General features: G+C 37.5%; 2 protein-coding genes across 3 annotated transcripts in view; both read left to right on the top strand.

Moving 5' to 3' along the window:
- Positions 1-17,789, top strand: part of LOC134493034 (desmocollin-2-like) — a 26,918-nt gene extending 9,129 nt beyond the window's left edge. The window contains exons 4-18 of the mRNA XM_063297254.1: positions 1,232-1,316; positions 2,323-2,525; positions 4,332-4,457; positions 5,386-5,541; positions 6,866-7,010; positions 10,143-10,306; positions 10,771-10,905; positions 11,754-11,939; positions 12,246-12,505; positions 12,638-12,777; positions 13,637-13,846; positions 13,947-14,219; positions 15,703-15,830; positions 16,430-16,678; positions 17,565-17,789. Of these exons, the coding sequence (XP_063153324.1) occupies positions 1,232-1,316; positions 2,323-2,525; positions 4,332-4,457; positions 5,386-5,541; positions 6,866-7,010; positions 10,143-10,306; positions 10,771-10,905; positions 11,754-11,939; positions 12,246-12,505; positions 12,638-12,777; positions 13,637-13,846; positions 13,947-14,219; positions 15,703-15,830; positions 16,430-16,678; positions 17,565-17,762 (2,658 nt within the window). The 3' untranslated portion in view covers positions 17,763-17,789. The remainder of the gene's footprint in view (positions 1-1,231; positions 1,317-2,322; positions 2,526-4,331; positions 4,458-5,385; positions 5,542-6,865; positions 7,011-10,142; positions 10,307-10,770; positions 10,906-11,753; positions 11,940-12,245; positions 12,506-12,637; positions 12,778-13,636; positions 13,847-13,946; positions 14,220-15,702; positions 15,831-16,429; positions 16,679-17,564) is intronic.
- Positions 17,790-23,188: 5,399 nt separating this feature from the next.
- LOC134494198 (desmocollin-1-like) lies at positions 23,189-62,788 on the top strand. Of its 2 annotated transcripts, XM_063299223.1 has the most exons (17): positions 23,189-23,519; positions 32,546-32,630; positions 33,822-34,024; positions 34,675-34,785; positions 37,489-37,644; positions 40,428-40,572; positions 41,746-41,921; positions 44,888-45,022; positions 46,277-46,462; positions 48,374-48,633; positions 49,699-49,838; positions 52,136-52,348; positions 52,444-52,686; positions 55,863-55,990; positions 57,981-58,271; positions 58,840-58,885; positions 58,969-59,080. In XM_063299223.1, exons 1-16 carry the CDS (start codon positions 23,442-23,444, stop codon positions 58,873-58,875), a joined length of 2,586 nt encoding a protein of 861 aa, XP_063155293.1. In that variant the 5' UTR covers positions 23,189-23,441; the 3' UTR covers positions 58,876-58,885; positions 58,969-59,080. The 2 variants fall into 2 exon arrangements, with proteins under 2 accessions (XP_063155293.1, XP_063155292.1); XM_063299222.1 differs by lacking the exon at positions 58,840-58,885 and having other exon boundaries at positions 23,191-23,519; positions 58,969-62,788.
- The last annotated feature ends 9,301 nt before the right edge of the window (positions 62,789-72,089 follow it).

Here is a 72,089-nt window from a genome sequence, read left to right as displayed (position 1 = left end):
AGTCTTAACAAGCAAGCGGACAGGGGCATCAGAGAAGAAGTTGAAAACCCACTAGAAGGTGGTGCATGGATCTGATTGGGCTGTAATTTCTGAAGTTTAAGTTAAAATATCAAGGGGGTTGCCTTTGAAGACTACTTGGAAACTACATTGAGTCCAACAGAATGCAGCAACCCCTGATGTCTGGCACTCATTGTCATGACCATATTACACCCGTTCTGCAGACTTCCGCAGAGTCTGCCAATGGGTTTCTCGGTGCAATTCAGAGTTCTGGTTTTAAACTACAAAGTCCTCTATAGCTCGGCTCCTGGGTGCTCTAGTCTTTTCTAGCTACAGTCAATGCAATCAAGATGTTTATTCTTGGAGAAGTTGCTTGTGGTGCTCCATTTTCAGGAGGTGAAAGGCCAGGAAATACTGCTTTCCTATGCCCCAGTTCTCTGGGATGCCTCCCCTCGACTTTCTGATGTTGCCTATGATAGCCTTTATATTCTGAGTGCGATTTTAATTACAGTTCATCTTATGTATTTATATACACGTCATGGAGGTTTTAGCCAATGTATTTTTTTTTAACTGCTGTACCCTGCTGTGATGCATAAATTGAACAAGCAAATATTTCAGGCATAATAATCAAGCATAGTCTGATTGGACCAAAGAAATACAACACATTCTCCCCTCCCCACACACATAAGCACAGGCACACTTTTAGTATTTTATACATAAACTTCAACAAATTCTTGTATTTAAAGAAAGGGAAATGAAACTATGTCTTTTGAAAATAACATTTGAGAAATAACATAATCAGTGGATGTTCTGTTTTGAATCATGGCCTTTATCGTTGGCAAATCTTTCTAATTTGGGAGAACAAACACATTTGCTGAAAAAGGATTATAGGACTGAGAACCAGCTCTCTATACCTTTTGTACAGATTTTGCCTTCTTAGTAAGATAATTATACATTGTTTGCTGAACAGGTGTTTAAATTATATTATTTGAAAGGAAGGCAACTTTCAATGCAAGATCATCATCTTAAAATGGAATATTAAACAGAAAAAGTGTGCTGCTATTACCATATTCTCAGTGAATCTAAGGTGACTCTTAAACCAAATTATTTGGAGAAAGCTACTGTTGTCTTTTCAACTGAATATATTGTAAGTTAATAATAAAACTTTTGTATTAGAGGACCTGTGTTTTAATACATTTTAAAACCTTGTGTATTGGTTTTTTATCTCCTTTAGACATTGGACTTATTTTGCGAAGCTTGCAACGAAGTATCTTTTAATGTACCTCATAAACTGGAGATGGGGATGTTTATTGGCAGAGGTGAGATAACAACCTCCCTTCCGTGCTTCGGCATACATGTAATATTTACATTCAATTAATTTTAACCAAAGTTGCTTGTAGACACTGGAATTTGTGTCTGGGTTTTCCAAAGGTCTATTACAGCAAGACCAGCCTGCTATATGCTAAAAATGTCATCACTGTAAGTGATAGCTAGAAGAGTTTTGACTGCTGTGACTAATATGAGCATTTATTTACTTTAAATTATTTAGGCTTTAAGAGTTATATTCTCTAAAAAAATAAATTGTACGAATGGGCCAAGCAATGTGGTTGTTAGAGTGGGAGGTTTGGTGTTGAAGTCCCCCTCAAATATACTCATTGGGTCACTGGGTTATTCTCTATCTTACAAGTCAGTATCTCTTGTAAGGATAAAATGAGGGGTAAGCCCATATCTGCCTTCTTGAATCCTCAGAGAAAAAGATGTTAATTAACAAATAAGTAAATATTAGAAATTTTACTAAAATCCTTTAAAAGCAGAATCCTGAAATACAGCTTAAAAAAACCAACAGCAGTTCTGAATGAGCACGAAACAACACATAGAAGATCTATTATTAATACTTATTTGAGGTAGTTAGACTTATTGCCTGAAGATGTTCTAATTTTGCCTCCCATTAAAATAAAAAGAATTTAGAAATACCAGCTGCCATCTGTTATAACTTAGAAGTTCAATTCTGGAGTGTCTTTGGATCCAGCAGTGTTGAAGGTGGTATACTATCAGAGGGAACTCTGCCATGGGAAGGATACATCTATGGAGTTATGTATGGACTGGAAGTTACGCAGGCAGATATTCCTTCTCTCTCTTGGAAAGTGGTCTAGCAGAAATGAATCTTTACCCCCATCTTATTCTTTCTAGGCAAACACTTATAGAATTGGGATTGAATTGTTAGGCACTCATTATTGGTTTGAGCATCCTTGTTTAAGATATTACCTGTTTCAATGCTGCCTTTTCTCTTTTCAACTGGTTTTTGAACTTCTTTTTTTCTTACAGTAAATGTGAAACACTGTCTTAACGATACTGGAATTATTGGCATAAGCAATCCCAATTTTATAATGCTGGAAGATGGTTCATTGTATACCAAAAATGCTATTTCTTTGACTTCTCATGAAAGCATCATCACTGTATTTTTTAAAAGCATTCATGAAGATGAGCAAAGGCGGATATATGTTAGCTTGCTAACATACCCCCAAAAGGTAGATATAATTATTACAATGTGTTCTATAATTACAACAGGGTATTCCTTTCATTCTTGACTCTGTCACACACTGTCACACATATCTTACCATTCCCCCTGCATTCATTTTACTTTATTTGAGAGGAATATAAAAGTTTAATAAAGTGAGAATGGGATAGTTAAGTGTGTGTTGGTAAAAGAAAAAGACATCAAGAATGGTAAGTGACAAATAAGCATGAATGACCAGAAAGAAAACAGTATGTTCAGCTAGCTTAGTGATGTAGAGAGAATGAATGACAATTGAACTGTACAAATATAAGAAGGAAGAGTGAATGGGTTGAAGGAAAAGATGTGCTTGGGTGAACTTAATGAGATTCTCAAAAACGGAGAGGTGAGAAGTTTAAAGAACAAAATGCAATGCATGAAACACTTTATAATCATGGTGAAAGCAAGGATGGTTTGCAAGGACAAAAATGGAGAAGAATAGTGTTGGTATAAACTAAATTATTAAAGAGAGAGAGAGAGAGAGAGAGAGAGAGAGAGAGAGAGTTGTAGACTAAAAAACACAAAGCATCCAATATAAACCCCCCTGTTCATAACAGAAAGTAATCATAACTGGATTGCTTAGATTCAACAACTTCTAGCAATAGTTGCTGTAGCATAAAATTTGATTTCTTTTCTGGAAAATTCAGAATACAGATCATTTAGTAAGAAATGCACAGATGCACAATGGGAACAGTCCAAGTGGTTTATAGTTAATGGGAAGATTACCTCCGATCTCCAAGATATATGGGCAACTGATTCAGTTTAAATATCTATCCACATACATAAACAATTTTGGTAGGGTATTATTAAATTCCCCATTAACACCATCAAAACCAGGTAATTTAGCCATGCCAGTATGAGTGGCCTTCTATGCCAGGCAGAATAAGGAGGTTAAGGAACTAGGAGGCTGTGAGTTCTAGGCAGGAAGCCAGCTAGGTGACTTTGGGCCAGTTACTCTCTCTTAGCCCAGCCCATCTCACAGGGTTGTTGTGGTGGGGAAAAGAGAAGGCAGGAGTATTAGGTATGTTCACCACCTTGAGTGATTATTTATATATATATATATATATATATATATATATATGTGTGTGTGTGTGTGTGTGTGTGTGTGTATGTGTGTATATATACACACACACACACATACACATACATATACATACACATACCTACACACACACACACACAAGGCAGGATAAAGATATAATAACAATAACAATAATAATGGTAAGGGGCAGATAATTAAACTCTTTTTTCTTATCTCATTTTCTATTGCTTACTATTTTTTTACTTGTTTTCTGTGCTTAGCATAATGCTGCTTACTCCTCAAGAATATTAGGCATATGTATATATGGTTTTTTTCATGTTTGTATTGTACCTTTTAGCATAACTATTTTATTTTATACAATTGTTTATATGACATTGGTATAAAAATCAGAAGATGAAAATGTACTGTTAGCATTTTCCCCAATTTATGGCTAAACATTCCCATGAAATAAAAATGGATTATCAAATAAACTTGATAAGGAGCATTAATGTTTTAACAATCCAGGTAATAGTTGTTAAATGGAGAACCAACAATTTAATTGCATAGTGTGAGGGGTAAAATATTAAAATTGTTTAAAAAAGCAGAAGAATTACATTTTTTCCCACACTACAATTATGTTAGGAATTAATATTACCTGTTACAGTGTTCAGAATAACAGAGAGACTAGAAGATGTAGCTAAAAACAAAAGCATGATTGCTATGGATATTTGCTTAAGTTTCTCCCTTTTTCTCTTCCAGACCTCAAAAACGAAGAAAAGGCATGTCCGAGCAACTGTTCTGGGACGAACAAAACGTAGATGGGCTCCAGTCCCAACTACTATAATGGAAAATTTACTAGGGCCTTTTCCTGTGCAAATTCAACAGGCATGTTTTTAATGTAATCTTCATTTGACACTTCAGATTATCTCTGCATCTAAATTACACCAGCTAATGAATGAAATGTAGTCATAGAAACAGACTTTCTCTCATAATGCAGATTTTTCTCCACCAAATTTTCCCATGGTAGCTTGCTACCAATCCTTAAACACTTTTCTAGAGCGCTGGGGGACCCATGTTTGAGGTGGAACAATGTGCCTCTACAAAATCCATTGCAGTCTACCTACCTCTGTGAAGCGAAGTGCCCCCCTGCCCCGAGGCACATCACTTGCAAAACTGCACATGCATAATTTTGACATTATTGCAAGGGGATAGTAGGATTGAGGATAGTATTTCCTTTGCTGTCATCTGAAGAAGTCTGTACAGTAGTTACAACAAAGTAGATATGTGAAATGTATTATACTTAATTTCAGAAATGAAAACTATGTAATTGCTACTAAGCCCATCTAAAAATAACTTAACGTGCATGCAGTAATATCTGATGGGACTCCACATAAGACTCTAGCAATTATAAACTGCCCACTAAATTTTTAAATGACTATTTCTCATTGGAGTTGACTGACAGGCCATAATGGCCTCTCCATTGCTGAAAAGTTTTGAGAGATAGTCTGGTTGAATCCTGAATTATAGATCATTCATTGAATATGGGTTTGGTCTAAAACAATTAATACTTACCCACATGGCAAGCAAGTTACAACCATTGTACACTTTATATAGTGCCTATTGCACACTGAAACATATTGTGATATTAATGATCTGGAAAGAGGTTCTTTATAATAATCCTTTGCTGTTCCAATGCACAAAAGATTCTTAATGAATTTTGAATTCAGTTCAGTTCAGGGGAACTGAATTAGGAAGGCAAGAAGAATTATATTTGTTAATTTTTAAAATTTCACATGTGTTTATATTCATACAGCTGTCTTCAGATATGGCACAAAAGTACAATATTAGATATTTCATAACTGGTCCTGGGGTTGACAAACCACCACTGAATTACTTTTACATTGAGCAAGAAACTGGAAATCTCTTTGTTACTTGTCCAATAGATCGGGAAGAATACCCAGAATTTCAGGTATGTGATTCTATATACAGACATAGATACATACACACACTACACAAATACTGGTGTAACTTTATATACACTGCATAGGTTTCAAAAGAACAGACACATGGCTTTGTACTGTCAATGTTCTCTGAATTTATATTTAAGAATCAGAACCATCAATAGATATAGCTGTTTTGACATTGATTAGTGTTAATATAATTATTCCCCATCTATTTAATAATACTTACTTCCTGTCACATTAAAAATTATTACTTGGGGGCAATTTTTTGAGGACTGTTGTGGTTATACCCAAAAAGGATCCATATACCATGAGAACTTTTTGGTTGTGGGAACCTTTTGTATCAGAGGTATGGGATAAACAGCATTCACTTGTTAGTCAGGCAGTCACAAAGTTTCCTGATATGGAGTGAGAGCTGATTTCTTGGCAGCTGATGGCACGAGACCATTCTAGTCTATATATGCCAGATAACCTAAAATAGTATTTTGGTGACTTTCTTCCCAGGAAGAGTTTCCTTCAAGAAATCCCAATTGTTTCCCTATAATCCAATCATGCCAGTGAAAAGTAGACAGCTTACAGATAGATGGACATGGGGAACATGTTACTGAGAAGCTATCAAGGTCCACCAACAATCTTGTGCTATAATAATGGGTTGCAGAGAAGGCAAACCTTATATTTCTTTCTCTGTTCCCGCCTGAATTTTCATTTTTCTTAGCCCTTCCCTTTGTCTCTTTTTCTCTGGGCTTATATTGCTTCAGCCACTGCGTTATCAGTCTTCTTCCATCAAGTCTCTGTGTTTACACATAGACATCCTTTCTATGACCTTTGCATCTTTCTCCTTTCCTAGGCTGTTTAATGGGTCCCTTTATTATATTGATTTTTTTCAGCAATTCTTATTCTTATCCCTTTTTTATATTTGGTCAACTCAAGGCAGCAAACATACCTAATATTTTCTGCTGATTCTTCCTTCCACCAACTCTCCTATGTCTCTTTTATGTCTATGGTTTCTTATGCCATTTTATGTTAAATAAACTGCCTGTCCCTTATGCCCTTAGTCTACTTTATCTGTAGTCCATCTTTATGTCTGATACTTCTGTGATCCCTACATCTTCTCTTCAACATCCCTGGGACTTAGTACCATGCCTTGCTGTAAAGAAGGGAAATTACTAATGCAGGAGGATTCACCCTATGTGCATACAAATACAGTTAACAGCCTATTCATCAAAGCTAATTCTGTAAGGGTACCTGGATTAAATAATTGTATCCTGATTTTTCAGAAACATTTCATCTGCTACAGAGGAGTAATTATTTCTTCTAATGCCTTTTCTGCAGCTCATTTGCTATGCAATGACACCGGATGGATATACCCCAGAGGTCCCACTTGTACATAACATCAAAATAGAGGATGATAATGATAATGCTCCAGAGTTTGAGTATAATATTTATACTTTTCATGTACTTGAAAACAGTAGAGTTGGTAATTGAACTTTTAAATCAATCTTTGTAATACATTATAAGAGGCTAATTTAAATAGTTCACAGATTTGGAGTACTGTATCTGTTTTGATATGTTTTGTGTGAAACTGTTTCATTAATTACTTAAATGTGAGAGTAGACTTTGTTACTGAGGAATGCAAGTTCAAAAGATTTTAATAAGAAAATATAATGGTAGCAGGAGATGGGTATGTTTAATAATATGTCAAATAGTTTGTGTATGTCAATGTATTTGGAAATGGTGAAGTCCTTTGCAAATATTAGCTGTTTTGGTTATTGTGATTGCATGACATGCATATGTGAATGCACACCTACACTTTTTCAGTTTTCTTCTTAGCAGATTATTAACAGAAATGTGCAAGAACGTCAGTGCTTTAGGAAGGAATCTACATACTATGCTTCACAGAGATATTTCAAGCTACACCCCTGTAAAATGTGATTTATTTAAGAAAGTACTCTTAATGTTGTTGTTTGGGGAAGAATATGATGTGCTAAAATTTGACAATATTTATAGTTTACCTGAATCCTAATGGACTCTGGGCAGAGAACAATGAGGCAAAAAAACAAAAACAAAACCCACAAATGAATTACTAGGCCAAGTACACTAGCACAGCTGTTGAAGAGAGGTTTGTGGGGATGTCACTGAGGAGACCAAGTGAAGTATGATTGCAAGAATCAGTCTGATGTGAGGCCAGAACTGTTTGCCACTTAACTGAATCCCTTCCTTCCTTCATTGTATCATGTGTAAATAACAAGATGTGCACATTTTTACAGAGGCAGCTGCTGCAGAGCTGCTTTTTATTGTGCAGAAGTGCTCTAGAGAAACAGATTGAGACTAGAGCTGCATGGAATGGAACAAGTTCAGATCTGTCTATTCCGCCGTGGGGAACATATTCTGAATTATCCCATCTGGAATTCAGCAGATCCTGTGCACATTCCTAGCACATATCCCTTTAATATCTTAATAATAACAATAATAACAATAATAATAATAACAACAACAACAACAGCAACAACAATTTCCAAGTAGTAAAGCTGCCTCCAAGTCATGTACCTAAAAATAGTACATGACTTGTACTGTTGTACATTACAAAAAAGTACATGCTTTACTTGAAACAGCTTATATCCTGCAACAATACCTTTAATGTCATTAAACAACATCTGCCAATCTCAGGTCCTTGGGAAGGACTCAATAGGTGGACAAAGATGCCAAATCCAATCTAAACATCTGGCTGACTGTGTGAACAACCATAATAACTTCTAAATAAAATGTTTGTTGGAATTATTAATTCCTAACTCTGGATTCCTCAGTGCCATTGCATTTATATACATTTCACAAATATTGTCCTGATATTAGGTAAGTTTCAGGGCAACTAAAAGTTCTAACTTGTTAGGGTAGAAAAAATATTCAGAGGTTAGAAAGATTAAATTCAATACACTTTTTTCTGCTTTAATTCCAAACTTATTTCTGAATTTGGAAGATGTGTTCAAATACATATAACTGAAATGTGTGATCACCCATTTATTCTTTAACATTAATATTATAATCCATATTATATTTGCAATGGAAAATCTCTACCTTCAGAGATCCAAAAATATACTATCACACTAATCCCTTTTGATGTTATGCAAGGTAAGAGTAAGAAATAGTAAGCCAACGTTTTAAGTTTGTTTTAAGGTTTAAGGTAAGAATGGTAAGGTAGAGTTTTAAGGTAAGAAAATTAGCTAAAACTAGATTATACAACATCATTTACTATGCATACCTTTCTGTTCTTGCAACCTGTATTTGCTTCCACCAGACACTGCCTCAGATGTTGTCTTTTAGACTTCAAAATTCTCACCTTTTTTTTTTTGAGATTCTCATCAACTCCATCCAATTACAAATTTCTCAGTCTTCTTCTTCCTATTTACCTAATTATTATTCTTTCATAATTTGTTTTATGAATTCTCTTTTGTTCTCTTTATATGATGAGAAGACTGTCACTGTTTTTGTACTTTCTTGTCTTTTTGTGCTTTCTTTTCTTGTTCCCAACCATCCATTCATGTCATCCTTTTCTTCTAAATCACATTTAGAATGTTGCACAAAGTTTCCCAAACTTGTTTGTTTTTTCTATTATCAGCAATCACAGGAGCATCACCACCCTATGAATTCCTTCTTTCTTAGGATTTATGCGATCTGAAGAGAACCATAGTACTTTCATATGCATACACAACAATCCTGATGTCATCAATTCATATTTTCTGCCAGACATTTTAGCTTTCTCACTCATAATTAAACTCTTTACTTCCCTGCAAGTGTTATCAGCCCCACTCTTGAAGATAAGCCTTAGTTATACCTGTGCCACATGCAGCATTTCCAGCTTATAATAAGAAAAGTACCAGTCAGTCTTGGCACTTTTTGGCCAGGATACCACAAGCAGAATGAAAGCCCACTGTTATCCTTGCATTGAAGTATTCTATACAAGTTAGGATCTCTAATTTGGAGACTGTCTTGAAAGACAGCATCCTGTTGTCTGCATCCCAGCAACTAGTAATATATGCAATGTACTGAAGCATACATTATGAATATGGCAATACATAAAGATGATATGTGTGCATGTGTGTGCATGCACACCCATATGTGTATGTACATGCATAGACATTCAAGCTACAATTTCCTTTTTTGTTACCAGATTTGCAACTGTCTTTTAAACAATCCCCTATTTAGATAGATATTTGTAACATAGAGAAATGCAGGACAGTAAGCTGATTTTTTTTTTGGTGCCTTCTAGTCAGTTTTTGACTCCTGATGACTACCTGGACAAGTCCCTGCAGTTTTCTTGGCAAGGTTTTTCAGAAGTGGTTTGTCCTTGCCTGCTTCCTAGGGTTGAGAAGGAGGGACTGGTCCAAGGTCACCCAGCTGGCTTTGTGCCTAAGGCGGGACTAGAACTCCCAGTCTTTAGCTCAATACCTGAACCACTACACCAGACTGGCTCTTCTTTAAAGTGATATTAGATGGGAAAAATTGATATAATTCACTTCGATATTTGAATAATTGGAACATGGCTTTCCTTCTATAAGAGGAAGATCTGAGTATTATGAAAACCAAAAGCTGATGCCTTCTATACTGTGTGCAGGGACATTAGTTGGACAAGTGACTGCAACAGACGAAGACGAGCCCAATACGCTGCATAGCAAAGTGAAATATAGAATTATATCCCAGAATCATCAGAAACTTCAGGAATTTGTTATAGACCCAGATTCAGGCTGTATTACCGTAGCATTACATCTGGACAGAGAGGTAATTTTCCATTTAGTTCTATACCAAAATTGTGAAATCATAAGTGAAACAGAGTAAGGCTAACAAAGGATAAAATAAATAAGATTGGTCTTAGATACAGTAGCTGCAATATAGCTGAAGTCAAAAGTCCTTTTGGTAGTCAGGAATGATATAGATATTGTGGATATGCAAAGGCCAAGTTCAAATAATCTAGTGGGTAACTTTGGAACAGTATCTCAGTCTGAACTATTTCATAAGATATGAGGATACAATGTGGGGGGAAAGACATACTGCCCTGAGCATCTGGGCATTAAACAGTGCCAAGCTATTTTTTTGCAGGGAAATCTTTGGATGAGATGGCAATATTGTCCAAACACTTAACTAAATGAATAATCCCAGAGTCTTTGATTTTGCCTTTAAAAATTACAATATTTTTAATCAGGCCAGGAAAATTATGTCTATATATTATTTTTAATGTTCTTCAGACTGTATCAGCATATACACTACGGATAGAAGCAAGAGACATGGGAGGTGAGGAGTTTGGTTTGTGGACTTCAGCAGCAGTACATATTGAGATTAGAGATGTAAATGATAATCTCCCTCAAATAGCACAAACTATGGTAAGTCTATCATAGTAAAACTTATTGAGGGTTTTATAATATTGGTTATCTCTTAACGGTCATTTTTTATGGTGTTAACTTACAGTGAATGTTAAATTGAAGAAAAATTATTTGGGCAATTCTATTTATACTCTGGGTTCTGTTATGCTGACTGCTTCTCCCTATTTCATCATTTATGTCCCAAATCTGCTCTGGAAGATCTTTCCAACCATCCAGAGCAGATTTGGGGGATGCCATGGGGTTGGAAGGATTAAAATTTATCCAGCTATTAGACCAGAAATGACCCACAGAATAACAGGGGTATTATCAGGAAGGCTAAGGCTCAGAATGAGCTGAAGTTGGAGAACAAAAAAGCATCAAGGATGCTTAACAAATGGATGTTAAAAAAAAAAGATAAAAAGAAGCTGCTCAGTAACATGACAACATCCTAGAAGGTGACGAAGAAGTAGAATTATTTAACTTGTGTTTTGACTCAGTCTCCTCCAACAAGAAGGTAATGGGTGAAAAATAGGGTTAAAGGGGAAGGATTACAGTTTGAGATAGTCAGAAACTACTTAACTTTGAAAAAGTTTTCAGGGTGAGATGAATCCTGTCTTACACCACTGAAGGAACTTTCTGATGTCTAAAGATAAACCATTATCTTTGGGAAATACTTGAGAATGGAAAAACTGCCAAATGACTGGAGAGCAAATGCTATCCTTGCTTTTTTAGAAAAAACTGGGCAAAGGGTTTGAGCAGCTGGCTAGCAAGCAAGGTAAATCTGGGCTGGATTATATGATTATTAGGTGAATCTTAGCTGGCATGAGAACTGTTCATAAACTAATATTTGAAAACTGTGCTTGTTTCAGTATGTAGTGGAGGTATATGAAAACACAGAACATGCAGAAATATTATGCATTCCTGTAGAAGATAAAGATGAACCCAGAACATCTTCATGGATGGGTACATTCACTATTACTAAAGGAAATGAAGACAATAGTTTTTCTTTTACAGTTGATGGAGAGCAGAATATTGGGTGTTTAAGTGCTTTAAAGGTAACTGTGGATAGTAAAAATAGTTACTGTAATAATTTTTAAAATGAAGCTAATTTTACTCAGTTTTAAGCTGTGAATTACTATTGTTGGAATATATTTTTCACAAGTTTCTAAAGATATTTTTAAAATGTTTTTTTATGAATGTTTTTCTCATGAAAATAATTTGGGGCAGAGGAGGGAGAAAAAATTCAAATAAAAATTTAAAATATTAATAAGCGTTGTATTTTCATCCATATCTTAAAATGGTAATAGTCAAGTGTCTTAGTAGTAGTACATTGATTTGAACAGAAATTATCTCCCCCCCAGGGACTGGACTATGAGAAAAGCCATGAGAGAAGACTAGAAATTGTTATAAATAATGAAGCACCTTATGTTCCACCTCCAAATTCAAGAGCTCTTCCAACAAGTATGGCCAGTGTTGTGGTCAGAATTAAGGATCAGGATGAAGGACCTGTATTTGAGTCTTGCGAATATATTCTATACATAAAGGAACCCTTGTTGGTTGGCACAGTGGTTGGTAATTACCAAGCAAATGACCCAGAAACTGGAAATAATGGAAATTTAAGGTATAAAATTATTATATTGGTTAGTTGGTTTATAGCTTGTGCGTAACATCAGAAAGCAATTATAATTGACTTGCATTATTGGAATAAATTTGAGGTACAAATTTACCTTCCTAAAATATTTATTCTTAACAGTTACAGAATAATAAATGACCCATGCAGATGGATCGCCATTGATCAAATGGGAAATCTCAGAACTACTGACATTTTAGAAAGAGATTCACAAAATATAGAATACGGTCAGTGCAATGCAACAGTATCTGCAACTGATCAAAGTGAGTATCAAATGCTGTGAAATGTTGATGCTTTATGCGGCATGCATAAAGCTACCAGATCTGGGCTGCAAAATATAATCAGCTTCTGATGGCTGCATTGAATTCAAGTGTTCTCTATCCTTTATTATAATCTAGTGGTCACCCAAATTTTTGCAACCCTGACCTGCAGCGCTAAGCATGCAACTCTAATATATGAAATCCATTCATTGCATATCTCTTTTTAAATCAATCTCCTTTGAATTGTTTCACAATATTTATTCAGGATGATGATTTGACATTTTTCTTTAAAATCTTTTTAGGTGTGCAAGCTAAATTATATTATTTAATCTATCCAATGATGTTGTCCTATAGTGGATAGAATCAGCAGAACAGATCCTTGTCTATACCACAGTCTCTACAGAATCCCATCTACCATGTAGAAAACCATGTGTCGATTGTTTTTCAAAACTTACCTTTGCATTTATTATATACTTATCTCACTTTTCCTCTGAGAATTTGGGCAGCAAATATACTTTGCAGTAATTTGTACAGTTAGTAATACATAGTTCTGCAGCTTAACAAACTATGATGGCTGGATTTACTTCTCGTGCTGAGCCAAATCCAAAGAATATTATGTATAAGCACAAGTTGTGAAACCAGCAAGATGTTTTAGAGTTAGCCTTCACTGATGAGCGACATAAAAATACAGTCTTGTAATTTTATATGATTTTGTCAAGTTTATTTATTTATTTTCTATCCCGCCTTTATTGTTTTTTTATAAATAACTCAAGGCAGCGAACATACCTAATTCTCCTTCCTCCTCCTATTTTGTCAAGTTACTTTCATTACTGTATTAAAATTAAGCATTTTAATTTCCTAGGCGGTAAAACAGGAACTGGGACAGTTGTGATAACACTGATAATTGAGAACAATTACCCAGTGAGTACTAGTAAACTCTATGTCATGTGTAAAGACAAAAAACCAATCTGGATAAAAGCCGCTGACATTGATCTGCCTTCCTCCGTTACACCATTTCATTTTGAAATAGAGAAGCCAATGGACTTAAAATGGAAGTTAACCCCAAATGATGGTATATTTTTCATTTTCAGTATCTACAGAATAAATTATTTGTGACTAATGTAACTACCATATAAAGTGTAATTTGTGGATTTGAATTATTTCTTTTGTAGATGCATCAGCACTGCTTTCTTCAGTTGAAGATATAGACTATGGCTACTATTATATTCCTCTCAGAATATACAATGGGGGTAACAGCAGAAAAAGTGAAATAATAGTTCGCTATTGCGACTGTGCAATGCCAAGTAACTGCTCTGAATCTAGCACAAACACCTCACTGGGTTATTCTTCTTCAAACATTCAGGCAGAGCGTAGTCCAGCTGCAGCATCTTTTTTAGGTGCCTGGAGTATTCCTGCAATGGTTATGGGATCATTAGTAATGCTGTGTAAGTATATGTGTGTCTTGAAAAAGCAACATGAACTATGAAGGATCAAACTACATCCACTCCTTGTTTAGTGACTACCTTGGTTAGCGACCATACATAAATATAATGGTAATAAACGGCAATAAAAAATTCACTTTTCGACCAATGCGCACATTTCTGACCAAATTTTGTGCACCTGACACAAGCCAGAGTGAGATTAATGCATAGCTGTATGAAAACTTTATTTAAATGAGATGGCAGCAACCACTGATTTCTCTTTCTCTGTCATGTGTTCATTTAATAACCATTTTGCTTAATAACCTGGTTGTTGGAACAGAACTCGGTTGCTAAACAAGGAGTCGGTGTATATATTTTAAAAATGTAGCTAAAGAGGAAATCCTAAATCCTAATGTAGGGGATAGCTGGGCTTACCTGCTTATTTCCCACTGTAGTCCCATTATACACTTTTGTAGCCTGTTGCTGCCCCCCCCCCAATCCACTTTCTCAAACATTTGGCAATGCTAATTACAAAACTTCATGAAGACCTGGACCACAACAAATGGAGCCAAACTGGATCTTCTTTGCTTACTCTTAAGGTAAGGAAAATGTAGTTTCAGTTTTAACAACTAAACTTTAAACTCCGAAAAAAGGTACTCTCTCTGAAAAACATGTCAATGACTCCACCTCCCCAAAAGATAGTTTTTCCTAGTCTACAAGCTCCATATAGTCCAATAAAAGAGGGAAAACCACAGTCAGCCCTCACCATCAATAAAATTCCATTTCACACAGAGGAGGTAAACCTTTGTCTAGGACACTAAAGAAGTGTTGTCTAGTTTTCTTCTCGACAAGAATTGTGTCTCTGTGTGTATATTTTCAGACAACTCATGTATCTGAATTTTACAATTCAGTCTTCAGCATTCCAGATTCAGGTTTCCTATCACGTTTGCTGTTTGTGGGAAATAAATTTCTGTATCAGGGCTATTTAGTTTCTCAAAAATAAAAGAAATTTAACAAGTAGTCTACATTCAAAATAAAGAGGATTTGTGACATCATAGCAAGCTGAGGTTGTGTGATTGTGGTTTCCGAAGTTCCCTGTTGGTTCCCCACAAGCACAGTCAATGGGGAAGCCAGCAGGAAATCGGAAGTCATGATCACGTGTGGTCCTCAATGACCTGTGTGGTCCTAGTTTAATGATGGCAAGGGCTGCCATAATAACTGTCACTAAGCAACATGTTCATGTGACATAGTGCTTTATGACTGCATCACTTAGTGATGGAATTCCTGATCCCAATTGTTGTCATAACCTGAGGACTACCTGTATAGCCATTGTAGCTAAGCAAAGTTCTTTCTTTAAAGCATTTTTCTGTTTCTCTCTCATCTATGCCTCCTCTGATATTGCAAAATTAAATTCCAACTTACTTTCATTATTAAATAAATTGTCCTTCATATAGTTATTTAAAACATATACATAAGCCATTCTTGTTTTATGTATTTTTTCTTGCAGTGGGCTTTGGTACACCCTATGGTCTTTGGCTCCACAGAAAATTTCGCATGCCTCAGGAAGCATCTGATGATTTAACTTTTCAGAATTTAACAAAATCAGACACTGAGGCACCAGCTGAAGACCATACAGTAAGTCACATTTTGCCTTACACAGTAGCAAATGTAACAGATTTATTTGGTATATATTATGACAAAAGAGTAAAAAATGCTGGGTCATTGTTTTAGAAAGCAAACTACGTTGACATTTTTATCAATAAGACAAGTATTCTGATGTGCCCATATGCTCAAAGCTAAATACTAATTTTTGTACATGGGAGCATATTATCTGCCATCATCATCTAATAGTTAAATAATGTTTGGAAGTGTAAATCATCCATTAAAACTGCTCTGGCCAAATCCAGAAAAGTTAGATATCCCTTGGGAGGCTTGAAGTTCCATATGATGTGAGTAATAAGCTGACTGCAACACTATATGCTGGTCACATATAGTAACCTGTATACTATACAGGTTGAACCCACTGGCTGGTATCTGCCCTGAGCTATGAAACCTACATGAACCCTGAGGGTAAGCAATGTGTAGAAATGATGAGAAAATGGATGATGGTTTTGGGGAGAAGTGGATTATTATTCAGCTAGTATGCACACTGGAATATACAATTAGATCTGGGTTCAGACTTTTCCAAAATGTTTTTTCCAGAAATTCTATTGTTGTTATTCTTCACATTCCAGAATCTAAGTATATTTCCCTTGACAACAGTGAAGGAATGTATAAAGATGAGCCCAGATGAAGGAAAAACTGAAAAGCAAGAAGATTTGGAAGCAGGAAAAGGAGGAGGGCATTCCACATCAGAATTAGTCAAGGGAGGAAAAGTGTACCATGTAGCACAATCTTTACAAGACTGTAAGCATTCTTTAAGGACTTCAAAAAGAGAGTTCTGTTCAGAATGGCAGAATTTCACTAACCCTCACTTATCTGAAGTAAGTGTTCTGACATACATTTCTAATAGTATATGATTTTCTCGTTTTGAGTATTATAGATATAGGCTGAACATCTTGACTTGTGCCATTAATTTTTAGGTACTACTTAGCATCACAGTTCTTAAAAATAATCCAAAGTGGGTGGCAATGTACTTTACATATGACAAAAATATTATACCGTTGGTGTAAAAATAGCTAACAACCATCTAAAACAATATGAACAGCTAATCAAGCAAGAGGCAAGAGGCATGATGAACTTCCCTCAGTAGGAGATTCCAGATTTTTGGGGCAACTACTAAGAAAACCTTCATCTATCTTTCCCCATTCTGGTAGCACACACAGACCCAAATACTTATATCAATTCTCACAGCCATAGGGAATCTGAGAGCTGAGGACAATACACCAAGAATATATCTGATTGGGGAAAACAGCTGTTAACATGCTTCCAATATTTGACTGGTAAAGCTTAATGCTGATATTCAAGACAAGCTATGCAGCATGCGACAGAATGACAATTATATATTGTCTCAAACAAACAAAACAGTACATTCTTTCAAAAGATATTTTTTTTTGAAAATCAATTTTATGTGTGAAATATAGTACGAATGATACAGATGACTTCATGTTCAGAGATTATTTATTTGTGTCAGAAGCATCACAATTAAAATAAGGCATACTGTAAAATATAGAATTTGAAATATAAAAGTTAAAAGTTAAAATATATAAAAGTTAAACAGATCTTGCCCAGAAACTGACAACATTAATTGTGTTCTGTCGCACTGTCATGATGTTCAGAGATGTAACAGATCATTAGAAGACAACTTATTTTTGTATCATACGCACATTTTAAAAAATGGTGATTATACTTTTGTTGTTCCTTGTATAGAGGGTATTTCGTTGTGGAGAAGATGAAGAACATAACCTGGTAAAAGAGTATTTACTTCCATATAATTATGAAGGAAAAGATTCACCAACTGGTTCTTTAAGTTCCTGTACAGGGGAGTCAGAAGAAGAAGAACTGAGTTTCTTAAATCACCCAGAACCTCCATTTCGGACATTAGCTGAAGCCTTTGTAAAGAAGTGATTGCATTTAAACTATCCCTGAACACCAGTCGGCCAATTCACTGGGAAATTTTCCTGTGAATTTTCATTCCAAATTTCACTGGAATGAATGAATGCTCGAGAAGCTCTAATTAATTGTAAAAGGATTTGAACAGAAAGTCTTCCCCACAGTTGTGTCCATCCATTCATTCTTTGTAGGAGATTTTGGAAATTTTTGAATTATTTTAAACAGAATACTACATAAAAATGGTTTAAATTATTAGAAATAGACTTATGCGAATAATTAAAATATGTTTATTTTTACATTGTTAAATAACCACTTTGTTCAATTTGTGCTTTTAATTAGAATATTTAAAAAAAAATCTAATATACAAGGGTTTCTATACCCATCCTACTATTCCCTTTTGGGGTAAACAGTGGTATGCAAAGTGTAGAAAAAGAATGTAATTCAGGATTCAGAAAACCCAAATCCTCATCTTTAACTTACATCTACAGCATTTTCAAGGATATCTTCAGAACTGAAGAACTCCATAGAAATTTATGGAACAATGTACTGAGTTTTCAAAAATGTCTTCCATATGTGTGTGTGCATGTTTATTAATTCCATGCAAAATATAATATATCCTGGGAATCCTATTTATTTGGAGAAAGTTTACCCTGTCCGAAAGGATAAGCTTTAAAGACTCCTATCTATCATTCTAAAGAAACCTCTAAGATCTTATTCATATTTAATGTACTTCTTTGAGAAATATCACTATGCTGTAAGAATAATTAATATATTCAATACTTATAGAAAATGTACATTTCTTAATATATTGAAAAACAAATCTTTGGCTATTGACCTAACAAGTTAGTATAAAATTCAGCATCGCACCTATCTGTAATACATCAAGGCCAGAACTGAAGTTTGATATTCAGAAATAAGCAATACAATATCATCAACATAAATAGTACTTTATATTGTAATGAATTGAGAGAAACCATGTGCTTAATGATTTTGTCTGACAGCACAGACTCTGTCTCTAAACATACATTAAAAATCAAAGGAGAAAATGGGCATCCTTGTCTGGTACCTTTACAGTGAAAAGGGGATTTAAAAAATTGATCTTCGGTTTAGATTGAGGCCACCTGATCTCCGATCTTTGTACTTGACCCATTTAATACTTCGTACTTAACCCATATCCTGCCTTGGGCTTAGGCAGGGGGTTGGATTAGAAGACCTCCAAGATCCTTTCCAATGCTATGATTCTATGATTCTATGAATAAATCCTGTAGAAATCCAAGTTTAGCTAATGTAGTATAATATATTGCTTAACCTGTCTCTCTCTAGGTTTTTTGGAATGTCCTGATTTCCACAAAGTGTTTGCATGAATATATTACTGTTTTTAATGCTTAATTGATTAACTTATTGTAAACTGCTCAGACTCCCTCTTTGGGGGGAGATGAGTGGTAATAAAAATTTGAGAAATAAATAAATAAGCTTTCCCATTCAGTTTTTATAGATTTTCCTGCAATGAAATAAAAATTACCAAAGATTGCCATAGATAAGTTACTATTAGACAGAGGTATTAATATATCAAAACTGATAAGAGCTGATGACTAGTTCAATGACACATTTGACTTAATTAGATATAAAATTATATTTTTTTTTGTTTCTGCTTATTAAAGTTGCTAGTGTTGAAAAAGGTAAAAGGTTACACGCTCCTTTCAGAAATAATTGCAGAAATCAGAATGTATAAATCCATGCTTATAATATTTATACAAACACCCATACCATCATATCTCTGCTGTCTGAGAACCTGTCAGTCTAGTTGTATACCACTCATTGGATATTACTTTATCACTACTATATTTCTGCATTACATAATTTTAGATGCGGATGGAAGAATTATTTTTCCACCAAACATAAACATCATTTAAAGTACAGATTTATCTATTATCTGCCAACTGTGAAAACTGGGCCCAAGATTCATCTTTATTCTCATTATCATAGTTTAGAATACATTTGAATATTATTCTTCATACAAACAGCTTAGAACTGTATTTTAGTCTCCTGTGAACCAGCAATAGATGACACTGGCAGATATTGTTTTGGCAAAGGCTACTTGGTTGAGTTGCCTAGCCAAGCAGGGATACGAATCTGGGTTTCCTGCATTCAGTCCCAATATTTGACCTACTACACCAGATCACTATATTTCCCATAATACCTTCTCTTGCCCAGCCATCATGGCTGTTTATATAAAAGAGAAAGTTGATTTGATTGTTATAAATCTGCAAATATAATTTATAAACATATGACTATAAAATGTGAACAAAAATTCATTACAAGACACATGTTATAAATTCCAAAAAAACACAGGTTCAAATACAACAGGGCATCCTATTTTATTATACATAAATAATAAAACAATTTTATGTAGAAAATGCCTAGTCACATACTGGAAAATCCCTAGGGAAGAGTATAAAGAACAGCTTTGGCCACAGAAAGGGCTTCAACTAACTCAGTGAAATGCTTTTCAACAGCTGATTCCTATGAGACATCATAAATTACCTTTGCAAATTCCTCTGATTTCAAATGCTGGCTGTTATTTGAGGAGAAATAAACCAGAAGACACCTTGGGCTTACGAAACCAGCTCTGTGATTCTTTGGATCATTACATCTGCTGGCTGAACCAGAAAATAATTACTTAGAACAGGAACACAAATTATTGCCATAATTAAAGCAGTGGCTGCCTCTGGTTGCCTATCCTACAATTATGAGACTATGGCCATATCCAATGTAGCATTTGGAAGACAATACCTGGTTCAGCACCTTCCCATCTACAGCTCACTTGCCATAATAAGAGGCAGTTCTCTAATATTTAATAATGGGATGGCTAATGATGGACAGCTCAAAGGAACTGCAATAGCTGTGGATTCTGCTGCAGCTTCAAAGGCATTATCCCTTCTATTGCAAATAATATATACATGGCTGCACTGTAAATGTACTTATGTAATTTATTGTTACAAGAAAAAGAATGCCTATAAAATCCTTACACCAAATTTGATGATCTTAGTCAATTAGGAAACCAATAGAATGAACAAGGATAGAAAAAATTAATTAGGGATAGTTGTCAGAATTAAAGGCAACTGATGTGTTATTTACTTAGCGAGGATTATGGTCAGTTAAAAAAAAAACCTGTTAATTGATTTCCTAGGTAAGACCAAGTTTATTTATATGTTGTTTATACATTCTTCATTTTGCAAACTTAATATCTAACTTGTATAGATCTTCTGGAGCAATAGTTTTAGCACAAATCTAAAAGATCTGCACCTTGATTATTGTGCTTGTCCAGTTTTTCCTACTTGCTTCAATATGTTTAAAACTAGAACAATACATCTTATCTATCAACACTCTCAAAGAGTGCATTGATCTTATCTCTATAACTTCAAGATATACGTCTGTATAAATAGGATGTAAGACCGAATTGTAAGATAGTTCAATAGAAAATGGGATGGAGGGATTCTTTACAGTAATTAGTCCTCTGGGTATGTGCCAAGGTTGTGGTTCAACAGCAATTATATTTACGTGAAAAATATTCTATTCAAAACTATCTTGCAATTACTATCAACATGCATTCAGGGAAATCCAAATCCAGTTGTGATGTTGGAGCTCCATTTAATATAGCCTTTAATTTCAGTTTAATATGTTGGTTACATGTTGACATCATTTAAAGTTCATTAGAAAATGGGATGGATTCTTTACAGTAATTAGTCTTCTGGGTATGTGCCAAGGTGTGTGCCACTAATTCAGCCACTAATACTTTTGACAGGTAAGCTGTTTAAGTTCGTAGTGACAAAAGCTTGATCTCAAAATATTCATAAAATGATAAGCCCCATCCAGACGTCAAGAATGTTTTCCAAAGTTTCCAAATTCCACAGCAGCCTATTTAAGAGTTACTTAGGAGATACTTGTGCTTAAAGCTGCCCATCCTTGTTCATCTACAATGGACTTTACAGGACTTTGACTATTAAATGACACAGCTTTTGGTGTTATATCACATGTGTAGTTTTTTTCCCCTTAAACGCCCCCCCCCAAATATGGCTCCTATTCCAAAAAAGATAGCCAAGTTTGCCTTAGATTCTCTTCACAACTCTGTAGGAAGGGAAATAGATTCTATGTTCAGATGATGTTCATGCTGCTTTCAAATTGGCAATCACCAATTTGACTATTCTTGCTCAAGGGGCTATTTTCTTCTGTAGCAATTCCCTTGCCTTCCCAAGATCTGAAACAAGAAAAAATACACTTGCTTTGACACTAGTGCAGATGAACTAGCTAATCAAATGAAAAGGGTGTGCAGTTGTCTGAAGGTCTTCTTTAAAACATTTTCAGATACTATTTCTTTTCCCAAACATACACTTCTATATTGTAATGGACTGTGAGAATAACCTTGGGAGACAGGAGGAAGAACAGCAGCCTCAGCAACCCTCCGTTGGATAAGAGAAATCTGAGTCCAAAGGAGGGATGGGGTGGAGAAAGCATCTCAGAACGAACCCTCCCCACTTCTTTGGAAAGTAAAGGCAAGGAGGGGGGAGTGCTTTCAGACTTGCAAGATTCTATTACTGTAACCTTAGTAGTATTAGTACTCATGGTTTTGGTTTCCTGTCTGGACTACCTTGAAGGGCTGACAATATGCATTTTTAACTTTGTATTTCAAAGAGATAAATGTTTATACATTCATTACAGTCACAATTTCAAATGCTAAAATGTTCTCAATAGTTTCTGAGGCGCCATTTGCCAGCCAACACACTGACTCCAGGGTGAGTATTAAAGAATTTCTTTTGAAGAAGGAATTGTTTGGGAAGGGGATAATTTATATGTGCAAAATGCCAAATAGTATTGATAATCCAGTTCTATAAGTATAGAGTACATTTAATCCATATTTGCACCGGGGAAAAAGACCACTGGGGAAATAATTGAGCTGTAGGAGGCCAGAGGCAAAGAGAAAACAATTCAACTTGCTGCTTGAGAAAGGAAACCATGCCCTGTGCCAAATGGGATTTAGACACAAGGACTCAGTCCTATAAACTCTTTCAGGGAAGAGGGTCCATTCTTGGAGGGATTTTTGAAGGTGTCGTCTGGAAGTTACGTGGCTGAAAGCAGCTTGCCTAAAGAGAGGAAAGCCACCCCAAGGCAAAGTCAGTTACTAAGAGGTAACCAAGCTGAACGACGAGACGCCTTTCACAGTGTGAATTGCTTTCTCACTCTACACGCACAACTCCTCCTGTGTCGGGGACAAAACAGCCGGAACGGGCATGTAATTCCAGCCCTTTTCGTACCTTCCCAAGACCGGGCGGGGCTGCGGCTCCACTCCCTGGTCAAGTCGAAAGAAAGAAAGAAAAAGAAAGAAAGAAAGAAAGAAAGAAAGAGGGAAACTAATTAGCTTATCTCAAAGGTGCCGTTGCTACTAACCTTCTTCCTCCGATTGCCCCACCCTGGCTAGGAGGGAAATCCTACTGTGGACGGGAGGAGCCAGCCAGCCGGAGCCTGAGCGAACCGAGAGAGGGAGAGAAAACAAAGTCGTCACCTCCTCCTCCTCCTCTTCATTACGGCCGCCCTTGGAGCTGCAGCTAGGGAGCCGGGCGGGGAACCTCAGACTCACCTGGTCGGAGTCGCCAGCCCAGGTAGCCGCAATTCCCGCCAAACTTTTCGCCCCCGGACATGGCCCCGCTGGCAAGAGCAAGGCGCAGAGAGGGCCCTGTTGGAGCCGTTTGCCTCCAGCTTCTGCTCGGCCTCTTGGTGAGTGGGGCTCTCCAGGGAAAGGGGGCTGCGCCTTCCGTAGCGAGTGGAGGCAGGAAGGTGGCGGGAGTGGCAGGCCGAAAGCCCGTGAACCAGTCGCTGGCCCACGCGGACCTTGAGGAGTTTGCGCTCGCGTGGCAAAGGACTACGCTTTCGCCGGTGTGGAGTGTTTGCTGTGCCGGGATGCGGCAGAGCGCCCTGGCTGGGTGGAAATTTTCTTTGGAGAGATAAAAGGCTTACTTCTGAAATACATGGGGGGTGGGGTGGGGTATGCTGCTTTACTTCCTTTTTTTCTTTAAAGGAAATTTCTTACGCAGTTAAAAACCTCTAGGCTAAACCTTTCTCTTTCACCCTTTCTCTTTCTTCCGTCCGCGAGTGCGCTCGGAAACATGAAGAGGGGGAAAAAATCCGATAAATTAAACTGTGAAGAAGGGGAGCGAAGTAAGAAGATTGGTGGAAGGTGTCTTCTTTCACTGTGCCGATTATATTGCACAATATGGCTGGCTTTAAGAAGGGCATCGACTTGGAAGTGAGGATCAAACTATACATGAGTTTGGTTTTAAAGTAAGGTCGAACGCCGCCTCACAGCCCCCGCCCCGAACAAAATATGATAAAACGAGTAAAAGTTTGTCGCCATTTTCCTTGACCTGATGCATGCAGAGGTTGGGAGATGAATTTGCGGATGGGAGATCATGAAAACGTACTATTATGAGCAGCTTCTGGGTCGTGGGGGAAGAAATAATGCAAATAAGAGAAAGTAGAACCAAATGCTATATATTTCATGTCCTGGATGGCTGTCACCTTTTAGGGTGGATATAACTTTGAAAGAGTGGCATTTGCCTTTTGCAGATTTTGCTGCACTACAGTTTATTTATTTCTTTGATTTATCTGATGGTCTCAGGAAATAATGTTTCCTTTTTCCTATTTGAAAGCAAATATTTACCTGTTACACCAATAAGATGCCTAATTTGCTTGCATAAGCCTCTGCAAGGAGATATTTTATTTCTCTGAAGGGAAGAGAGTTGGGTTCTTGTGTAATAGTCCTACTTTAGAATGAATTTTTTTGGCTTCTGGCAAATGTCTAGTATTTCTAGCATCTTGTTTCAATAACCAAGATTTTTTTTTTAAATTTAATAAGTTTGTCAAGTGTGGGATATGAGAGAAATGCAGTGTAGTTATATGAACTCTTGTGAAAGATTATTGTAATGTTTAGATGGCACTCTATATCTTCCTTGGTCAAATGAACTTCACAATATACTTGAAAGTGAATTGTATTTATATGCCATGAATGATGATTCCAGGTGGGTATGTATCAAAATATAGAAATACATACAAATTAAGAATGTGTTATGAAATACATTTACGTTATTGACTGAAAGGAAGAAAGAAAAGGAAAGTTTTGATTAGCCAACTTCTGGAAATACAGTGTATTTTTTATGATGACCGGTGTATATACTCTGCTTCATTTTCAAAAAGAGGCAGTTTTGCAGGCGCAGTTTAGTGAAATTTGGACATTTAATCATTTTGGAGTACTACTCCTTTCAATAGGAATATGTGTATTGATTTCCCTGGATTTATATATGTGTCTTAATTAAAGAAATGTATATTATTGCAGAACCTCTCTTTGTTCAAGAGAGAATTGAACAAAATACCTTGGCTTCCGCCTCAGTAACTGATAACTTCAAGAAGTGATAAACAGACCTTCAATACATTGTAATCATGAACTCCAATAGTAGTGAGTTTTGAAAAGTAATGAGTACATTTATTTGGAATAAGAAGCAAAACTCAAAAATACAGGTGTCTCACTTAAACTGGATATGGTAGCTTACGTCTTAAGAATAAACCACAGAATTTCACATCTATATGTAAGTTTTAAGAGTAAGCATAGTTTGACAGTTCCAATTATCTGGGTTACCCCTGTACTCTGGAATGATACCCCCCCAAAAAAATATATGACAGACCCCAACTCTGCTTGCCTTTAAAAAGTTGTTAAGGCCTGGCTTTTTCCTCCAAGTGTTTGGGTCCAATTGAGTGGAGTTTCTTTTGGTTGTTTAATTATTATTCAGCCACCAATTTATATGTTACATACTCGTTAGCTTTTTTAATGTGTGGGGTTTTGGGGGGGCGTGTTCTTTATTTTTGTTGTATGCCATCATGTTGTTTGAGTTGGGTGGTCCTATAAATCCAGTAAATCATAGTTCAAAGAGGCCAATTTCTGATAAAATATGAATGTAATACTTGTTTTACTAAATCTAAACTCTTTTTACTGATTGATGTACTGTACTTTCCAATGTGATGGTCCATATAAGAGCACTATTGCTGTCCTGCTCCTTGCTAAGAATGTTTAAATGTAAATTTTAATGGATAGTTCTATTACAGTTCCTTTTCTAGCAGCAAATACTTTGCTTTTACTTTAAATTCATTGTGAGTAACAGTTATAATACTTACATTTATGCTACACCCAACCTTTCCTCCAACAATCACTACTAGGTAATGAAAATGGTGAAAAAAATGAGTCTTTGAAAGTTATCAGAGAATTAATAAGAGAATATTAATGGAGTATAATTTTAGTACATGGTGTAATCCTAATTAGAACTGTCAAACTATGCTTACTCTTAAAACTTAAATATAAATGTGAAATTCTTTGGATTACTCTTATGACATAAGTAACCATACAGTTGATTATGCTAATTTTATAAGTAACTAATTTCATTGAATGTTTATGATTAATTTACTTAATGCAATAAAAACAATGAATAATTTTGTATTGAAACAAGACATGATGTTTAATAGTAATTATGTGCTAATGATGCTCTCTACCAAGTACAGATTTGGAAAAAAGTCTAACAAAGATTGTGGGGAGGGGACTGATGAATTTCTTACCAAAATGTGATATTTTACGTTTTTTTTTTTTCTACTTAGAAACTTGTATTGTTGTATCTAGCTATTCTAGTTGGAGATCATGAGTTCTAGTCCTTCCTTAGGCACAGAAGCCAGTTGGGTGACTGTGGGCCACTTACTGTCTCTCATCCCAGCTCAGGGTTGTTGTAAATGTGGGATATCTAATAAACAAATACATAATAAATCTAATAAATACATAAATAATTCACTCCATTTATTCCCCTTTCAAGATGATAGAATGTTTCTTTTTATTTAAGGTGCTTTCCTTTTTTAGCTTTTAATATACTTTACTACTTTGCTACTGATAGCATTTTATATTATAAATAATCTGTGTTAATGGTAGTTAATGAAGTTGTGTGCTCCTAGATTTAACATTCAATATTTGGCAACGTACCAAGAATGTCAGTGAAACCTCCTTGTTCTAATTAATGAGAAATGTATACCATTTATATTAAATGCTACTTGTAACTATGATTCGTTGACATTTGTGTTTCCAACAATATATTTAGAATAACCTTAGATATCTTTGGCTGATGTTGGAAAACTAAGCAAAGTTGGACCTAGTTGGTGCTTGATGGGAGACCAGAAAGTATCAGTGCTGTAAACTAGACTGGGAAGTGAAAAACAAAATAACAGTAACATCCCAAAAACAAAGGCAAACTTTCCCCTGTTCTTCTCAAGGAACTTGCATGGATGCATTCATGAAGCAACTGGACTCAAAAGAGGCTCTACCTCTTTGATAGTTTCTGAAGCATGGGAAATAATAGGTATATTCTATTCTGCCAAAGAGCAAAGCCCACCTCAAGTACAGTATCGTTTGTGGACATAACTTTTTGAGAAAGATTCAAATAAACAGATGAACGAATGGGTTTAAAGAAAGACAAAAAGATTGTCAGAAATGGGAAACTAAGTTAGGTAAAGAAAGATTAAAAGAGTTGGCATGTTTAGTTTTGAGCTTAGAAGATTGAGGAGCGATAGAACAGCTTTCTCAAACACCAGAAGGGATGTTACACAGAAAAGGTCCAAAGTCATTCTCTATCGTTCCAGAGTTAGGACCAGGAATAATAGATTTAATTCATTCTTCTTGAATATTAGAAAAAAGTCTTCCTAACAATAAGAGCAATAGGACCAGTTATCTAGAAATATGAGTTGCTTCCATTTTTTAGATACGTTTAAGTAGGGCGGAAGAACCACCTTCTCAAGAAGCTTTTAGGAACAGAGGCTTGGTCTCAATGGCATGCATCTTCTTTTCCCTTGGATTCAGTGGTTTACCTGCAACTTGCAATTCCCCCTCCCCCCCTTTGTGTTATAAAAGGGGGGGAGGGGAATTGCAAGTTGCAGGTAAACCACTGAATTCAATTCAATTCAATTGGGTTGAAGGATTTGCCTTTGGTTAGAGCTGGATCGCCCGAGTGCCATCCTTAGCACTGATTGTTTAATAGATGTTGAAGGAAGAAAATGCATGAGGTACAGTACACTACTTTCAGTAGGAGTAGAAAATAATATACAAATATTTAGCATTTTACCTTGTTTTAATATAATACAACAGTATATTAAAATCTATGAGAAACTACAGTCCACTATACACCTTTGAGTATGTTTCATAAATGTGTGTTGTTGCAGTAATTTTAATATTTCCTAAAATAGCGTGAGTAGAGAACCTTCCTACTCTGCCCTGGAACGATGGGCTGCAAAAGGGTACAGGATTTCCAGCATCTTTTCCTGATGTTGCTACATATCTTACCTGTGTTTTCTCTTTTTCCATCCCAATACCCTTGGCAGCCCCTTATTCTTTGTGAATGATTATAGCAAAAATGCTGGCTTAGCCTAAGTGCGTAAGATACCCCAACTCATCATGACCATCTACTGCAGCTGTTCAATATTTTACTGCAACCCTTTGCTGCGAAAACAAAACAAAACAAAAAGATGCCCGCTACTGTCTTGCTAGAAGTGTTGGGGCTGCATCTCCACAAATCTTATCTAGAGACGCCTAAAGCTCTTTCATATGTGCCATAGATTCCACTTCAGCTTTTGATTATGTTGCCTGATTCTGTTGGTCATTTATCTGCTCAGTTTAGACTTCTGTGTCACTGCTTTGGGTCATCTGTGCGTTGGTCTGTTCTTCTTAGAACAACCCTTAGAGCTCTGGCCCTGCCTTGTGCATGTACTCAGCTGGGTGACCATGGGCCAGTCACTTTCTCTTAGCCCTAGGAGGAAAGCAGTGGCAAACCACTTCAGAAAATGTTGCCAAGAAAACTGCAGGAACTTGTCCAGGCAGTCCCCAAGAGTCAGGACTGACTTGGAGAAGCGTGCACAGACATGTACAAACAAAAGCATATTTTACAGAGGTATCACATTGTGAACAAGATCAGTGTTGTTGATAGTAGGACTGCTGATCTCTCCCCTATAAAAGTCAAAGTGTTTCAGTGGATTTGCCCAGTGATGTTCCTTACTGCTTACAGTTTTCCAGCAGCTATTTTCCTTTAGGAAACCCTAAACTCCTAATTCTAAGAATTACAGCAGAGCGTTTTTTCATGGAAGGAATACAGGTGGCCCTCGTTTAATGACTGTTTGTTCAGCAACCGACGGCGCTGAACAACTGGTAATGACCATTCCTCATAATTAAAGCCATCACAGCATCCCTGAGGTCACCTGATTGTAATTTGTGGCCTTCCCTGCCAGCTGCTGAGAAGCAAAGTCAAGGGGGAAGCCACAGGAAGTTGTAAGTCATGGTCATGTGAGGTCCTCACTTAATGACCTATGCAGTCCTCGCTTACCAATAGCATCCAGGACTGGCAGAACTGCCGTTGCTAAGTGGTGTGGTCACATGGTGGTTTGACTTGTGACCATGTTGCTTAAGAATGGAGTTTCTGGTTCCAGTTAGTGTCATTAAGCAAAGACTATCTGTATTGCTGATGAGAGGTCTGTGTCTATAGTGATTGTAATTTGCTTTGGAATGATGACTTTGTTTACATCCATCTTGTTAAGTATATCTTTATAGGCACTTGCAGCAGAGTGACCTCCCAGAGCTAATCACATTTACACTATTGATATTCTTCCAAGAAAGCATCTTGAGAAACTTCCCTGGATAACCTGTTAAAGCATTACAACTGCTGTTTATTCACTACAGTTAGCATCTTTGAGGGACGCGGTGGCGCTGTAGGTTAAACCGCTGAGCTGCCGATCGGAAGGTTGGCGGTTCGAAACTGCGCGGCGGGGTGAGCTCCTGTTGCTAGTCCCAGCTCCTGCTCACCTAGCAGTTCAAAAACATGGAAATGTGAGTAGATCAATAGGTACCGCTTCGGCAGGAAGGTAATGGCGTTCCGTGTCGTCATGCTGGCCACATGACCCGGAAAATGTCTACGGACAACGCCAGCTCTAAGGCTTAGAAACGGAGATGAGCACCGCCCCCTAGAGTCGGACACGACTGGACTTTACGTCAAGGGAAACCTTTACCTTTACCTTTACTAGCATCTTTGATTTAGAGAAGTGGTTCTCAAACATTTTGGTCTCAGGACCCCTTATTTTCTTAAAAATGATTGAGGACCCCAAAGAGCTTTGGTTTATGTCAGTTATATCTATCAATATTTATTGTATGAGAAATTAAAACTGAGAAATTTTTAAATATTTACTTATATGACTTCACAGAGCCCAGGGGTCCCCAGACCACACTTTGAGAACCACTGATTTAGACCAAATATGGGGAACCTGCACCCACCATATGTTGCTTTTTTAAAAAATAAATTTTATTAAGTTTCAAGAGAAGATTAAAAACTACAAACAAACGAAACAAACCAAAACCATGTTATTTCTATAAATCATTCCACTTTGGCACATAATAAAAATCACTAAGTACAGTTACTCCTTCCCCTTATATGAAAATAAAAAAACATAAACCTCCTAAACATCTTTCTCCCCTCCAAAAGATATCACATATTTAATTATTCCCTTCCTACTACTATTCTGTACATTTCTGTCTACTAAAATAAGAATAAAATTAAAAGCACATAGCTTGTCTGCTCTAATACTTGAAAGATACAACAGTTTTAATCTTAATCTTAATAAACCCAGAAACAAAGACAATTCAAAACAGTAACCTTAAATCAAATCCTTAAAACCATCCAAATAAACACATTTTTAAAACCCTAATAATCTTAATCCAAATCTTTAAAACCAAATGACATCAATCAAACCGTTAAAGCAAACCAGATAAATGTTCTTCAACCCTTATCCCACTTCAAAATAAACCAGAGCATTTACATATCCCCACAATGTGCACAGAGCTTTTCTCTTGAAAGAATCAAAAGTCTGACTCCCCCCTCAAAAATTTCAGCTGCTTTGCATGGCTTTCCACCAGAAAGTCAATTTCACTTGTGCCTTGCAGATCTCTCTCCCCCTTAAATTTCTCCAAGTCCACTCTGATCTTCATCCAGCATCTCAATAAAAATCACAATCTCACTCTTAGAAGAAACATTTCTATTGCTGTTGAATTCCTCAGTTTCATCTACCACATCCCCAACCTGATGGCACATTTTAAATCTCATATTTTCCACAATATCCTGAATGTAAAAGCTTTGTAGAAGTCAGAAGAAATCTGTTTAAAATCTTGGTGGAAGTCAGAAAAAATCTGTTTCCCTCCATATGTTGCTGAACTGCAACTTCTGGCATCCTCCTCCATTGGCTAGCCAGTTCAGTTGCAACATTAACCCATATGGTTTATCTTTTCCTGTTACTTTTGCATCTTGGGTGGACATCAACAGGATTGTTAACATGCATCCAACTTAATTTAAAGATGCACATGTTCTTGGGTACATCCTGTATTTAAAACTGTCAATATGTTAGATAAGTGATCAGGCTAAAGAATTGGCTATAAGAATTACTATATCACATAGGAAGAAGACATCCAAGCAAAATTTGCAGTAGTGGACCCTTTATATGTATTGCCAGTGTTTGACAGTACAACATTTAATAGTCTTTTTTCAATAAAGGCAAGGAAAAAGACTTTTAAATAATATGATCAATTTTTTGGTTCTGTTTATAACTATTTCAGATTTGCCCCTTTTTAAAAAAAAAAACTGCTATGCTTATTAATTTTGAGATTTTGTTGATCCTTTGATGCTGTTTTAGATACTTGTATTTCCCTTTTGTTGATTAGTTTTGCTGTATGAAATAACATACCACCATCATGCCCCATTTTTAAATATAAGTTAAGTGCTATATTGTAGTTGAAGAAGTCTGTAGGTTCTTTAACTCCAATCAGTGGGTCTACTCAAATGAGTCATACTGTAGTCAAGGCTTCCCTAAAGGAAGGGGAAAATAGGTTCTGGTTTAACTATGAATTGAACATACTGTATTCTTCCAAATCTATTGAAGAGGGAGGCCTTGCTATTTTCGGTGCCTTGCATTGTGTCCCTTGATGTGAAATGTGTTGCTTGAATATTGACTGGTTTCACCTGCTTGTCCAAACATGCTACATGGTTACCTTACCTGTACTGTTATCCTAATTTAATTTCTCAATGAAGTTGGTAAATGTTCATGGATTAATTGAATGCAAATGTAGATCAGTCCCTTGAGCCAAAATGGAAACATAATTTTGTGCAAATACTTATTCGGGTAATAAAGCTTGTAAAACTTCTGTTCCTTCATGTATCATATCAATATAATTAAACTTTGAAAAGGATTCACGTAGCCATTCAAGCATTTTGAAAGAATATGTGGGGTGACAGGTATCATGGGGTCCTATTAACTAGTTCTGCCTCTACAACTTAAACATGTTGCCATTTTTGCCTGTAACACACCAGATATTTTTTATCTACTGTCTGCATAGTGTTGGAAAGAACTTTCTGCACATGGTAATGTAACGTGCATCAAATTTTTCCATACAGGAAAGATCAGTAATAAGGCTAGACTTCCTCTTGTGTATAAACGCTTTATAGGTATTTCAATTCATATTTTCTGTCTGAATAGACAATTAGCAAAAACATTTTTTTACAATAGAAACTAGTGAGAAGAGACACAGCTCTCAAGCAGGGATATGCTACAAGACCATATTTATTTTCATTATTTATAATTCTGTAATACAAATATAATTGAAGTATAATAATACTTCTTTTTTCTCCATCTAGGTATTAAGTTTATTTTGTGAAGCTTGCAAAAAAGTTACCCTAAATGTGCCTCCGAAACTAGATCCAGACACACTAATTGGCCAAGGTGAGAAAACTGCAAGAGTTTCTTAAGTATAATCATTGGAATCTAATATCTGTGGTTATAATTTCTCCTCCTCTTCCTCCTCCTCACTGTACAAAGCATGTTTTTTCAAATAAGTCATATTGTATTCAAGATGGAATTTTCCTGGTTGAAGAGTATTAGCTTAAAGCTCAGGGTTAGAATATTAAATATGCTCATTGAGGAGTGAGCCCTTCAAACACAAGACTGTCAAGGCCAGCCCAAGAAGTGTCGAGTCAGTATAATCCAAACTCTAGTTCTTTATTGCTTTCACCATACAGACAGAATCTTGCCAGACCAAAGCTACTCTAACTGACCTAAGGGTAAATAACCTGGGAGACTACCTTGAACCTCTTAACTTTCCCAGCAACGGTCTCTGGACTGTGAATCCTCTTAACTGCCTGGAATGCACTCCCTCCTTCCTGGGAATCAGCGGCAGTGCTGAAATCCACCACAAAGACTTTGATTTGGATTCTAAATTTAGAAACACACCAATGAACAGACCAACTGTCAGCTTGGGAGAAAGCGTACTAATATTACAAGTTTTATCTGAAATAAATGGAACTAGCTGATTATTCCTTCCACCTCAGCATATAATCTGAATACTGATAACCATTTTCTTTTTTTTATTTTCTGCAATTTATTTGTTGCATCAGTTGAAACAAGACCCCTGAGCAATGTCTGATCAGGCGATATGAATCTAAGATTTATTATTTAGAGATAATTTAAACCAAGCTAATAGGTGAAAATGAACATTTTTAACTGGATTCCTTTATGGTGCTTCTTTTATGTCTGTCTATCTCTGGACAAATGTATTGAAGTAGGGGCATATATCATGTGAATTCCAATTCTATCTTCCTAACCTTTTCAAGTGCTAGGTGCCAATAACTTTAAAAAGAAAAAAAAAGCCAGAATCATACAGAATGCTGATTGTATGATGTCATATGAGAATGCTGGACTTTCATGTAATCTAAAGTGTTTTTTACTTTCTTGCTTGAAATTTTACAGTCTCATGTGAGAAAACTAAAATCTTGTGACATTTGGCCAATTTATTTAATTTTGGATTTTCACGTATACACAATGTAAAATGTTTAGGGTATATATGTGTATCTGTAGTCTGTGTGGGTGATGATATTGGGAGTGATTCTTACAACTTTCTTTTTGTCTTTTTACTAGTAAATCTGAAAGGGTGTCTTAGAACTTTTGACCTGATCAGTACTAGTGACCCTGATTTCATAGCCCTGGAAGATGGTTCTATATTTACAACAAATGCAGTTTCTTTGTCTTCTGGAAAGAAAGAATTCTCCATATTGCTCAAGAACTTGCAAAATAATCAACAAAAGCAAATACATGTCAATTTGCTGTCACATTCTTCAAAAGTAAGTGGCCTGGAACTAGGTGTTAAGAAAGTTAATTGGCTGTAACTGATTAAAATCCTGATCTTTTGCTACTCTATCCTCATTCATATGTAAATCGGCCTTTTCAAATCTGGTAACTTCCAGATGTGTTGAGCTTCAGATCCTCAACCATAATCCTCAACCAACATGACCAATCCCTGGAATCCAATCATGTGGAAATTTGAATTAGTCAAAATGCTTAACATGACAACAATGTTCTAGGAGTTTTGACTAATGAAATTGAGTGAGAGCAAAGAAACTTGTAGTGTAATGTTTTTAAAAGCACATTAAATTGAGGAGAGGTATGGGGAGGAAACACCATGTGGCTTCTTCTGACAGCCTTGCAGTTCCTATAATGCCTAGTTCTACGCTTACAGATATCATCAGAACATGTGGTTCCAGCACAAGCTTTTAGCACTCTTTTAGCTATAGATGAAAGATAAATCTCATTTTTTCCCCCTGTTAGAATTGGTGTGGTGAAGAAAGAATGATGCTATTAAAGACACTGCAGGAAAAAAGAATATTTGGGGCAGTGAAAAGTATGAGTAAAGAAGACAGTTGAAAACATTAGAACAAATTATACATTTTACAAATATATTGCTATTGCTTGTTTGTATATCTCTTGAACTCAGACACACAAAACAGGAGAGACTGTTCTTAGACGCAGTAAACGAAGATGGGCTCCTGTTCCAACTACTATAAAGGAAAACTCACTGGGACCTTTCCCAATGCAAATTCAGCAGGTAAGTAATAAGTTACTTCCTTTTTCTATTTTCACTAGGGGTATGTATTATGTGAACCATGGAAAGGTGTAATATAAATTTAATAAATAATAAATAATTAGAAGAAATCCTACGTGAGCTATTTTAAGAAAGTAACTTGTATTTGTTGTGGCTGTGGGCAGGAATACTATTATTTATTGATAAAATTAATACCACATATTTTTCATTTTTTATGATCCCAAAGAACAAATAATATTTAACATACTTAAATAATGAACTACTTAAAAAACCTCTGAACTATGTATATTTAAAACCACATACCTATTAACATTCTGTGTACAGGGGACAATACTGTCTCAACAGAAAAACACAGCAGTGCAAGTTAACCAGAAATACAGATGAACAGATATGTCTTAAACTGTTTTTGGAAGGTTTGGTGCCAGTTGTAACTTAACAGAATGTGTACACACTCTGAGAGCAATCACTCTCGAGTCTTCATATAACAGATTAGAGGTAGATCTGGCACCCTCCAGAAGTCATTCCCTAAATTTTAGTTGATGGATAGGTATGTCACTTAGCAGGCGCTCTGCCAGCTGTCTACCTAAATTGTATGTTGGAAAAGTTCCTTGAATTTGGCTCAGTAGCAGTCTAATAGCCAGTGCCGTATCTTTCAGATAAGTGCCATATATTTAGGTAGATTACAGTTGGAACCCTAATCATAGAAGCTTGCACTAGCATCAACTTCTAGGCCAGTCTGAAGGGTAGCTCCATATAGTCTGTTGCTGTATCCCAAACTTGAAGTTACAACTTGTGGATTTCTGTGGTCAGGTTATCTCAGTCCAGGAATAGCTATAGTTGTTCTTTCCTTGGCATAAACTGATTGTGATGGTTTTTGGAGCCCTCCTTAGGTTACTACTTGCTCTTTCAGCTGATGTGTGTGTGTGTGTGTGTATAGGGGGTGGTGGTATAAACCTTAACCAAAATCTTCAGATAAACAACCTGCCTATAGTACAGTTAGTCTCATGTGTAGTCACTTATATAAAATATTAGTTGATCTTGCTCAAATGGTAAATTATATAAGAAAATAGTACAGACTGTTGCCTAACATAACTTGCTCACTTTGTTATTCAAGCCTTTTCCATTGTTCCCACAGTATGATACAAATTTAGTTCTTAATTTCCTTTTTTAGTTTGACAGCCAACTTTATAGCAAAGTGATGTATCTGGACTCTGATTGTAATCAAAGAATAAAATTATCAATTTACCATTTTAACTTTTGAGGAAGTTTTTGTACAAGAATTAAGATTCTTTAACTTGCTTCATATGTCCCAGGTGAATGAACACTAGCATACGAAGTATCTGATTCATGTTTTATGAGTTGAAGTTATATCTCTGCTACCCACAGACTTCATCTCCTTATTCAAACTTTGAGATTGAACGGCTCAATAATATAAATTGTTTTTGAAGTTTGGAATGTGGTTATTTGCTATATATGTGTAGTGCCTACTGAGATTTCCAAGAGCTTCTGTAAGAGGTTGATTTTTAGACTATTTTCTGTTGCAAAGGTATGGTAAACATCTACTCCGACATAGATCTCAAACACAATAAAGAAAAGCTAAGCAGCAAAAATAGTCTGTTTATATAGTGTACCAATAATCTTTATAATTTTGTTTTTGAGGAGTGAAAATATATCTTGGCTTGATTGGGTTAGGATGCTGTGTTGGCCACAGTTATGCTGTTTAGGTTGAAATCATATACTAGTAACTAGATGTGACAGAATTATAGTAACAAGCATATGATAGTTTCCCAGCATACCTGGAGGGCACAAGATTGGGAGAGCTCTACTAAGTCATTTCTACTAGATGATTTTAAGCACCTGTATTTGAAATTCAGCTGCCTAAAAACAAAGAGGACCTGCAAGAAAATCTTGTGATCTAAACAATATATATTTTCCCCAAATTATTTGTTTTATTATAGAATAGAAATAATACATTGTAGAACACAAATAAAAACTAAATGCAATGGTGTCTATATAGTAGAAACTGAAAGCTGTTAACACTGTGATGGTTAAAGTAGATTAAACCTTTCAAATAGCAAATGTATATCAATGTTTAATTTCTCTGTATGAACATAAAGTTGCTTCTATAATATACAGTTGATGCTTAATATAACGTTGATAAAAAGTTGCAAAGTGAACTGAATTATTTTGTAATATGAAAAAAGTTTATATCTTTGAACTCAATAGTAATGTCTCCACTGTATTATTATTTATTATTTATGAGTACTGGAAAAAAGGAAAAGAAAAAAAGAGGATTACTTGGTAAGGCTATATAGGTATTTAATCTCTAACTCTTCTCTGTATTCCAACCAATTTGCAGTGTATATGAACATTTAAATCCCCTTAAAAACCATACTGTAGGTGTTTTTATTTGCCTTCTTAGAATTCATCAAAGCAAACAATATATAATTATACATGTATCCATAATGGGCAATGTGTAGCCCTCTATATACCGAATTCCACCTCCCACTTACTTTAGCGGCCAGTGAGAAACAGAGAGTGTGGTAATCCAGCAACATCTGTAGGAGTACATTACCATCTTTTGTATATACATTGAATACTTTTAAAATATTTAGATATTTTCTGTGGAGATGTTATGCTTCAGTTCTGGGATGTAGGATATAGTGATGATTTTCTTTTGTTTCCCACATTTTTCTTTCTACATAGCTATCTTCTGATACAGTTCAAAAGTACAACATTACCTATTCTATCGGTGGTCCTGGTGTTGATCAACCACCACTAAATTATTTTTACATTGAAAAAGAAACAGGAAATCTCTTCGTTACTTGCCCAATAGATCGGGAAGAGTATGCAGAATTTCGGGTAAGAGTGATAATTTTGTCATTTTCTAAAATACAAGTAGTCCCCAGTTTATCATGGCAATTGGGACTGGAATTGCCATCACTAAGTGATACGGTTGTAAAGCACGACATGTGACCACACCACTTAGTGATGGCAATTCCAGCAGTCCTGGTTGCTGTCATCAAGCGAATCATTGTGGATCATTAAACAAGGATGTCACCTGGTTATCAGTTAGGACCTTCTGCAGCCTTCCCCATTAACTTTGCTTGTTGGAAGCTGGCAAAAAGGTTGCAAATGGCAACTGCTGGATGCTCCAATGTTGCAATTGTGAGCTACGTGCTGGGCACCTGGATTATGATCATGTGACTGCACAGACACTGCAGTGGCCAGAACTCTGAGGACTGGTCATAAATATCACTTGTTTAGTGCTGTTGCAAGTTTGAATGGTTGCTGAACAAGTGGTTGTAAACCAAGTATATAATAGGATGTGAAATGGACATGGAGCAGAAAAGTAGGATCTACATCAGTGTATCTCTTCTGCTAACATTTAAAACTGCTGGTTATAAGAATGTAATTTTTTTGCTTGATAAATGATATCGCTAATAGTTAGAAAGAGAATCAAAGTTCAGATTTTATGAAACTCAGAATAACAGCTTCATTTATTACAGACTCTGCATGAAGTTAATGTTACCAGTACATCTCAAAAAGGACCTGGCTGCTGAACTATCATTATTTTTCCACCCTTATTGCATTTGCTGATAGCTATCCAGCAGCCCTGATTAGGATCACCTGGTCCCTATTGGGAAAGGAGGCCCCTTGGAACATCTGTTAGGCTATTGTAAGGATTATTCAGGCTATTTGATGGATAGAATCACTCAAATAAGCTCTGGCTTGAACTCTGATGGGATAGGTCAAGCCGAGGTGCCTGGGCACAGTTTAGTGATGTGATTTGGGATGAGTTTCAACCAGTGATTTCTAAGGAAGTAGACAGGCTTCTTTGTGATGTCAGCTTAGCTACCAGTGTCCTGGCCTCTCTGGGGTCATAAAAGTGACCAAGGAAGTGACCTACATTTGGGTCCATGCTGTGGTGTCAGCCTCCTTGACAGGGTGTGGTACCTCCTGCCTTGAAAGAGACAGTGGTGTGTCTCCTCCTTAAGAAACTGTCCTTGGACCCAGTGGTTCTCAATAGCTATTGTCCAGTCTCCAGCCTTCCTTTTCTGGGGAAGGTTGCTGAGAAGGTGGTTGGTCTAAAGTTGATGAGTATCCTGGAAGAAACAGATTGTACCTGTTTTAGTCAGGCTTCAGTCTGGGATTTAGTACTGAGACAGCTTTGGTTCCACTTGCAGATGTTCTGTGGCAGAACATGAGGTGCATCCATGTTTGTGCTCCTTCATCTCTCAGTGACTTTTGTTACCACTGACCATGATATCCTTCTGCTTTGGCTCCATGAGCTGGTGATAGGGGAAATGTTTTATGGTGGCTCTCTTCCTTTTTTGTGGGTACATTCCAATCAGTGTATGTTGTGGAAAAAAGATTGCTCCCTGGGCCTCTACTTTGTGGGGATCCACAAGGTTCTACTCCCTCTCCTCTCCTATTCTATATCTACATGAAACCACTGTGTGAGGTCATCTGCCACTTTGGGGTTTGGTATCATCAGTACTCTGATGATCCCCAAATACATCTTTCAACCCCAGTCTGGCCAAGTGACGCTGTCGTGGTCCTGTACCAGTGCATGAAGGCCTTGTGGGCTTGGATGAGGAGGAACCATATCTAATTCAATCCTACCAAGACCTAGTAGATGTAGGTGTTTAGGCAACCTAAATCTGGGGATATTCCATTCTTAACCTTGTATGTGTAGCACTTCCCCATTCAAGAGTAGTGCACAATCTGGGGGTCTTCCTGGACTCACAGCTGCTCTCAATGAGCAGGTGACAGTTGTGGCCAGGAAGGCCTTTGCACAGCTTCATCTGGTATGCCAGTTGCACCCTTTCTTAGGTCAGGAGGCCCTTCAGATAGTCACTCATGTTCTGGTCATCTCTCAGCTTGATTACTGCAACTTGCTCTACATGGAGCTGCCTCTGAAGACCACACAGAAGCTTCAACTGGTCCAGAATGCAGTGGGGCATGCAGTGATTGGTATACCTAGGTATGGCTATGTAACACCCCTGCTTCTCGAGCTGCACTGGTTGAGTTTGCTTCCAGGTGCAATTCAAGGTGCTGGTCATTATCTATAAAGCCTTACATGATATGGGACCTGGTCCTTGAGGGACTGCCTATCTCCCATAGTATCTGCATGGCCAATGTGATCTGACAGGGTTGGTGCACTCTGGGTTCCTTCAATTAAACTATGCCATTGATTGGGACACCGGAAGTGTACCTTCTCTGTCACAGTGCCTGCACTCTGGAATGAAGTCTCCCCTTTTCTCCCGAGATCTGGATGGCTCACACCTGATTGATGTTTCACGGGGCTGTGAAGACCTGGTTCTTCACCCAGGTTTTTGGCTAGGATGGTTGAAGTCCCTTCTGAGCACCGTGTATGATTTCATTGTTGCACGGTATTGTCAGATTTTTGCTCCATTGTCCTTTTTATTATATGATTTTATTGTTATATTTTCTGTGGTTTTTTTAGTTTTTGAACTGCCCAGAGTGACTGGGAGTCTGGTGGTGTACAAATTAAATATGTAAATCAATAAATACTGAAGTACAAGGAATGTAATAATGTATCACATTAATTGTTCAAATGGATTAGCGAACAAAGTCAACTATGCATAGATAGCAAATGAATATACTTTTCTTTTTTACAGATAATTTGCTATGCAAAGACATTAGATGGCTACACACCAGAGACTCCACTTGTACATATAATCCAAATTGAGGATGATAATGATAACCCCCCAATTTTTAATCCTGATTCAATTACTTTTACTATTCCAGAGAATAGCAGATCTGGTAAGCAAATAATATAATTTGAAAACATTTTAGTTTTATACTCGATTAACAATTTAATCCCTTGCTTGGACTGCAGTTTGATGGATAAGATTCAGCCAACATTGAGTGAATAGGTGCTGAAATTGGTTTCTGAAGAACTGACTACATCAACCCTTTTGAATTGGACAGTTTAACAAATAAAGAAAATTACACTAATTATATATAGCTGTTAATATTTTTATGTGGAATGAAGCCAGTAAAATTCTCCACCTTGGCAATAGAGAGGAATATCCCTACCTTGAAAATATCTTGACCTTAATATTAATATCTGAGGCACCTTATTTCTGTGTTGATCAGAGGCAGAGTGATCTACTGCTTTGAAGTTACCTTGGATCGTCAAGAGGATTTTGTTTCTGATGTTTTGGGCCAGTCTGATACATTTCTGAATCTTTTCCATGCTCCATAAATGAAAATCTAGAGAGCCTTGTGTTATTTAGTGACCAATAGCTTTTAATTGGTCCTTTTAATTCCTATTGATGCTTTGGGAGAGTACTTATGAAATTATATAACCATTCGATATAAGATCCATGGAAGTAAATGAGATTTATTTTTCACAATTTACTTTTTAGTAAATATAGATAGGGTTATACTGTTTATATTTGCCTGGCATTTTGAGCTAAAAATTGAAAGTAGCAGATTTTTTCTTCCTGGAGGGAATGTGGGAAGAGTTTTCTGTTCAGTGCTGCTTCTTTGGATTAAATCTGGGTGATAGCATCTTTTCTTGAAAAGAAATCAAATTTGTTGTTAATTAGCTGCATATTTTTATTTTTAAACATCCACTGTAATATTGTAAAGAAATTGCCAGTTAGAAGTGGGTAGAACTTCCATTAAGCATTACATGCTTGTAATTGAATAATATTTCCCACAAAATTATGTATTAATAATTTTAAATTTAAGTGTTGCTGGTGAAGACATGGACAATTTTATACAGTATGATAAAGTGTAGCTTGGTGAAACAAGCAAGAACGAATTGTAGAAATATGTATGAGAAATTGTAGTAGTTTGTATGGAAAGGTTATTTGAAGAACTTCTCTCTATTGCATTAATTTAAGAATTGCTTGATAAGTAGCTCTTTAATAATAATGTAAGATGCATATTATGGTAGAATATTAATTTTTATTTTTTTTACTATAGGAACCTTAATTGGACGGATGACTGCAACAGACAGAGATGAACCTAATACCCTGCACACTAAACTGAAATACAGAATTGTGAGACAGAATCCTGTTTTACCTCAAGGTGGTACTTTATTTGCTGTAAATCCAGTTACTGGTGATATTTCTTTGCAGACCCCGGCCTTGGATAGAGAGGTAATTTTTTTTGGAAACCTAATGTTGCTGTTCTTTACCATTGCACCTTTCAGGGGACAACTTTTTTTTTTAAAAAAGGAATTTTACTAAATTTCAGAAAAAGATAAAAGATACAGAAAAACAAACAAAAAACTACAAAAAACCTAAAGAAGTATGAAAACACAGGAGAAAATTTTTAAACAGATTACAGAAAGAAGTGACTTCTGACTTTAAACATCAAGGATATAAAGCACTTTTCCATAATCAGTCCCTTACTCTATATTAAACCAAAATCACATTATTTCTACAAGTCAACCCCTTAGCGCATTATAAAAATTACTAAATATCATTGCTCCCTCCCCTTATATTAAAAGAAACAGTATAAATCACCTAATCAACTTCCCCCCCAAAATAACAATTACTTAATTATTTCCTTTCTACTACTATTCTATACATTCCTGTCTACTATAATAAAGATCAAAAATAAAACAGCATTTAAATTGTCTGCCATTATAATAATACAAGAAACATGAATTAATATTATTTTTTTTAAAAAACCTTAATCATAATCCCAGTCATTAACACTAAGTGAAATCATCCAAAACCAAAAGACCATCCAGGTATTTTTGGTCCCTTAACCCCCTTCAAATTAGACCAAAACATTTACATATATCCCCATAATAAACATAGAGCTATTTTCTTAAATCCAACAGCCCCCCGTTACAAACATAGATTTCTCTTCAAAAAACCTCCCATACATAATAATCCCTTTTCCATAACATTCCATCAAAAAGTCAGATTCACTCATGTCTTGCAGCTCTATTTCTCTGCTTAAGTTCTTCAATTCAGCATTGTCAATTTCATCCAGGATTTCAACAGAAGCCTGAATCTCACTCTTAGGAGAGACATTTCCATCACTGTTAGATTCTTCAGTTTCATCCACAACATCCCCAACCAGGTGGCACATTTTAGACCACATATTTTCCACAATGCTCTGAATGTCTTGCATAATAACTTGGCATGAATCAGAAAAAATCTGCTTAATATGTTCTTTAATATCTTGGTGAAAGTCAAAGAAAGCCTGGTTAAGATCCTCCATGTCTGAGACAGTAAGTTATGGTGCCCCCTAGATACTTAATCAGCAAAAGTGAAAGGTAATGGGAAACTTCTGAACTGAGTTAAGATAACAGACAGTTCCCCAGAGAAAGTAGCAGCAGGAAAGTAAAAGTCCAGAATGACAGATTCGGCGTGTAGAAAAAATGCTAAAATCTTCAAAATTAGCACAAAAATAGTAATAACATACTCTCAACCCTCCTTAGTATTGGATGGAAAGCAAAATCCAAAGCTTATTTTTTTAAAAAAATTAATCACAAAAATAACAATAAGCACCAAGAGAGATCGTTCCTCCTTAATGTAGAAAGCCTCTCTTAGGGTAGAAATACTTAAAAAAAAAATAAATTGGGCACTTTAGAAATGAGGTGGCTGGACTTAATGTCCCTTTAAGGCTGCAGCATGGCTTGGAAATGGTGACGTCCCAGCCTCCTGGCGACGTCTTACCCGTTGATTGGAACACTGTTTATGATCTCCTGGCTGCAACTCACTGTTCGGAGGACCAGTGGTCAATTCTGAGTGTTTTCCTTGGTCCGGAAAAATGCTCCTGGGCTTCAGGAGAAACCAGCCTGAGCCCGAAAAAACTGCCATGATGCCAGTTCTGCCTGCGGAGCTCACGGGCACAGCTGTTCAGTCCACCACATTCCACTGGAAGTCGATCTCAGGGACAACTTTTGAAGAGTATTTTGGAACCAGAATCCTACAATCAAGCTTATAGACCTGAACTGGTTATAAGGAATATGTAGTTTCCTTGTAACAAAAAGCTTTACTGATTACTGAGCCAATTCGAACTGCAAAATTCTTAGATATGCTGATGGGAAGCAATGAAAGCTTGAAAATGGATTGAAAATATGGTCAGCCGCTAGCCAATGACATAGAACTGGAAGAAGAAATGCCCCGTAGAAAGTGATTTGAGGGAGAAGATTGTAATTTGCTGTATTATTGACAGCTTATACTTTTGAGGCAATTGCAGTGCTAAAAGAGGACCTTTCCTTAAGTGTTGCCCCAGAATGAATAGATGAGCATGCCAATTAATAATAAATTGGAAAAAGCTAATTGTATGGGTTGTCTTTAATCTACTTCCTTTTTTTTGTCATATTACCATTTAGTCAGATGTCTTATAAACATATTTCTGGGTCACAGGAAATTGTCTTAAGTATGTAACTGGCAGTGCAACAATATATGTAAATTATCACAGCCTTCCCCAACTTGACCCCTTCTAGATATGTGGGATTTTGCCCCTCCCCCCACTCCAAAGTCCAACCTGTTTTGCTAAGATTTACCAGGACTGACCTAATGTCAGAAATCTGCATATTTCGACTTGGCATACTTGCCTAGTGAATTTTAAAATCTATGAAAGGTTGCTTCCCCTTGTGCAGGATGTTTTAGAAGGTGCAACCAGTGTGTTACTCTAGCCACCTCCCACAAAATCTCAATGACACGAAAGGATGGCAGCCTGGAAAAGCTGAGCGTGAAGGGAAGGGGAGCGTTATTTTGGCAGGAGGCTGCAACGAGCACGGCTAGTATTCTGGAAAACGTGGAAACTACTTTGTCTTTTTTTTTTATAGAGCATGAAGAAGAAAAAGAGCAAATATTTCTTCTTCCAGCCATGGGCTTTTTCTGGACATGCAGGTGGATGTATCAGTCAGGGAGAAATTCATCATTGATAAGCAGGGAAATGAATTTACAGAACTCTGCATAAGTGGCTTTAGAAGCATTTATATGGATAGATATGGGAAACAAAGTAATTTTAATAGTCATTACATTTTTAAAAATCTTGTGGTTCATCATTCTATTTATATTTATAAATTGTATGTAATTTATTAGGTTTTTAAGAATGAATAAACGATATGCTTGTCTACAATGCTCTCTTTCAGAAAACAGATAGTTATACCATATTTATGGAAGCGAGAGATATGGATGGTGATCGTTATGGTTTGTGCAACACTGGAACAGTTACAATTAAAGTTGCTGATGCAAATGATCATGCACCGATGTGTGAACATGGTGTGGTATGTTTGACATTTTCAAATTAATTATAATGTTTTACTTTTTTCATTATGTGTTTTTGATTTTTATGGTAATATATGTATGTATGTATGTATGTATGTATGTATGTATATATGTTTCATAATCCTGAGTCTAAACCTGCATGTTTTAATCTATTCTGGTATGATTAGCCTGGTGTAGAGAGTAAAGAAGATGGCCCTGAGGGGGAGAGAGGGAAGAGCCATTACCAAAGAGATGTGAAGGGAAACATAGATTATGTCTGGCACATGTAGAAAGTGTGTGCAAATGTCTCAGACAGATACCTCCCTGATTTCCACAATTATAAAAAAGAGGAGGGGGAGCACAGCCAGACTTGCAAGATTGATGTCAGCCCTATGAGATAGATCAAGCCATGAAACCAATTCCATGGAAGAGTAAAAACTCGGCTTTTGTAACATAATCTTGCAAGTCTGATTGTGTTCTCCCTCCCTTCTCTTTTATAACCATGGGAATTTACTCTGTATACCTAGTAAGGGGATGGTGCAGCAATGTTGTTACACTGAGCTCTTTGTTTCCTACCCCGTTTATTTTTATTGGAAAAATAAATAAGTGCAGTTGAAATCTGTGAGGAACTTAAATATTGATCTGATTATTAAATTGTATTTTAACTCATAAACTGGCCATGCCAGAAAAACTTCACAAGAAAAGATTGCTCTAAGGATAGCTACAAGTTATCGTGTTTATTAAACCATGATTTCTGTTCTCCTCTTGGTTGCAGGAGAACACAGATGACCACCTCCACAACCACTTCCGTGTTTAATTTGGAATGGCTTAATTGGCAAATATTATCTAACAAAACTAAAAGTTGAGAACAGTAATAAATCTGACTAAAGGAGGGGTAGAGTATGTAGAAATGATTGGGGAGGGTTATTTATTTATTTATTTATTTTTGTGCCTTCAAGTTGGTGTGGACTCTTGGCGACTGCCTGGACAAGTCCCTGCAGTTTTCTTGGCATGGTTTTTTGGAAGTGGTTTGCCCTTGCCTGCTTCCTAGGGCTGAGAGAGAGTGCCTGGCCCAATGTTACCCACCTGGCTTTGTGCCTAAGACGGGACTAGAACTCATGATCTCCTGGTTTTAGTGTACTGTGTATAGTTATGTACAAAAACAAATAGGATATATATACTAATACCACTTGGGATTCTAGCATCTTGGAATACTAACATACTCTTAAGGTCTGCATAAGAAAGTTAATCTATGAATTTTTTGCTAATTTCAGTATGAAGTATTTGTTTCCGAAAACACAATTGGCAGAGAAGTAATGAAAATTGGTGTTGTAGACAAAGATGTACGGGGAACTCCAGCCTGGCATGCTACTTTCAATATTATAAAAGGAAATGAAGATGGTGCTTTCAAAATTGAAATGAACAAGGATTCAAACATTGGTACCTTATGTATTGAAAAGGTAACTAAGGAAAAGGACTATGCAAAATGTTACAGGCTATGTTTCCACCTTCGTTTAGAGTTGTATAAGGAGTTGTAATCCTATTTTCCAGTACTGAAGGTGGCAGTGGTTTTCAGTCATATTTTAACACCGCTGACTCTGTGGCTGAATAGTTTTCCCTAAAAGTTACAGTTGCAATAATTTTTCAGCAGTGAATTTTTCCAGGTGGTTGTGTTTGTTGTATTGACTACATATATTAGTTTTCTCACTATTTTTATTATAAAGCTGACACCAGTTTTTATTTTATGAACTTTTGAATACACTGTGTGTTCCCTTACACATGCTGCTCCAATTTCATGGCTGAGTGCTTTATATTTCCAGTGTTAGGTTTTGAATGCCATTGCTATCCCATTTTCATCACACAAAGCTATGCCCAAGAGGAAATAGGAGCAGGTTTACAGAAGTGCAAAGAAATAGTAAGAAAACAAATCTGAACTTGCTTGGCAGCCATTGAATTTGACTGGAGAGAAAAGGAGTCCTGAATGGCACCTTCTTTATGCTATCCTGTTTTTTTTGCAGGTTCCACTTATTTTATCCTGGGTGCTAAAGTTACACAAGACAGCTTGACACCTTTAAAAATTACTGGAAAATATTCTGAGTAGTACTAATATTGGAATGGATTATATAATATAATTCGTGTTATTTGTGAATTCAAAATTTATCCTATTCTCCAGTCTATTTGTATGTGAATGCTTGTGCATTAGTTGTTCAAACTGTGGAAGAGATCAAGCAGGACAAGGAAGTACAGATAGTCCTAGGTTAACGACCTAACTCCATTGCTAAGCTATGTGGTTGTAAAGTGAAATACATAACTGCGCTGACTTACGACGGCAGTTCTGGCTGCGGTCATTAGCGAATCACTGCAGGTTGTTAAGCACGACATCACATGAATGGCACTTGCGACTTCCTGCCAGCTTCCCCACTGACTTTGCTTCTGACTACGAAGGTTGCAGATTATGATCCCATGACACTGGGATGCTGCAACCGTTGTAAATGTGTGCTGGTTGCCAGATGCCTGAATCTCAATCATGTGACTGTGGGGCTGCTGCAACAGCTGCAACTTTGAGAACTGGTCATAAGTCTCCTTTTTTCACCTCTGTGATAACTTCAAACAATTGCTGAACAAATGGTCGGTAAGCAAGGACTACCTGTATCTCTAATGTTACATGTCTATTTGCCACTCTCAAATTTGCAGAATGGAATTGGCTGCAGAGTAGTAAATAGCATGTACACTATTCTGAAGCTACTGTGCAATATACCTGGGATGCAAAATTCAGCCTGTAGAAAGTGTGTTTGCCAAGGGAACTTCACAGGGTAACTTATTAAACTTAAATAGGTGGCCTGGTTCCTCTTATTCCTAAACATAATGACTTCTTAGGGCCAAATAAAAGTATTTTAGTTATGAAATGTTCTCTCTATTATAAAACAAACAAAACGTGAGACACAAAAAAAGATAGACCCAGCAGCATTTAAGTTTTTTATTTAAACTCTCAGCCTCAGTGGTCAGTGTGATCATGTATGAATTATTTTGCATGTCCCCTGATCCCAAGATTTTTCATTAAAATCAAAAGAGAGAAGGATACTAGAAAAGTTGCTGGCATTCTAGATAGCGTTGTTAGAGATTCTGTGTTGCTGCTTGGTCTGAGTCTGTTGTATTAATGGAAGCATAGAGATGAAAACTAGCTTCCACAGACTTTCTAATCAGCAGAAAAGAGAGAAGTAGAAGAGGAATTTGTCTTTGCCTCCTGTCGTTTCAAAACCTCAAATTGTTGCTGAGCAGGAAATGGTGTTTTTTTTAAAACTGTTGATTTATACTTTATAACAGAATGGAACACTACTAACTTGTAGCAAATCTTGTAATATATTTTCTAGGGTCTGGACTACGAAAAAAACAAGGAGAGAAGATTAGAAATTGTTGTGAATAATGAAGCACCTTATGCTTTAGCACCAAATTCAGGACCAATTTCTACGAGTACTTGTATTGTTGTTGTTAAAGTACAAGATGTGGATGAAGGGCCTGAATTCAACCCTATGATATATATTTTAAATATCAAAGAATGTTTGAAAGCTGGAACAGTGGTTGGCCATTACTCAGCAAGTGATCCAGAGACCAGAAATAGTGAAGACATACGGTATTATACTTTGTTTGCCTAATTCTCTTTCTTGTCCTGTTTGTTATGGACAAATTCTGCTGTGATGGAATTATAGATATAGAGGAGAGATTGGCAACTTTCTGATGCAGCTGGATGACTGCAGGATTTGTTATTGCTGGAAAGGTGGTGACATTACAGGAAGCGGCAGACAGTTTTAGGGTGTGTGTGTGTGTTAAGAGTGAGAATGGAAGCAGAAAACTTTGAAGAGGCAAACTGGTTTCATTTTCATCCTTAAAATCTTCTAACAGCCTTCCATGATCCAAATTTCAGTTTGGGATGGGGATGGGATTGGGAGAAAGTTTAAGAGATAAAAATAGGAAAATTTTCCTCCCAGAGCAGGGGTATCTGCAAGAGAATGTCAAAATGGTGTGCATGACTGGGTGATTGAAACCTTATCCCTTTTTACCATGTGAGGTATGTATAATGTCCATGTAAAAAGGGGTGGGACTTTGATCACCCTATCACATCTGCCATCGACCCTCTCATGGACATATCTTTTCCACAGGCCTCTTGTTTTTTTAAAAAAAAACTATTTAAAAAAAAAAATCAAAAATTGGGCATTTTGTTGCTGAAATTCAATAGCACAAACATGGCTGGGGATTAGGGTGCAGATTGTTCTCACTTGACTTTAAAATCCCTGAATCCATTCTTAAATAAGGATTGTTAATTCCATCCTGTTGGTGAGATTATCTCCATGTGCATTTCTATTATTGTTGGTATACAGCTTTTCTACAGATCTGCTAGTCTTTTCTATCAGTTTATTTTCCAAATACCAATTGGGTGGGTCAAATTTAGGAAAACTGTTGTTCTGTATTATGAATATCTGAGACAAATTGGTGACAAAACATTCAGAATAATTATTTTTCTGCCTATGTAACCCTTTATCATAAAAATGTATTCCTGAATTAGCTGTTTTGTGGGACTGACGTAATAAGTACATTTACACCAGCCTATTTTGCAAACAGTCTAAAGATATCTAAGATACTCTGAAGAATGCCATTTCATGTGTTTGTTTCTAACATATGTTATCTTTTCCCCTTGCAGCTATAAAATAATAAACGATCCATGTAATTGGATCACCATTAATAACGAAGGTCAGATCAGCACCACTAGAATGCTAGACAGAGATGCGCCAGATTTAAAGTTGTATCAGTGTAATGTAACAGTCGCTGCAGTAGACCGAAGTAAGTACAAATGCCACAAGTCACAGATTTATTATGTCACTTTCTACTATGTATTTGATTACTATGATTTCCTAGGAAAGATTGTCTGTTAAAGACAGGACTATTAATGAGATTGAAACATAAAGGTAAAGCAACATATAAGTCTACTTTTCAAATATATTGGATATATAGGTAGTCCTTACTTATCAACTGCAGTTGGGACTGGCAACTCCATCGCTAAGCAATGTGGTTGTTAAGTGAAATGTCATGTGACCGCGCTGGACTTAAAATATCAGTTCTGTCACACTTGTTAAGCAAATGATTTTAGGTCATTAAGTACAACTTCACGTGACTGCAACTTGCCGGCTTTGCGCTGGCTTCCTCGTTGACTTTGCTTGTCATAAGCCAGCTGTGAAGGTCACAAATGGTGATCATGTAACCATGGGATGCTGTGACCATCGTAAATGCGTGCTGGTTGCAAAGTGCCCGAATTGTGATCACGGGGACACTGCGATGGCCGCAAGTTCGAGGACTGATCATAAACCTGTTTTTTCAGCGCCGTTGTAACTTCAAATGGAGGCTGAATGAGGCAGTTGGTAAATGAGGACTACTTGTACTTATTTATTACTAGGCTTTGTTTTTTGAAAAAAAAAATTGATTCAAATTTCTTTACTTCAGTAGTAATTAGGTTGTCACTACTACAAAGTCTGTTTTTAAATATGTTTAAAAAGATCAATTTGAACATAGAGTTTAGTGAAAAGAGATTTTTAAGTGATTACTTCAAAATTACCCTCCCTGTCTGGATTGAATCTCATTGTTCCGTCATTATTGGAATGCTGTATCTTTTTCTGTTTGTTTGTTCTTTAATTGTATTTATCTTTTCCCACTCTTTATATCGGGATCAATACAAAAAAAACTCTTGCTTAATGAGTAGAGCAACCTAACTGCAAATAATTTCTCTGATTTTTTTTTCCATTCTGTTGCCGATTCATCTGACTGTTTAACTGTGGTTAAATCAAGATCTCATCATTTCTTCTTTACTAATGTGTGCAGGCCTTCCAGCATTATTTGTTTATTATTTTTTAGCATTATGTCTAAACTGCATTCATAGCTATTGCTTTCCCAGCAACTGGAATATGAAGCCTGGGTTTCATCTTTGCTTTAGATGCTTTGCTTGTTTGGACATAAGAAGCTTGTAATCTAATGTATACATAATGCTAATTTTCTTGGTTTATTCATATATTGGTACTAGAAGGAGGGATCAGTTTGGGAGAAATCAGTCAGGATATGTCACCACATTGTTCTTTACCATTAAGTAAGAATTCACAGCAGTGTTGCAAGTGAACTAGTTTTCTCTTGTTAAATCTGAAGCCATGATTCAATGAGACTAGTGCTAATTGGATTTAATTCGACGTATTAAATCAAATTTTAAAAGCACACATGTTCATATGCATATAATTGACTCATTTTGCAAAAGTTGATAAAAGGTGTCAAGTTACTGATTTGACCAATTTTCTTTTTCTCTTAGAATCATAAAACTCCTACCATTCTTAAATGTCAATTATGTCATACTTTTTGAATATTGAAACATGTTCTTACCTTTCTTAATTAAAGATACTAATTTATTCTCATTTGTACATATTCACACTTCCAAGTCAAAATTTAGGCTTGTGAAGTGAAAGTCAAAAATGTTTAAGACATAGTGGCACCAGTTCTTCCACCATCAACAAAGTTCACTGTGGCTCTGTACTTATGCCAGCTATGGTACTATCCCAGGGCAGTGCTTCCTCTTCATTCAGTAAAAAAAGAGAATCTGTCCTCAGCGTAAAAGTACATAGCAAAGGTCTAAGTTCCATAAATATTGTTGAAGTAAACACAAAGATTTTCAAATATTCATAGAATTGTTATTGGTTTACTTGGGTTTGGGGTAACTACATGCAGCCTTTTGTGTTAATGCCTTTGTAAATATCACCCTGTTTACATGATGAAATGCATGGCCTTCTCTTGAGATTTGTATAACATTCCCAGTCTTCCATGTGAAAAGGAGAATCCTGGTCATTCTTACTGTGTTGATTACAAAAATCATACCTTACTTAATGCCAGCAATCATGCGCAAAATTGAAAAGTCAACCTGAAATACCCTTGTGAAATTTTTAGATGTGGTACTCATCCCTAGAAGTAGCTTCTCCTTTGATTAAACTTGTATTTAGCTCAGAAACTAAGCATGGTTAGATTTGGATTATACTTGGATAGAGAGCCCCAGGAAATACCAGAGCTTCTGAAGTTAATCTGTTCCTAAAATTGCTTGTATTTTATAGGTGGCAAAACAGGCACTGGAACCATTGTAGTTAATCTACTAGATGAGAATGATAATTACCCAGTCCTTATTCAAACAGAGTATACAATATGCAGAGACAGAAAACCAATTTGTCTTACTGCTGTGGATGCTGATATAGATCCTCACACAGTTCCCTTTACTTTTTCCCTTCCTGAAAAAGAGATTCCTTACTGGAGATTGACTCAGAATGATGGTATGTACTCATTTCTAAAATTTTAGAGTTTTACAATTGAACTAACACATTTGAAATAATATTCACTACTTTGTTTATATTATTTTTTTCTGCAGAAAGATCAGTATATCTGGAACCAGCAGACAATTTAGGCTATGGTTCCTACTTAATTCCTATTAGAATATCTGATAATGAAGGCAACTATGGAACTACTGAAATCAAAGTTAGACTCTGTGATTGTATAACTCCTGGAGACTGTGTTTACCTACCAAAAGGAACGGAAACACTTCACGCCCCAGATGTTACTCTTGGGATTTGGGCCATCCTTGCTATGATTTTGGGATCATTGCTGCTATTGTGTAAGCTTATTTATTCTCTTTTTGAATATAAAACTGAGGTACTAAATTATGTAATGCTGTTGACGTCTTAAGGCCTCAAATCAAATACGTTGGTTTATTTAATTCATTTATGTATACATTTGCCCATTGACATGATATTTGAAGCAAATAAAAAAAATATCCCAACTGTGCTTCAACCTACTTAGATGCTCCAATATTGAACCTTGCCTTTGCATTCTCAATCCTAAATGCTAGCTGCAGGGGAGTCAGTGTGGCATACTTAGATCAGGGTGTAGGGGAGACTGCTGTGTCACACCTGCTGTTTAAGAAGGCTGCATTTATTGCATATTTATTCCAGTCTTCTCCCACTCTCACTCGTTCCTTTACATCAACGTATAACACAATAATTTACAAATCTGTAAAAGAAAATATAATAAAATTATATAAAAATATAATCATATATAAAATAAAATAATGAGAGCCAATTTGGTGTAGTGGTTTAAGGCATCAGGCTAGAAAGTGGGAGACTGTGAGTTCTAGTCCCACCTTGGGCACAAAGCCAGCTGGGTAACCTTGGGCCAGTCACTCTCTCTCTCTGCCCTAGGAAGAAGGCAATGGCAAACCACTTCTGAAATCTTGCCAAGAAAACTGCAGCGACTAGTCCAGGCAGTTGTTGAGAATCAGACATGATTGAACAGCAGGAAAATAAAATAAAATAAATAAATAAATAAAATAGCAGACTCTTTATTTATACAGGCCAGAGACTTTAAATGTCCAGTTAATAACAACTTCAGCAGTTTGCAGTATTTTGAAGTACAGTAATTTTTTGCTTAAAATGGTTTAGAGTTTCTTTTTCAGCCAATATAAGCCATTACCTTTATAGTATAAAAGCACTATAAATCAAGGCCAACCACAATTTATTTAAAATGCTACTGAATCTGGATTGACCATGGAGATGGATTTTCAGTTATTCCTGAATTGACGGTACTGTAGTTGAAACTAAATGTAGTTATATAATGCTACTTATAATTGCCCAGATTCCCAATGGTGAATTTTGTTATTTAGAAGCTGAAGAGGTTTTTCCCCTCTTTAATTCAACTTCAGGCATTTTGTTAGAACAAATGATTCCAAATTAAAAGGCTCTGTGGGCCATCCAAATGTTAAAACAGCAAATTTTCTTGCACGTTGAATGCATAGGGAAGTTTCAACCTGCATGTTTCCTCCACCTGTCTGCCAAGGCTTTTCTATTTTGCTCCCACACCTTGGAAAAGTGAAGGACGATGGTTCTATCCTATAGAGGAACTCTTATTTTAGGGTATATGGACCACATTGAGATACAATTTTTTGATGGAACAGCTCTCTCTTTGTCTTCACTCAACTATTTCCTGAGCACTGTTTGTGTGACAGGAAGACTACAAATGGCTTAAAACTTTCCTGCGATCTTTTTGGATCCCCCTGAGCAGTGGCAAAGAGTAAGTTGCAAGTGTAGTGTGTGGCCCTCCTTGCTTTTAAAATTTGACATGATGATAGATAGCATGCAGCTTCTATAAACTTAGGAGAGAATTTGGCTATCCAGCTGCAAAGGAATATCTGCTTCTGCTTTAGGCAATTCAGATGAGCCAATTTTCATCTTTGGTTAGTGTAAATGTCAATCAATGACTTTTTCAATAAATAAAAACATGAATTGACATTTAAACTAGCCAGAGTTCACACATAATGGGAAGTCTGCTTGGTTTAGATTGGAAGTACCCACTTCCAGTCTTCTCAGATAATGAGAGATGCAGGGGATACACAATTCCACAGTTTGCAACATCGCATGCATGCAACATTAAGCCACACTTTTGCATTAAATCTGTAGCAGTCCTTTGAGTAAAAACAAAAATCCTATATCGAATGTAAGACAGGGCATATTATCTTGTCTTGCAGATTGTGATGGGACATGTATATATTTCACAAGCTGCTTAGAAGCATGTTTTGTTAAGTTTCATTAAGTAATTGTACTTAATAGCAGTGGGTAGAAATGCTTCTCAGACTTCTTTCGGTTTTGGACCAGTGCTCAGTTAAACAAACATCCTGTTTTCATCTTTAAAAACATGGAAGCGCACATTTTTCAGCAAAAAAAATGATTATAATTTCATCTCCATTTCAAAAAGCCTCTTGAAACTAAATTTTGTTCCAAAAATGTAATCCAGAATTAAATATTTGTTTACCACTTGCAGTAGTGAGGATGCTCTGGTCTAGCCTGCTGTCAGTGAATGTGGGGAGGTGAGGTCTGAAGCAGCAAGCAGTCTCTGGTTCCCATCTGCATCAACAGTCAGTGCTTTCCATTTCAACCCTGCCTCCTCATGTGCACATCAACTGGCCAGCTCACTGTTGATGAACTCAGTGCTTTGAGAATCAGTAGTTTACCACATTGCACACGTTGTGTGTGTGTGTATTGCAGTCAGAGTAGAGAGATTAGGTTCCAGTCTCCATGGTTATTTACTGGATATCCTTGAGTAATCTCTATCACTGTAAATCTTTTCCATTGAATACAGGTAGTCCTCATTTAGCGACTGCCTCGTACAGCAACTGTTTGCAGTTACAGCAGTGATGAAGAAGTAACTTTGTGACCAATCCTTGCATTTGTGACCTTCACAGGTCTGTAAAGCAAAGGAAAGCTGAAATAAGATAATAAACACAGTCAGTTTCACTTAGCGACCACCTTGCTTAACAACTGAGTTGACAGGCCCAACTGTTGTTGCTAAACGAGGACTACCTTTATTGTGGACTTAAATGGCTGCATTGGAGGGAGACAGAGGAAATGGGTGTGATGAAGGTGAAAGGTCCCCTGTGCAAGCACCAAGTCATGTCTCACCCTTTGGGGGGATGCCGCTTTCATGGCATTTTTTTGGCAGACTATAGCGGGGTGGTTTGCCATTGCCTTCCCCAGTTGTCACCTTCCCCGGCAAGCTGGGTACTCATTTTACCGACCTCAGAAGGATGAAAGGCTGAGTTGACCTGAGCTGGATACCCAAGAATCCAGCTTCCGCTGGGATCGAACTCTGGTCGTGGGGAGAGTTTCAGTTGCAATACTGCTGCCTACCACTCTGTGCCACACAAGGCTCTCTCTTGATGGGCAGTGGATGTAATAAATACTAATAACAACTAATGTGTGCTGATATCTTCTTACAATTGTTTCTTTTGTCCTTCTCTAGTAATCCTGATCACGCTTTGTAGATGTTTTGGTGGTGCACCCATGGCTAGTACTAAGCATGTTTGTGATGATTTAGCCAATCAGAATTTAATCATATCTAATACTGAAGCACCTGGAGAAGAAGTTATGGTGAGTCACATTATAATGCTTGGCAGGTGGGCCTGCTTATAGCCTTCCAGTGAGTACATGTGTGTCTTCTGAAATTCTTGTATTGCTGGCTAATTTAGAATTAGCAGGATGGATACTGAATCAGGATGATATTAAAAGAGGTGCCAGGACTGAAACAAACAGCATCATCTTTATTTAAATTGTCCCTATTAATTACTTAACAGCACCAGGGACCACTCCTCCATCTGCCGCAATGAGCCCAAGTGGGGAGTGGTCTCCGGAATTTGACTCACAAAAGGCTGCTTTTGTTGGGCAAGTTGTATAGCCCTGCAACCTCTCTTTCCCCCTGCAACCTCTCTTTCCCCCTCCACCTCCAGAGTTGCTCAGTTCAGGCATCAGCAAAGGAAGGTTGGATATTAATGAGGATTAAGCATCTTGCAGGCACTGGGCACCTGCTAGGACAAAAGAGGGAGATAATTATCTGATTGAAGTTAGAGCTAGAAGTTTGTTACTTCACAGCTTGTAAGAGTAAATAGGAAGAGTTAGCTTGTCTAAGCAGCCTCTCTTCCAGGTGTTAACTGAAAGATCCAAGTCAGTCACAGGACAATATGGAAAAGGAAAAAGTGGAGAAGATACGCAGAGAAAGTGAAAATGTTTTTAAAAATCATTTAAACTTCAGCTGTGTATAAATAGCCTTCCCAAATTCTGAATCCTGTTTTGTGGCAGAGAAATCTGCAGTGGAGGAACAAATCCTTAAACAGCCTCTTAGAAATAAAATAACAACAGCAACAACTTTTTCAAATAGCGCTACAGATGCATCTTTGGGTTTTTCCTGATGACTTTAGAGATAAAAATGGAGGTGGCAGTGACAGCTGCATAGTGATCATTCTCCTTCCCCACTGTGTCTGGGAGGAAAAGCCATAGCTTTATGGCTGGGATTTAACAAACACTTTGTAATATTCCCATTAATTAATTTCATCCTTCTTTTTAAAAAGAAAGTGAACATGCTGCTAATTATGGTTTTAATTTGAAAAGCAGATCTTTATAAGACATCAAAAGACAAAAGGTAGCTTCATGGAAAAGGCAGCTATCAACATTTAACCTGTTCTTAACTAGCTGAAATTAGAAAAGTACGCTTAAAGTATTAATTATTCAAATCACTAAATAATCCTTATATTCAGATATCAACTAGAATTCTTATATTGAATGGGAATCTGCTATTTCAGTAAAAGGATTTTAATGGCTCAAGAATTGTCATGAGTAAGGATGGCGAGCAGGAGGCTCCCACCCAGACTGTCAAGTGCATGCGTAGCACTGAGGAACTGTTCAGCCATTCAAAGAGACACAGATCGGGACCGCCTTAACCTTTGGGGTTTATATGGCTGGGTTTTTCCCATGCTTCCTCAGTTTGTTAGGATTCTTGTTAAGTACTAGTAATAAATATTAGAGACCAAGTCATTGTCTCAGTGTGTTTTCTGGTAGTTAAGACATAATGCAAAGATGTTACTTTCTAATGTAGGTTTTATTTTTTATCCATATACTGTCCTGTTTTAAATAGAATTTGCCATGTTGAGAAGCATTTTCAGTCTTGGCCATTAGGCTAATGGTTTTCTGAATGCATGTGGCATTGAGAAAATATAAGCTCAGCTTCCACTGGATTATGATTTTTGAATCAAAAGTGGTATTCCACTGTGGGTAGACTTCAAGTATCTGTGGAGCCTGAGTAGAAATGAGATGTGTTCGTTTAAGAATGCCCTAATCCTAATACCACAGAGCTCTCTAGATTCTGTCATGCACAAGGGGAGAAAGATAAACAAATGACAGTTACTTGCAACCGAGTAAGTGAATATCTACTGGAAAAGCTAAAATAGCAGATAAAAAAGATATAGTTTGTGTTTCTTGTTTCCACAGTTCTGCTAATATTAAATCAGCTGTAAAATTACTTCTAAATCTTCATTGCTTTCTCTCCAAACATTCTAAAAAAAAGGCTTTGCCATTTTTTCCCTTTAAGGATCCCAACATACTTCCTGTGAAAGCAGGAAACATGGTTACTTCTGATCAAGGGGCTGCTCTTAATGCTTCTGGAGTGAAAACTGGGGGACAGGAATGTTTCGAAATGGTCAAAGGAGGACACCAGACCATGGAAACAGTCAGGGGAGGAGGACAGCACACCATGGAATCTCTCAAAGGAGTGGAACATCATACATTAGAATCTGGAAGGGGATATGGGCAGTCCATGATGGATACATACCGATACGGTTATTCAGAATGGCAGAATTTCACACACCCTCATCTGACTGAGGTAAGGTTGCTAACTAAGTCCTTGGGTATGTATTCTTAGAGGTAAACATAACCATCCTCACCTGTGGGGTGGTACAACCTGATAAATTATTTGGGATCTCATTGAATTCTCTGACATGGAATGGTATTATTTATAGAATGTGCTTTTTAGTTGCCTTATTGTCTCCGGATTTAGGCAAATTATTTTTGCTCTGTTTATAAATTACTATATTGTTTAGAAAGATTGTTCATTTGGACTCAGGATTTGTAATGTCTGTTTGCTTTGCTTCGTCTCCCCATGTCATACTGCTCTTTCTTTCACCTAGCGGAATGGGTGATTTTTTAAAAGAAATGCCTTTAGCCCCCTTGAGTGCCCTAGTGTGGTACAAATGTAAATAATAAATCTAAGGTCGTATAGTCCACCAGTGTAACATTAGTACTTTATATACAAATATTCCTTTAACTTTTATTTGTCAGTTGCTTTTGAAATGATAAGTTGTATATTTGATCAGTAGGAATTTGATTTTTTTTTGTTAAAGTCTTTATAGATTGAATGATATAGACCAATCATGTGCATTTTTTATATATAGGAACCCATTAGAGGACACACTCTGATTAAAAATTAAACATTAAAAGGTAAATCAATGAAATTAATTTTACGGCATATGTTTAGGTTAATTTAAGGAAACAAATGACTTTTTTTTCTTTTTCCTGTGCAGAAAGTGTATCTGTGTGGACAAGATGAAGAGCATAAGCATTCAGATGACTATATCCGTTCATATAACTATGAAGGAAGAGGATCGCCAGCGGGTTCTGTAGGCTGCTGCACTGATCAGCAAGAAGAAGAGGCACTTGACTTTTTAGATCAGCTGGAACCGAAGTTTAGGACGTTAGCAGAAACCTGTGTGAAGAGATAAGAATAGATGACAGGGTGGAAAATCATCACTCTTTCTATACAGAACAGCTGTTTCAGAGCTTGAATACACCAGATTTATGTTTCTTTTTTTCCCCCTCTGATGGGTGTGGTTAGTCAAAAAGTACATCCTAACATTAGTTTGTCAGGACTAAGGTTTCTATATCTAAACTTCAGGTGCTGTGTTATGTTTTGCTTTAGACTATCTTTAGCTGTAAAGTCAGTTTGTAATTAACTTGCTTTCCAAACACAACATACTCTTTTTATTTTTACGCATTTGCATTTCACAGCAACTTGGGGCTTTCCAGATGATTTGGGGCTGCTGCTCCCATAATTTTCAGGCTTCAGCCATGGTGATTAGGAATTCTGGAAGCTGCAGTCCTATCACATCTGGAATATCCCAGCTGGGGAAAATGACTGTAGGAAACAAAAGTGCATTACTTACTATTTTAGGGACTAAGCTTTAAAGTAGCTATTTTTGCCTGGGTATTAGCAAGCTTTCTTTAATTTAGCTAAATCTTTGGTTTCATACAAAGAAATAAGGGATTGCTGTATTAATTTTTTGCATCTTATGAAAACAAAGATTTTTTTCTTCTTTTCAGTAACAAGATGCCATTCCCCCCCCCCCCCGGGCCTTGCTTTTCATTCCCTTCCTCTGGTTTTCCTGTATTTTTCTCCTTAGTAGACACCCAGTGTTTCATGATCGCTAAGCATAATTGGGCCTTAACACCTTTTTTAGGATTTGGAGGGGAGCTGGCAAGGGTTCTTTGGCAAAGTTTGGATTTCCCTCTAAGCCTGCTAATGCTTTCCTTTTTTATGTGGAAGTTATTCTTTTGACTAATAAAGAGCTTTTAACAAAGAAATTGCTTACATATAATGAATTAAGTCTGTCTTAAATCTCTTTAATTAGAGAATGCACAGAATGAAAGGCAGAAATGATTTAGTCTATATGTCTATTATCTTCACTAAACACCAGTAGTGCTAGCATAAAGGGATGTATTTAATGCCATTGCAGAAATGAGCATAGAAGTGAAAATGCAAAGTGCAAAGGCAACAATTTCCCCATAGTTTTTAAATTAATTACAAGTATACCAGTATTATTTGCCTTCTCTTCACCTGAGGAATACTGCTATTCGTTTAGTATAATTTTTAATCACATTGTAGGTAGAGGTAAAACTTGGGAGTAGAGGAACTACTAATATCAGACACTACACTTTGTTTTCTTTTATCAAAGGCAAAATAGAGAGTCAAACTGCTTAAGGGACAATGTATGCTGACTCTCTATTTTATGTAATGAGTCATGCTTTGCAATTTTCATGCATGAACTAACATGATCCTAATTATTCTTGGGTAATATAGATTCAGTATATTTATATGCCTGTAGTTAGGAATTGGAGAAATACATGTGGTGCTAGAAATCTGTAATCATAAAAAATGGCAAGAGGCATGTAGTATTTGAAGGTACCTTTTTATAGACTGAAGCTTTACCTTCACAGGTATAGCCTAAATGTGGAACTGGATCTAGAAATTATAGCCCATTTACCCAATTGATTTCTGTTGTTGTGCTCTAAATATAATTGAGCCTGTATATATTTTGATGAACTTTTAATAAGAGATAAATAAAAGTTCTGATAACCTATATTTACTAGCAAACTTACATAGCTTCAAAGAAAGGTGTTGTTGCTCTTGTTAAGTAATACCAGCTTGGGTAGTGTTCCTAATATGAACATTTAAGTGCATCAGTAGGAAAGTGACCAGGTTTGATATAATTGGATATAAAAGCATAAATGGCTGTAACCTGTAGTGCACTTAATATCTTAAGTATTGAAAAGAAACATTTCAGAAAAATAGGAAATAAATTATGGATCAAGGTTTTAGTAAACAAACTTGACTCCAATTTCTGAAATTTTATAGAGAAAATTTTACTTTCTCATAGTCTATCCCATGTATGACTACTTAATATGACTAAGCCACATTCAAAGCAGTGGAACAAGTAATAGTATTTGTGTTTGCATTGGTTTTAGTTGATAGACTTGATTAATTTTAGCTGAACCATGAGTTTATAAACTAAGGGCAAAATAAATATGAACTTTAAAAGATTAAGCAGAAGCAAGAAAAATGGACTTTATCAAAGCTTCATTCTATTTTTCCAGAGATAATGGGAAATGGATTACCTTGTAAGTTTTGAGAAAAAGTTTTTTTGTAAAAAAACCCCTAAAGTATACTTAGTTATTTGCTCAGCATATGTATCCTTCAAGCAAAAATGCTGGGTGGGAATTCTGTGAATTCTAGTCCAGTGCAATATTGGGCAATTCTGTAGTACTCCATATAATTTTTAACAGTTACATGACTTTAGCTATTGAGGATAGTTGTAATTCATCTGTCTTCTGCCGCTTCCCTCTCCTCCCAGATATATGACATTTATAATTTAAGAGTATCCTCTTCATGACTATTAGAAAAAAAATAAAACCCTCAAGAATAATACATGTTCTTGAGAATTCTACCTTGTCTTAAAATGGCAATTAGGCTTGAATTTAAACTCCATATCATGACTTCGTCAGTGTCTGCATTACCAATGGTTTATTGAAACTAAAGTCCAATTTTTGTCAATTTAAAAATTATGGTCATTGTAAAAGCCAATTGCTGTAATTAAGAAAAGAAAGTAATTGTACTAGGTATGAAATTTTATAATATAAAATATAAATTCAAAATCAGACTCGATCTAAATAAAATTGATAAGAACAGATGCAGTATACTTGTTAAAAGCATGTAATATGGACTGAGACATCTTCAGTTAAAAGCTTTCTTGGTCATAAAATTGCTATTTCGCTTAAACCAAGCTGTTCATTTCTGAGCCCTGCAGTTGTAATATAGGGATAATACTCAACATAGTATTGCACTGTGTTTGATGTACTTTGAACATTCAGGCAAAGTTTTGTACATACATTATTACAGTTTCTGGTTTTTAAGTAGCTTAGGCATGGGTTTTCTCTGCTTTTTTCCCCATTTTATTACTGCCTAATACTAGCAGGTCATTTAATTATGGTAGTAAGGCTTCTTCATTGCTATGGGGTGCAAAGTTTAGAGTGTGTGTATTTTTTTTTAAATTAGGGATTCCTTTATTAAAGGTCAATAGCAGACAAACTTCTTTCTAAAAGACATTGTTATTTGTCATCCAGATTTGGCTGCTGATGCCGCTGACATAGCAATGCTAAGGCATAACAGATCAGGCTAGTGCCCATGTGTTGGACATAAAGCAAACATCCCCCTTCTATGCATCTATGATAGACTAACAAATAGGGAAAACCTCCCTTAAGAGGAATATTAAAAGCCATGGTAGTCCTTAATTTCTCATTTGGAAAGAGGTAAAGATTGAAATAATGCTTGTTTAAATCTTAATGTGTAACTTCGAGATTTTACGTATTAAATTACAAAAATATAATTGAAAATATCACAATTTACCAGCAAAAAATGGTCTGACTTAAAATGAGTTGTTTCCCCCCCCCCAACTCTGTTTAAGTAGTTTCTCGTTGTTTAAACATATTGTGTAATTTCATATCTTAAATGCATTTTTACAGGAACAATAAAATGGCTTTTGTGTCAAAATAAAGAGAATTTCAGTAAAACCTGCTTATTTCTTTTATGCTCTACCTAATGTTCACTGGGAGAAACAACACACAGTTTGAGGTTGTCGCTTGGGCTTATTTATTGCTCAGTGCAGAAAAATAATTAACAGTCAACATCCTTTCCAAGTGTCACAGATTTGTTCAGCTGTATAATAACTGTACTGCGCTTTGAATACCATTACCAATCAAAAGACATTTAAGTCTTACAGAAGAAAATACGAAGTCATGCAAAAACAGTTTATACATGGGAGTTGATACTACGTAGAGCAGGGGTTCTCAACCAGAGTTCTGTGGAACCCTAGGGTTCCATGAGAGATCACTAAGAGTTCTCTGGGAGATCACGATTTATTTAAAAAATTATTTCAAATTCAGCAACTTCACATTAAAGAGGTAAGTTTATAAGAACACAGTTAATGCACATATACAGGCCTACACATGAAACAAATATAATCTTGAAACTTGTGGCCTATATTTGAGCCTGAATGTACAGGGGTTCCCTGAGGCCAACAAAATATTTCAAGAGTTCCTCCAGTGTCAAAAGGTTGAGAAAGGCTGACCTAGAGTGTAAAATTCTATGCACAAGGCAGAGTGTTTGCACTATGAAAACCTTTTCTAGAACTTTCTAATAGCATGGATTTACCAGGTTCAATTATGGTGGATTACCATCATACAATTTAGGGATTAAACTGTATTAAGATTAGGGAGTTTACAGTGAGACTATGAGAAAATGATGCCATTAATTAAGATGACTTAACGTGAGGAATACAGTGAGAATGGTTGTTACTGTGACAGGATGTGATTCTTATATAGGAACATTTTTAAATTATAACCCCCATTCTTATTACTACATGGTAATTTCTGTCAATAAATTCTATTTCATTCTTGATTTATCAGGGATTATACCTCAATATTGTAGATCAGCCATACTGTATTTGCATTTAGACAATTGCGGGTTAAGCTGCAGAGCTTGCCAAGAAGATCGGCAGTTCAAATCTGTGTGACAGAATGAGCTCCCGTTGCTAGTCCCAGCTCCTGCCAACCTAGCAGTTCAAAAACATGCCAGTGTGAGTAGATGAATAGGTACTGCTTCAGCGGGCAGGTAATGGCGTTCTGCTTAGTCATGCCAGCCACATCACCATGGAAGTGTCTATGGACAAACGCCGGCTCTTCGGCTTTGAAACGGAGATGAGCACCGCCCCCTAGAGTGAGACACGACTGGACTTAATGTCAAGGGAAACCTTTACCTTTACTATATAAATGATACAGTAAAACCCATCTGCCTGTAAAATACATTTTGTAATGCAAATCCCATTAAAAATGAAAGTACATTTTTTATTAAGTGTTTTTCTAAGCCCTAATTTTTAAAGGGGGTGGGGTGGGAAAGTGGAAGTCATTTCATTCCTGCCCAATTACCCTGGAGTTCTGCACACTGTACTTAGAAATACTTACATTCTCACAGATCACTGAAAACCACTGTTGCTTTTGACTTTTCTTCAACAAATATTGGAATTGTTTAATTGTTAGAAGTTGATGGCAGTAATTAGGCTGCCTCCCAGATTTTCCTTTGCTCTGTTTTTCTGTTTCTTGTTTGTTTTCTCTCCAGTCACCAATAAAGTACATCTGATTGCTAGTAATAAATGATTAAAAATTGGTTTTAAGATAATTTTGAACATGAGTAAAGCAGGCTTGGAAAGTGTAATAAAGAGGTGACCTGAATGAATCTGAGAGCCAGTTTGGTCTAGTGGTAAGGTGCTGGGCTAGAAACCAGGAGCCTGAGAGTTCTAGTCCTGCCTCAGGCATGAAAGCTGGTTGAGTGACCTTGGGCCAGTCACCCTCTCTCAGCCCAACTCACCTCACAGGGTGGTGGTTGTGGGGAAAATAGGAGGAGGAAGGAGTATTAGGTATGTTCGCCGCCTTGAGTTATTTATAAAAATAATAAAGGCGGGATAATAAGTGTTTATAAACACACTGTTTAAACATTATGCATGCTACAGTTAACTAGTTAATTATCTACTCTGTACTTAGGACTTATCTTGATTATTTTCCTCTTGAACATGTTAATAGCAGCATGAGCTCCTTCAGGATTTCTGGACAAAAAGAAATCTACATAACAGAAATAAATACATGGATAAACATCCAGATGCTTTCCATACTTCATTGGTAACTATTTCTGTAATTTCTCCTACGCTGTTTTACAAAGGAAAATCTAAGGAAATAAAAGGGACAAGAATGAAAAGCTGAGCAACTACTACCATCACCATATATTGGTTTCATTTATGTCCTTCCAAGATTCTGGAAGCTCTTCATTCTCTATATCAACATTGCTTTAAAGAGATAAAAATGATAGTCATTTAATGTGTTTATAATAAAATGTTAATTTGACTTTTAGATAGCTTAGTAAAGGTCAGGAGGATGCTCTTTGCCCTTCTCTTCCTCATCCCTCATTTGATAATCAGAGAAAAATAGCTGGTAATTGGTGAAAAGAAAATAGTAATTATTTTTCTGCAGATCTGCCTAATAAAGGAAGAAGGCTAGTAACAAAGTATTGCTGCAAACACTCCTGCAGCTATTGTCCTGCCATTAGCAGAAGTTGTAATATTTAATCATTGCATTGCTTTTGCTGCCAGGCTTGGCAAATTGAGAAGTTAGCCTTTGTGGGTTGGCAGGCAAACTGGTGGTTTTCGATTAGATATGCAAGGCATAATTCTACTGTCTTGGAGAAATTATCCAGAACCGAATCAGCAGCGGTATGTAGGTTCTTGTCCTTAATTCAGTTATGCACACAGAAACAAAACAAAACACCCAATGAAATCCATCTTGTTCTTGTCAAGTCTTCACGCTGCTCTTACCCAGGCAACCCTTTTCCAAAATCAAATCAAATCAAGCAGGTGCTTTAAGCCAAGATCTCTAGCATTCTCATCTTCGGGGAAGACGCCCCCAGTATTTGTTACTGGTGGTGTGTTCTGGCCCTCCAGGTTCAGACCCAGGCCCTGGTCAGCGGATTCTTGAGGGCCCTGGTCTCCGGCTGCTGCTCCTTAATGCCAGGTCCATTAACAACAAGGCCCCCCTCATATGTGATTTAATCACAGAGGAGGGGGGAGACCTGGCGTGTATTACCGAGACCTGGCTGTGCCCAGAAGGGGGGGGGGTAGCCCTTTTGGCAATGTGCCCAGCTGGGTTTCAGGTGTGGCACCAGCCGAGATACCAGGGTAGGGGAGGAGGGGTGGCTGTTGTCATCCAAGAGTCTCTGGTGGCCTTCAGGGGCCGTGCCCCACAAGTGGCCAGGTGTGAGACCCTGTTCTTCAAGTTGGGCTCCCAAGAACAGTTGGGACTGTTGCTACTGTACCAGCCTCCCTGCTGCATAGCAACCTCCCTGCCTGAGCTGCTGGAGGCTGTCTCGTGGTTGGCAGTGGAGTTCCCTAGACTTATGGTTCTGGGGTGGGCCTAAGAGGCAGCTCAGGAGTTCATGGCAACCATGGCAGCCATGGGCCTGTCCCAGATTATTCGGGACCTGACTCGAGACAGTGGCCTCACTCCGGACTTGGTTGGAGTGGATAGACTAGGACTGCCAGAAGTGTCAGGTTGCTGTGCTCGCGTCTGACTGCGAGTCACTGCTGCTAGTGCCATTTGGGAATCTGTCCAGAGGGTGCCCACCACGTCTGGGGCTGTTCCCGAATCTTGGGGTTGCCGCGACAGTGCATCAGCTAAAAAGTTTTTCTTTCCCGGAATGAATCTGAGTTTAAAATAAAAATGACTGAAGTACTGAGCCCATCGCACTTGCTTAGGGCTGAGCTTGCGAGAGGCAGTAAGGGACTCCAAGTTTTTATGATCAGTCCACACTTCAAAAGGGTGTGCCGCCCCCTCCAATAGATGCCTCCAATTCTCCAAAGCGGCTTTAACCACAAAAGCCTCCTTCTCCCAAACATGCCAACGTCTTTCTGTCTCAGAGAATTTACGTGACAGATAAGCACAAGGCTTTAATTGTCCTTGCTCATCGGCTTGCAATAAGAGGGCACCAATAGAAAAGTCTGAGGCATCGACTTGCACCACAAATGGTCTGTCAGGATCAGGGTGTTGCAAGATTGGTTCAGAGGTAAACAGTCACTTGAGTTGGTCAAACGCCTGTTGACAAGCAGGCGTCCATTTTAGGCGTGTCCCTGGATTCTTTGATTTGCGGGTGTCTCCTACACCCTTTGTTTTGAGTAATTCAGTCAGGGGTAAGGCAATCTCAGCAAAATTTTTTAAAAATGGACGATAGAAATTCGCAAATCCGAGAAAAGATTGTAGTTGTTTGCGTGTGCGTGGGGGCTCCCATACCAAAATAGCCTCAATTTTGGCAGGATCCATTTCAATGCCTTTATCTGAAATTCTATACCCCAAATAATCAATTTGTGTTTGATGAAATGCACATTTGGATAGCTTGGCATATAATTCAGCATTTCTCAATTTGGTTAACACTTGCCTAACCAATTGCATATGTTCTTTCATGGTTTTTGAATATATTAACACATCATCTAAATAGACCAAAACCCCATTGAACAAGTGGTCGTGCAAGACCTCATTTATCAATTGCATAAAAACCCCAGGTGCCCCAGCCAATCCAAACAGTAACACTTTATACTGAAAAGCCCCAAATGCACAATTAAAAGCTGTTTTCCATTCATCCCCCTCCCGAATGCGAATGCGATAATACGCCTCCCTTAAGTCCAATTTAGAGAAGATTTTCCCCCCCCGCCAAGTGGGCTAACATTTCCTTGATGACCGGAAGGGGAGATTTGTTTAATAGGGAGACTGCGTTTAACCCACGGAAATCCGTGCAGAGTCTTAAAGTTCCGTCTTTCTTTGATCTAAAGAGTACTGGAGCACCCACTGGTGAATTGGCTGGTTCTATGAAGCCCCGCTGTAAGTTTTTGTCTATGAACTCACGAAGAGTAGCCAATTCCTTTGGGGTCATTGCATATACCTTTGGTCTGGGCAACTTTGCATTGGGAAGAATTTCAATGGCACAGTCAGTTCTCCGATGAGGCGGCAGCCGATCCGCCTCCTTCTCCCCAAACACATCGGCAAAGTCCTGGTATTGGTCCGGTAGCCCTTCCAACGGTACAGCGAGGGTATGCAGCGTTGACACTGCTGCCCTCCCCACATTGCTATCCTCCTCCTCATCATCCCCAGGAGGGGCTTTATAGAACCCATCTGCAAAAGTAACAGTTCGGTGTACCCAGTTTATATTAGGGTTCTGTTGAACAAACCAAGGCATCCCCAGAATGACCAAGGGGCCACCCACCGGTGCCACCAGAAAGGGCAACTTTTCCCAGTGGCTACCCAGTTGCAAAGCAACTAACGCTGTAGACTGGGTGACCGGTTTTCCCCCCAATATAGATTCATCCAATTGGTGAAAATCATGGGACGTTTCAACGGGAAGGTGGGTAACTCCAAAGCAGCTACTACATCAGGATGCATTAAGGAACGTGAGCATCCCGAATCAATCATAGCCCATAGTTCCACAGTTTTTGTACGGGAACCGAGCTTAAGTCTCCACGGTCAACATTGGGAAATTGCCTAATCCCAAATACTCAGTCTCACAAGCTCGGGCTTAAAGATAACTGATTTATTAAAAGGAATAGTATGCAAATACAGAGAAAGCTGAGAATGAGCAGAAGCGCGCCAAATACAAACTTAAAAGCCTTGCTTGCGATCAAGTCCCGCCCCATCGCCCGTCAGGACGCTCCCCCTCCCAGGTGCGAGAATCCGTTAGACGCGCCTGGGAAAGTAACCTTGAACAGGAGCGCAAACCCAAACATGCATTCCAAGCCCTGAAAACAATGGAGGGCAAAGGAATGGAAAAACCCCGGGTGAAGGAACACGGAACAGAAAAAGACATGTGAAACGTTACAATGTTAACCAGACATTGAAATGAGAACATGACATATTGCCCCCCCAAAAGAAACTAGGGAGCCGGTTTGTCAGGATAGGCAGAGTGGAATTGGGTTACGAGACGAGGGGAATGAACGTCTGGAGCAGCAACCCATTCAGGATGAGGGAAATGTTTCCAGCGGACGAGGTACTGTAAAGCGGAGCGCTGGCGTCGGGAGTCGAGGATGGATGCCACCTCGAAGTGTTGCTGGTTGTCAATCATGAGGGGAGGTGGAGGAATGGGTTGTGGATGCCAACGGTCCGACGACAGGCAGGGTTTGAGTAAACTACAATGGAAAACAGGATGTAAACGTTTAAGGTTGTGAGGCAAATCAAGTTTAAACGTAACAGGGTTGATTTGAGCAACAATTGAAAAAGGTCCGACAAATTTAGGGCCAAGTTTCTTAGAGGGTTGTGGGGACTTGATAAACTTAGTTGATAAGTAGACTTTATCCCCGACCGTAAAGGATGGTTCTGGGGAACGCTTTGCATCGGCATGGCGTTTATAGGTAGCCTGGGCATGGTGGAGAGCCAGTAGAATATTAGACCATGAGTCTTTGAGAGATTCTGCCCAGTCAGCAAGGGTGGCTGGTAGCGGTTGAGGATGAGGAAGTTCAGGGATAGGAACAAAGTCACGTCCAAAAACTGTTTTAAAGGGAACTTGACCAGTGGTTTGATGAACGGAATTGTTGTAAGCAACCTCAGCAAATGGGAGTAAGTCGACCCAGTTGTCTTGTTGGTAGTTAACAAAAGCCCGGAGGTATTGTTCCAATGTAGAATTAACCGCCTCTGTAGATCCGTCCGTTTCCGGATGCCAGGCAGTGGAAAGCGCCTGTTTTGTACCCAAAAGTTTTAAAAACGCCTGCCAAAATTGTGACGTAAATTGTGTGCCTCTGTCACTCACCAAACGGGCGGGGATACCGTGGAGGCGGTACACGTGGATGAGGAAGAGGCGTGCCAGCTGTTGGGCGGTGGGGATAGAAGCGCATGGGATAAAGTGGGCTTGTTTGGAAAAAAAATCTTTAACGACCCAAATGACAGTTTTGCGTTGACTAGGGGGTAGATCAACGATAAAGTCCATGGAGATGTCCTGCCAAGGGACAGATGGAGTGGCAACAGGTTGAAGGAGCCCTTGGGGTTTGCCTGGTTTGCGCTTTATCGCCGCACATACAGGGCACGCAGTGACATACTCCTTCAAGTCTTTAAGCAAAGTTGGCCACCAGAATTGCCGGCGAACGAGGTGCAGAGTTTTTACGTAGCCAAAGTGTCCAGCTAGCTTGTCATCGTGGCAGCGCTGGAGTATGGTTTTTCGCATTGCCTCGGGGACATAGAGACGATCGTTGCGCCAGGCAAAATCATCGGTGAAAGTTAAAATGTGTCTATTGGCTTGTAACCAAGTATCTGTTTTAAGGTGGGAAAGCAACTGTTGTTGCAAATCGGAAGGAATTGACAAGTGCGGCGAGCGGCTGGAAGGCAGAGCGGCTGGAGGCTGAGTTGATTGCGCTCGGGTTTGGCTGCGAGTCACTGCTGCCAAACTTAATTGTTTGTCGGTCCAGACGGTACCTTGGACCGTTGGCCCTGGGCCAGCGTCTTGGGGTCTGCGCGAGAGCGCATCAGCTAAAAAGTTTTTCTTGCCTGGTATAAATTTAAGGGTGAAGTCGAAGCGGCTGAAGAACTCAGCCCAGCGGAGCTGTTTGGGACTGAGTTTTCGACTGGTGCTTAGAGCTTCCAGGTTTTTATGGTCAGTCCAGACTTCAAAAGGGTTTGAAGTGCCTTCCAGTAGGTGTCGCCATGTTTCTAACGCCGTTTTTACAGCAAAAGCCTCTTTTTCCCAAACGTGCCATCTTCTCTCTGTTTCAGTGAATTTGCGAGAGAGGTAGGCACAGGGTTTTAAAGCGCCTGATTGGTCGGCTTGTAACAGAATTGCTCCTATGGAAAAATCAGAAGCGTCGACTTGTACAACGAAGGGTTTAGAGGGGTTTGGATGCTGTAAAATTGGTTCTGTGGTAAAGATTTGTTTGAGCGCTTCGAACGCTTGCTGACAAGCAGGAGTCCATTTAAGGAGCGCGCCTGGGTTCTTTGAACGTCGCGTATCCCCCTGTCCTTTAGTTTTTAACAGTTCAGTAAGGGGGAGGGCGATTTCTGCAAAATTTTGGGCGAATGCCCGATAGAAATTAGAGAATCCCAGGAAACTTTGTAATTGTCGCCTGGTACGGGGAGGCTCCCATGCCACAATAGCTTCTACTTTTGCAGGGTCCATTTCAATGCCCTGAGCTGAAATTCGGTAGCCTAGGTAATCAATTTGCGACTGATGAAATGCACATTTTGACAATTTTGCGTACAACTCTGCTTTTTTCAACTTAGCCAGTACCTGACGCACCAAGTGGATATGTTCTGACATGGTTTCAGTATAAATCAATACATCATCCAAATATACTAGTACCCCCTTGAATAGGTGGTCATGCAAAACTTCATTGATTAGTTGCATAAAGACCCCAGGTGCCCCAGACAAACCGAATGGTAAGACTTTATATTGGAAAGCCCCAAGAGGACAGTTAAACGCTGTCTTCCACTCATCCCCTTTCCTTATTCGAATGCGAAAGTAAGCTTCTCTCAAATCCAGTTTTGAGAAAATTTTGCCTCTGGCCAGATGTGATAACATATCTTTGATCAGGGGCAAAGGATATTTATTTAATATTGAGACCGCATTGAGCCCGCGGAAATCGGTACAAAGCCTTAATGACCCATCCTTTTTTGGCCGGAATAGGACAGGAGCGCCTACCGGGGAATTTGCCGGCTCAATGAAACCCCTAGCCAGGTTTTTGTCAATGAACTCCCTTAGCGTGGTAAGCTCTTTGGGAGACATGGGGTATATTTTTGGGTGAGGCAATTTTACATTTGGTAAAAACTCAATGGCACAGTCCGTTTTTCGGTGGGGTGGCAAGCGATCCGCTTCCTTTTCCCCAAATACTTCAGCAAAATCCTGATATTGATTGGGTAGTCCCTCAAGAGGTTGAAGCGTTTGCACAGTAGTATACGCTACCCCTCCACCCTCCATGTCCTCCAGTAGGTCCTTTTCGGGTACTTTGTAAAATCCATCTGCAAACGTCACAGTTCTATGCAGCCAGTTGATAAAAGGGTTTTGTTGCACAAACCAAGGCATCCCCAAGATTACCAGAGGACCCCCCACTGGAGCTACCACAAATGGCAGCTTTTCCTGATGGGAGCCCATCTGCAAGGCGACCAGTTCCGTGGAAAGATTGACTGCTTTCCCTCCCGCCATAGTTCCATCCAATTGGGTGAAAATCATGGGTCTTGGCAACGGGAACGTGGGCAGTTCCAGAGCCGCTACGACATCAGGGTGCATTAGGGAACGGGAGCAACCCGA

This window comes from Candoia aspera, chromosome 3, assembly GCF_035149785.1.
Source record: "Candoia aspera isolate rCanAsp1 chromosome 3, rCanAsp1.hap2, whole genome shotgun sequence".
Lineage (NCBI taxonomy): Eukaryota > Metazoa > Chordata > Lepidosauria > Squamata > Boidae > Candoia > Candoia aspera.
Note: the sequence above shows the minus strand (reverse complement) of the source record. Positions and strands in the feature narration are given on the sequence as shown.

Coding starts and splice junctions, on each gene's coding strand:
- LOC134494198 (XM_063299222.1), top strand. CDS start 23,442: ATGGCCCCGCTGGCAAGAGCAAGGCGCAGAGAGGGCCCTGTTGGAGCC. Junction 23,520..32,545: donor AGCTTCTGCTCGGCCTCTTG/GTGAGTGGGGCT, acceptor TTCTCCATCTAG/GTATTAAGTTTATTTTGTGA. Junction 52,349..52,443: donor GAGATTGACTCAGAATGATG/GTATGTACTCAT, acceptor TTTTTTCTGCAG/AAAGATCAGTATATCTGGAA.